Genomic DNA, 61,490 nt, shown 5'->3' with positions numbered 1-61,490 from the left:
GGGGGGGGGGGGGGGGGGGGGGGGGGGGGGGGGGGGGGGGAGAGGCTTCTGTGCAGGAACCGTCTATGGTGGCGGGGCGGGCTGGGAACCGCCCGGGTTCCACTGCGGCTTTTCCCGGAAGACTCGGGCACAAACACAGCAACTGTCTGGGGTGTGCTGCCCCCTCCTGGCCGAACGGGTGCTGCAGTCGGAGCACCTGCTGTTGTAGCAAAAAGCGAGGCCGCCATGCTAGCAGGATCCTGTAACTCAAAAAAACCACCCCTCACACCCCCTGTGCGAGAGCTCGGCAGGCTGCCTGCTGACCTTCCACGGTGGCGGTGACGGCCGGTGGTGGCCCTCGGCTGCGAGGGGCCGATGCTGGTGCCCGCCAGGCAATGCCAAGCAAGCGGATCCCAACAGTGGGGTGAGCCCAGATAGAAAATGCAGATGGGCCAGTATGTAGCTTCCATCGTCAGATTCTCTCACAGCGGAACAGAGAGTAGTCCGGCTCGTGCACGAGCTCCCAATGCGGCAAGTCCATGCTGAAGAGAAGCTGGGGAAAAGGGTGTGAATCCAGGAAAGGCTCTGAAAAATAAACTGCTCTCACCCTACTTGCCCCTCCCATCCTCCCGCCCCCGCCTCTGGTAGTGGTAATGTCAAGCACCCAGAGATCCGGAGCAGTGTCCGGGGGAGTACGGTGCTCCAGCATCCTTCTGACCCCAGGAGGGAAGGGAAACAAAGCCAAAGGGAGGTAAGCTTCAAACGTTAATGTGATCTTTATTCTACAGCACGTGTGGTATCTGCAACCCCACAAGGATACAGAACGCTCTATAAAACCAAACCCAACCACCCAAAACGACACTAGATGAAGATTTAACCCATAGGTATGACTCTTAAAAACAACACAGTCTCGTTTGCCGTATTATGGAAAGAGCACAGGAAGGGAGAGTGAACGACTGAGGTTTGTGCCAAGGTAACTTCCTCTTGTTATTGCACTTTTATTCTACACACTTAGTATGTTACACTTTTATTAACACTGTAATAGACATTAGTCCTTTAAAACAAACAAAATATTACATAAGGATAAAAGACAACATGCTGTCCAGACCGGTTTCCTTCTCAACCCTCTGAGTCGGGTGGCCAGGTATTCCCATGGTCTCCACGTGCATCTCGACAGGACTGGATGTTAACAAAGCAGATGAAGTTAAAAATAAAACCCTTTTAAGAACAGCAGTGTTCCTTGCAACCTCCAAAGGAGTTTGCGATGCAAGTTTCTGAAGGTTGCTCCCTCCTCACCCACTTAAATACAGCGCTAGCCCTAACCGTCCCCCCCATATTTAGAAGGATAAACCCACTTCTTCTTTTAAAGAAAAAGTGGGTTATTTGATCCAGCAAATCCAGAAGTCAAACTTTGAAAACTCAAAGAAAGCAACTACTCTTTTGGCGAAGGACTCTTCAAGGGCCCTTTATCCTGCTGCGAAGCAGTCTGGGCTTCGGAGACTCCCTGATTAGCCAGATGAACAGCGAGCCTGCCTCCTCTCCAAAGCGAGGCCACAGGGGACCTCTGCCCCCTTAGTGCTACTATAATCACCGATCCCTCTTGGCTTCTCAGTGCTAAATAATAAGCCAAAAAAATTAAAGTGTCATTCAGTGCAGTTACTACTTTGGAGCCCTGCTGCCCCAAACCCCTTCTCCCGTCTGGAAACAACTTCCAAGCCATCTTTGGCAGCTCAGCAAAGATGCACCAAGATGCACCGGAGAGCTGACACATACTGGGGGAGGGTTCTACCAGTCCCCCCCGTTGCCATCTGTGGCAGTAATATGTCCTTTCCTTCACTGTTCCCTTGAATTTTAGTGTTAAAAATTAGGAGAAGCTGCTACATAGGCTCTGTCCCCTTGAAATTGATGGAGTCACAAGTGATTCTCTTTGGTCTGGGAAGAACCCGCACAGCCCTCCTTCCTAGAGAAGTGGAAGGCTTGCTCAATCAATGAGCCACTCTCTACAGAGGGTCAAGGAACTAGGGCCCGCCCGTGGAAACCTCAGCCAGACAAGCATTCCCCAACTCCTGCCAGACTGACCTCCCTGCCAGCTCCCTAGGCACAGGGTCAGCCGCTCCGGGGCCCCACGCTCCGCCATGTCTTGATTGCTCTGCAAGAAGGTCCCTCACTCAGTTCTGAAGTAACGCAAGTGACTCGACTTCAAGCGTGTTAAAAATGGCCCGGTGATCATTTTCAGGCTGGGGTAAGTTGCCCTAATGAAGTTGATTAGAAGGACAGAACACAGTAAGGGTAACCCGTCCCATCCTTCCTCTTTCCCCAGCCACAATCTCACCTCACCACTCGGGAGCACATACAACCAAAGCTAGGAGGTAAAATCTTTAGGACTTTGGTCTTGTTGAGCCCACTACAGCCCAAGTGCCCCCAGACTTCTTTGAACACCTAGTGTCTTCCCAAGTAATATACAGTACAGTACATTTCATGGCATTCCATCACTTTAGTAATAATGGGTGCCAAGGAACAAAGAATCCCAAATTAGCTGACAATGTTATAAAACAAAAGCAAAGTATGTATGTGTTATATATATGTATTCCCACACTCAGCCCGCTGAGTGTTCAAAAAACACCTCCAAATATCTCTACATGGACTTTGGCTGGCCTGGAGATCTTCAGGAATATCTTGCACCTTTTCTCAGAACACTTTTTTGTAATGAATTGTTAACAACAACTACTGTCTTACTTAGCATTAGTCCCTCCCATCCTCCCTTCTCACTCAGGCAAAAAATGTGGGAATCTGCTAGGAAACTGGTGCCCGAGAGCAGATGAAGCTGCAGGGAGGGGACAAACTGAAAAGGGACACTGGGTAGAGGAAAACCTACCCCCCCCCCAGCCCCTGCATGAATGGGGGTAGGAACTAAGACTTTGGAAGAATGTTAGAAATGTGGCTTCCACAACGTAAGCACAGACTCCTGATTTGAGCTGGAGTAAAGGAAGAGTCTCTGGGAAAGGGAACTATAGAAGACCTTTCCTGAAATTTCGTACAGAACAGACTGATTTTTCGGCAGGTAGACACTATTCACCTCTCCTTTTTAAACTTGAAAACCTGGCTTCCTGGAAGCCCCATCATAGTCCCCAGGAGGACAAACAAGTTAATGCAGACAAGAATAGAGTGACTTGAAGAAGTAAAGCTACAAATGGCTGTTAACAATTCTAAGAGATCTACTGAACATTCCACCAGAACAAGGCTGGAGCTCATATAGAACCCAAAGACACTGGGTCGGTCACTTTACTGTTTGCAAGTTAAAAGGTTCTTAGCACTGTACGGAGTTTCTAAAGGGCTCCAAGTGCTGGGAGGCTTACTACACTCAAGTGTATCATCATCAGAGCCCAGCAGAGTCAAAGAGTGAAAACTGAACTTTAAGAGTTATATGAAAAATTTCTTGTAGATGCCATTTATACTCAATGTTTAAAAGATGGTCATTCTCTCAGAAACAACCCTACAAAATTCTAGCAGCAAATCTGCCCATTTCCTTACACACCTACTCAGGGACCTGCTTCACAGACTTGGGGGCCAGGCACAGGGGAGAGACCACAGTGCTTGGAAATTAGGCAGATGGACGGAGGCTACTCACCTCCACTGTCTATTCCTCCACCCACCTGGTGTTCTAAATCAAATGGACCATCTCAGTTGAGTGAGGCTTTAAGTCAAGATCTGAGATGCATCAACATGTAAATTGTCCCCCTCCAGAATTTCCCCACCTAGGCACACTTCCTGACACACGCTCCAAAAGCCCACCCGCACGCCTCCCAGCCGAAGGGGAGGGACCGTCCCAGACGCGCACACACAGATGTGAAAGGAACACACAGAGCTACAAAAAGCATTCTCTTTCATCTGGTGCTTTCCTTCTTAAGTTATATTCAAAATAAAGTAAAATGAAGGGACGAGTTGCAAAAGAAATTTCGGTTAAAAAGCTCATTGATGGAATTTAAAAACATCAGTGGGTTAGATTCAAACACAAAAATGGGAATTTTTGATCCTTCTAAGTTTTAGAAACAACCTGGTATCCTCCTAGTAGGTTTGCAGGGAAGCCCACGGCCTCCAGATCACTGCCCATGTCTCCGGTCTTACCAGTTACTCCGTACCGGTCAGTTTTACTCAGATACTCATCCCCAGATACCATGTTAACTGGAGTTTCCCCATCTTGAGACCAAAAACGGGGGGGGAAAAAATCAAGACCAAAGGGAAGAAAAAGAGATTCTATCCTGGGGTTAGCAGTAACTCAAAATCCAATCACATATGTATATATATATACATGTGTGTACACATTTTTTTTTCTTTTTGTGGCCTCTTGGTGATTGGAACCGTGACACCCACCCCCAGAAGTCAGTCCTATAAATGTAAACACACTGGCACCAGAAGGAACAGACAGCTCTGTTTCCAGCCCCCTCACTGGGGCCTCTGGCCGCTGCAACCTGAGATCCGGGTGCGGGGAGCAGCAAGTCGCTGTTTTGCTCCTACGTTCTCACAATCCTGGAACTAAGTTCAAATTTCCTAAGGGTCCTGACGATGCGATAGAACCAAACTATTCCTAGCTAGAGCCAAAATTACGAAAATTATAGTTTTTAATACTATCGCCACTGCAGTGTCCCGCCTGTCTTAGCAACATACAGTGAACAGACAATTGGTACATTTGCCTCCTTTTCAGTTCTGAGGCTGGAACATTGCATTCTTCAGCGTTTACATGTCCTAGACAATCTTTTGCTAATGGGATGGCTTAGGGCATCAGTGAGCTGCTGAACGTGACCCACAGCCAGCCAACTCTTCACTATCCAGGAGGCATCACTGCCTGGGAAGGTCTCAAGCTGCCCAGCAAGCATCAGTTCCCTCGGGAGCTCTCTGAATAAATGTCAAATTCTTCCCATGGCCAAAAGGTGAGGGAAGAAATAGAGAGTAAAGGAGAAAGGTCTTTGCTTTCAAGTAGAATCATCGAGTCCTCTGTTTGGCTGCTCAGAATTTGACTTGCATAGCCGGTCCATGATGCCCTGGAGCATGGGCTGGACGATGCCCAAGAGAGGTCTCTGAGAGGGGTCCCCGTCCCAGCAGGCCTCCATCAACTGCCAGCACTCCTCGTCAAACACAGGAAGACGCTCTGGCCGGGCCCCTGGAGAAAGGCACATGGAGACAAGGCCAGGGTCAGTGAGAGGGCCCGTGCCACGATGAGGCCCGACCAGCTCGCAGACCGATCACCCAGGTGGGGCTCCGGAGTTCTGGCTTCAACTGCAAACACTGAGGTCAGAACCTAGTAGTAATGGTGACAACAAACTGGAACGTACTGGCATAGGAAGTTGAAGAATTGGAAAGGTTCAAGAAAAAAGCCTTCTTGAAACAGTTCAGTACAGGGACGCCTGGGTGGCTCGGTCGGTGAAGCGTCAGCCTTCGGCTCAGGTCATGATCCCGGGGTCCTGGGATCGAGCCCCGCATCAGGCTCCCTGCTCTGCGGAGAGCCTGCTTCTCCCTCTGCCTGCTGCTCCCCCTGCTTGTGTTCCCTCTCTCTCCCCACCTCTCTCTCTGACAAATAACTAACTAAAATCTTAGGGGAAAAAAAGAAACAGTTCAGTACAGTACTGCCTGAAAACGAAGGCCTGACTTCAGTGTCTTTCCTGGATTCCGAACGGTATGTGGTCCCGCTGCTCTCAGTGGTGGTGGGGGTGGGGGTGGGGGTGGGGGGGGAGTCAGGATAAGGTAGGGCTTGTGGCTCTTACCTCTCCGCACGTTGTTCCAGAGATGGTCTTTGCTGGCACACCTCTCAAATGCTTCAGGGAGCTTGACAGAGCCCGAGCAGATATACCAGAAGAGAATGCCAAAGGCGTAGACATCGACAGAATTATCATACTTCCCTGGAGCGAGAAGGGGTGAGACAGTGAGCCAGGGACAGAGAGCAGCTGCATCCCCACTCACGGGGTCTGCAGAGGTCTCCACACCTTTTTTCCTAAAGCTTTTAACATCCATTGCCTCCCCTAAGAACCCCGGTTGGCAGGACCGTTGACAACGCCCATCTTATTACACCCCAAACCACAGCACAGGGAGGGCAGCGCTAGATACCAGGAGAGCCGAGGCTGGAGCCTGACAAAGGAGGAGGACAGGCCTTTGATTTTGATGGAACACTGCTCGCTTCGGCAGCACATAGACTAAAACTGGAATGATTTTGATGGAACAGCCAAAAAGACTCATCCTGAAAGGTCGGATTAGGGAAATAAGGCTGGGAAACAGGTGGGTGGGTAGATTGGAACCAGAACATAAAGATCTTTAAAACGTCAGACAGAAAAGTCTCGATTCGATGGACAGCAGGAAGTCCCTTATGTTTTAGGGCAGCAGGTGACACGAAGAACGTATTTTGGAAAAGATTCTTCTGTCAGCAATAGGACTGCAGAGAAACAATCCAGGGAAATGAAATACGAAGTCGCCAAAAGCAAACGAAAGCAGTGGCAATAGAGCTTCTTTAAAGAAGTAAATCCAGAGGGGGGCACTGGGTGGCTCAGTCGTTAAGCGTCTGCCTTCGGCTCAGGTCATGATCCTGGGGTCCTGGGATCGAACCCCGCATCGGGCTCCTTGCTTGGCGGGAAGTCTGCTTCTCCCCCTCCTACTCCCCCTGCTTGTGTTCCCTCTCTCTCTCTCTCTCTCTGTCAAATAAATTAATAAAATCTTAAAAAAAAAAAAAAGCACACACACACACACACACACAAAGAAGTAAATCCAGAGGAAGAGACACGCTGCGTGCGCGCCCGGGCTGCGCTGTGGCTCCAGCCAGCCCCAATCCTTCCGTGCCCGACTCCACGGAGGGCAGGGGGCAGCGCTGTGCACCACGCTAACGAGCGGAGGCCGCGCAGGGCGCCGATCCCAGCTCCTCCCCGCGCCGCCGAGGAGCCCGCCGTGACCTTCGCGTCCGCCTCGGCAACGCCGCAACCATGCCCCGTCCATGAGGCTCGAGCCCTCGGGTCCTCGCCCGGCCCCTCTCCGCTGCTGGTCACGGGTGTTCCGTTGATCACACGATCTCGCCCGCTCCCCCCCGGAGCTGCCCTGGCACCCGGCGCACCACCAGCAGCCTGCTCCCGGACACGAGCCCCACTGCTCTGCCCACTCGAACCCCTCCACCTCCCGCTGCTAAGCTAACCTTCCGCGAACGCGTTTTCTGCCCGCGCCTGCGCACAAGCTCAAGTTCCTCAGGGCCCCCACACCGAGCCTTCGCTCCTCCGCGCAGAGTTCAAGCTCAGAGCATTTCATCTCCAGCCTTGTCTGCTGTTACTCCCCACCTGGATTTCCTTCCTGTCGTGCTGATGCTGCAATTTTCCTATTTCCCTTTCCCCAGCCTCCAGAATGTTCTCTCCTTCGTGACACATGGTTAGATTCTAGAGCCAGAAAAACCTAGATTCCAATCCCAGCTCCATCATCTCTAGTGTTTTGGGGTGGCTTTCTGAAGTTCACCAATCTGGACTCGACTTTATCTGTGACGTGGGCATAAAAATGCATCACCATCACCACAGAAGGGCCGTGAGGATTAAATGGAACAAAATATATGAAAAAGCATACTCATGCTGCCCAGCTCAAAGAACACACTTCCTACGGGTTCCCTTCCCACAGACCAATTTTTCCAGACCTGACTCAAGTTCCACCCAACATCTCACTTCTACCACAAAACTGTCAAACACTTCAACCTTCATCACCTGTCTGAACACCGTCATGTTAGGTGGCACCCATTTTAGTGCCTTGTCACACGGTGTCCTATACTGCTTCCTAATTATCCTACCTCTCTCAGTGCATCTCTGTCATCTGCAAGTTCCTTAATGATCAGGGCCAACTCCTGACATATAGAAACCATTCAATCAGTATTTACTGATCAACCAATTGGCTGATTATGGCAATTATGGCACGAACAGCCGGAGAAACCTGCACAAGAAGACCTGGTGTCTCCCGTGTGCATTTTTCCTTCTCCCCTGCCCTGCCTTAGAGGTCTCCCTCCTCTGCTTCTCCCTTGCCTGCACCAGATCTGCCAGGAGTACTTGTGGATACTACTTAGCCCAAGGGGTAGCCCTCAGGGTTAAAGTACGGAGCCCTGCTGAAGCCTACTCCCTGCCCCACGGCTTACCTGTGAAAAGTTCAGGGGCCATATGGATTGGCGTCCCCACAATGCTGCCTGACATCATGGCCTCTGGCTTGCAGAATCCTAAGTCAGTGATCTTGGCACGGTTCTGCTTGTCCAGCTGCCAACAAAGCAGGGCGAGAGTGAGCCTGCGTCGGATCCTGCACACAGCTCTCAGATGCACAGTCAAGCTCAGAAGCAGGCGTCTACCTTCAAGTAGCACTTAATTAAGCCTCCCTGTCTCCAGATTTGTTCCCACTCCTGTCTTCTCCCCAGACTGTCAGCAACCTGGATGGCAGGGGCTATCTTCTTCGCCTTTGTATACCTCGCCCTTAGCATAGTGCCTGGCACATCGCAGAAACTTAGTAAGTCTTGGAAGAATGAATAAAGCGAAAGACACCAAGGAAAGTATTTCAGTTCCTGATGATTCTCCTCGGACCTCCAGACCCCAGGGCAGAAAGTCACGAAGGAAGAAGGCTGAGGTCCTCTGGTCAGCTGAGGAGAGTTACTTGAATTCCCTGCAGTTTCCTTTCCTAAAGGCCCAAGAGAATAAATCTGTGCCTCATTTGACTATTGATAAACCTCTCAGGTTTCAGCCTATGATTTTAGGGCAATCTCTCCCTTCCCCCCACACTGCTGTCATTATATATATCATGTACGTGTTGCCAGAGACACCTTGATGATATCCAATACAGCCTCAAGAGGAGTAGGTCAGAAGATTCTTCAGAACTGAGATACCAGGACTGGTGGGTTCATGATCACCTTCCGTTTAACGGTGCATTTACCCATCTCAGCCCTTATCCAGAACCTCTGACCAAACTCTAAACAACAACCAGACCTGGAATCCTCAAAAACATCACAAAAGCAAAAAAGGGCAGAAGGACTATTCTAGATTAAAGGAGGACAGGAAAACATGACAACAAAGTACACCGTCTGATCCCTGGAGTGACCCTGGATCAAACAAGCAAACAAACAGACTGTGTCTGGGTAACCGGGAAATGTTAATATAAACTGTTTATTAACTAACAGTATTGTATTGACGTTAAATTTCTTTGGTGTGATAATAGCATTTTTATTACACAGAAAAATGTCCTTTATAGGAGATACGAGCTCAAGTATTTAGGAGTACTGTGCTATCTGTAACTTACTTTCCTACAGTTGAGTAAAAAAGTGTGTGTGTGTGTGTGTGTGTGTGTGTGAGAGAGAGAGAGAGAGAGAGAGAGAGACTGAGGAGCAGAGAGAGATGAACCCCGGAGAAAGAGACCACGAATCGCATGAACAATATGTGGGTCTCCATCGGACTACTGTTCTGTACGTTTACATGTCCCCAACAGTGTCGGGAGAAAAAACTTTAAGCAACAGAAGCTTGGTCTAGGAGGCGGCCTGACACTCCCCACACCTTACATCCAAGATGCCATCAACCCATCTGCTGTCAACTCCAGTGCGTTCCCGGCAGGTGCGCCCCCCGATCCCACTCACATGTAGGAGGACCCTCCGACAGCCACTTAAGCCACAGAGATAGGGCGTTATCTCGGGGAAACAGCTCTACTTACCAGGACATTTTTTAGCTTGATATCACGGTGCACGAGTCCCTGGCTGTGCAGGAAGCGGATCCCTTCCACCACATCTAGTGCTATCTGCAGACGGGTCTCCAGCGTCAGCCCGGCCTTGGGGAGACAAAAGGGCTCACTCATCACTAACAAGACAACTCCTCAGTCCAGCGTGCTTAAACCCACTAAGAGCTCCTTCTGCGGGGCGCTGCGAGGCAGCCAGTGCTGGGGCACACAGAGGACAAGGGCAGAGAAGCAGGCAGGAAGAAAGGAAGAGGAAAGCAGTTAGAAGGAAGCCGAGGGAAAGCAAGGAAGGACAAGCTGTGAGGCCTGAGAACACTGCCTGGAGGCCGCATGCAGCGGCTGGATGACCCCACATGGCACTAGAGGGGGCACAGGCCAACACCCGGAGGCGTGAGCTCATTTCCAAGCCCCGAACAGACTCTGGAACTGCCCTCGAGGCTCAAAGTAGTGCTAGGTCTCGGGGCGCCTGCCCGGCTCAGTCGGTAGAGCATGTGATTCTTGAGCTCGGGGTTGTGAGTTCGAGCCCCATGTTGGGCGTAGAGATTATTTTTAAAAAAATAAAAAATAAGGGGCGCCTGGGTGGCTCAGTTGGTTAAGCGACTGCCTTCGGCTCAGGTCATGATCCTGGAGTCCCGGGATGGAGTCCCGCATCGGGTTCCCTGCTCGGCGGGGAGTCTGCTTCTCCCTCTGACCCTCCTCCCTCTCATGCTCTCTGTCTTTCATTCTCTCTCTCTCAAATAAATAAATAAAATCTTTAAAAAAAAAAAATTAAAAAATAAAAGTATTAAAAAAAAAAAAAAGGATTTCTAGGTCTCTCGGGCAGAATGCCTTCCACTGCTTTGTAGGCCTGGTTAGCCCAGGTTTGGCTTTATGGATTCAAATATCAAAGTCACTCATCTTACTTTTACCATGCCTCCAGCTTAGGGCCTCTTGAATTCCAGAGAACATTACATCACTCATCCAGAAGCTCAGCCCACTTGTGGGAAAGCATCAGACAGTGCTGAGCCTAACTCCTCTGAAATGAAGAGGGAGAGCCAGCGGGAGAGTCATTTCCTCCATCCTACTGATTTCTCATGGCTTTTGTAATCATTTCTAAGGATTCCTGTCCTCTATCCAGAAGCTTCCATGTAATCTGTGAGAAGGGACCTACCCAGATATTCTGTGATTAGCTTCCCCCTGTCCCACCCAGCCCCCATGTAGGGACCAGACAAAGGAATGTCTCCACGTCCCTTGTGGTTGCTTTGGGTGAGGGAAACTCGACATCCAACTGAGGGTACTTCACCTTCACTCAACATCTTTCAACAGCGGGGCGCCTGGGTGGTTCAGTTGTTAAGCGTTTGCCTTTGGCTCAGGTTGTGATCCCAGGGTCCCGGGATCGAGCCCCACGTCGGGCTCCCTGCTCGGCGGGAGGCCTGCTTCTCCCACTCCCACTCCCCCTGCTTGTGTTCCTGCTCTCACTCTCTCTCTCTCTGTCAAATAAATAAATAAAAATCTAAAAAAAAAAAAAAAAATTTCAACAGCATTTCATGGTGTACAACGGAATTTGAAGTCTATGGAAATTCTTAATTTTGGTGTTCTGTAATTTCTTCTCAAGATTTTTTTGCACATCATGCCCCTCTATTCCCAGACAGCCGCTCCAACATGACTAGTGTCCTTCAAATGCTCTGGGCATTATGCTATTCCTTCCTGCTGGTACGGCCTCTTCTTTCTACCTGCCCAAATTTTACCCATCAAGGTGGATTTATCACACTCAAACACCAGATCTTAATGAATTCACCGACAGCAAGTCTCTTAAAAGCTTCTGGCAATTACACCTTTTTTTTTTTTTAAGTAAGCTCTATGCCCAACATGGGGCTTGAACTCAGGACCCCAAGATCAAGAGTCACATGCTCTACCGACTGAGTCAGTCATGTGCCCCTGGCAATTTCACTTTTTGATATCCCCTTATAGTGCTTAACACAGGGTCTTGTACAAAGTAGTCACTAATAAATATTTGTTGACTAAACAACAAACACTCGCTGTATCCATCAAGAGCAAAAAAAGAGGAAAAATAGCAAAGTTACAGGATGCTTTTCTGCTCTTCTGAGTTGTCTAGATTTTTACCACCACCACAAGAGGTAAAAGTGGTGAACTGGCAGTATTCTGGATATAAACTGGGCCAAAAAATCGATTCTGAGAAATGTTTAAGGTGTTTTGGAAATAAGGGTAATAAAGCTTGATTATTGCCAAAAAATGTCTTGTGAAAGCCAGAAGGTCTGGCTAAACAAGAACGGCAGACAGGCCAGAGAGGACCCCGCGGGTGTGGCTGCCGGGTGCGCCCCAGCCCCCTCTTCCTGCCTCACCTTCAGCCCAGTGTAGAGGTCCCGGTGCAGCCGCTCCATGATGAGCAGCACAGCGATGCTGGAGCCGCCGCCGTAGCTGTAGTCGATGACCGAGCCATGCAGATCCACCAAGCGCTCGTGCTTCGGCAGAGACCTGGTGCGAACGAGAGAGGCCGGGGCTGCAATGCTCCGGCTCCAATCACGACAGCGTGCTGCCACATAGGCAGGAGTCCCCTGAGACCACTCTTGTCCGGGGCCAGACGTCATGGCCCTCAGTGCAGAGGGAGGGCCAAGAGAGTGGCCTCTCTAACAAGGAGTCGGAATTACGGAATCTAAAGACTGACAGGCCTTAAGGACGAAGAAGTCAAACGGAAGGCAGAGTCTGAGAAATCGGGATGGTAGGGAGAGGGAAGAGACCATGAAGGCCTGCAAGAGAGCACATTTCTGGGCCCAACACGGAAACACTGGCTACAACATCTGGGGACACAGGAAGGGAAAGACATGGCATGCTGTAGCTCTTGGTACATGACCTTGGTACAAAAGCCAGGCTTCTGGCTTCTTCTCTGGATCTTCTCCCATAGAGATGAATGACAGGAGAACCTACCTCATGTAGTGGAACTCCAAAGCCAGGTCATTCCAGTGCTTCTCATCTGGAGGGACGACCGACTTGAGGGCACAAGGGAAGTGTCCTCCCCAATTGTCACACAGGTACACCACACCATATTGGCCCCGGCCTAGCTCCTGTCCCAGTTTAGGTTTACCTATCAAGTATGGACACAGAGATAAGGCAGGAGGAATGAAAACTTGCTAGGCAACCTCCCTAAGACTCTTAGAACATGTGGGGCACCTGGCTGGCTTGGTCAGTGGAGCACGTGACTCTTGATCTCGGGGTTATGGGTTCGAGCCCCATATTGGGTATACAGATTACTTAAAAATAAAATCTTGAAGACTGCAAATGAAAAAATATATAAAATATCTTATTAAAAAAAAAAGATTCTTAGGGTGCCTGGGTGGCTCAGTTAAGCATCTTCCTTTGGCTCAGGTCATGATCTTGGGGTCCTGCGATCATGCCCCACATCGGGCTCCCTGCTCAGCTGGGAGTCTGCTTCTCACTCTGCCCCTGTCCCCTGCTCGTGCTCTCTTGCTCGCTCTCTCTCTCAAATAAATAAATAAAATCTTTAAAAAAAAAAAAGATTCTTAGACATGGACCTAGGAGTAGGAAGTCGTAATTATGCTTGGGGAAGAAATTCTGATGCTACTGGAAACTAGTAGAAAGTAACCTAACTGGTCCAATTTAAATAAACTTCAGTCATGTTGTCTGAATTGTATAAATAGCAGGACCAAACAGACTTTAGGAATTCAGAAACACATCAGGGGGTGCTGAGGCAGCTTTGCAAGGAAGCAGCTTTAGAAACTGGGATTTTCCAAGGTAGAACATGAGAATGTCAGGTATCCAGAACCTTCTTCCCATTTACTTGGGAAAAACAAGGACTCACGATGCAGCAAGACGTCCTGTAAAGAACGGCTTTCCAAAGAAAGGCGAGCCAGGCGTGGGGCATGATCTTTCCGAACCTTCAACCACAGATCTTCTGTTTTCTCCAACCGGCCTGAGTGGCCAGCTTCTAGCTGGGAGGGAAACAGAAAAAAGTCATGTGACTTATCAAGTCCCCAGCTTGGCTTCCTCACCTATTATATGGGGTAATAACAGCTACCTCCTAAGGGTAACTGTGAGAGTTACACAAGACGTCCGTAACGTGACTGGTACACAGTGAGCTCTTGGTAAGTAATAACTGTTCCTCCTGGATGCATACCCACATCCCCATACCCCACACTCTACACGCATGTACACACACACATACACGCACATCCACCCCAAGGGGACAAGCAGATGTCACATAACTGTGAACCAGTATGAGAGTTACAAAGTCATCCTTTTTCTGACTCATTCCTAAAATACTGAATAACTTAAATAAAATTCCTACCCCCCCCCTTTTTAAAAGATTTTATTTATTTCTTTGACAGAGACACAGCGAGAGAGGGAACACTAGCAGGGGGAGTGGGAGAGGGAGAAGCAGGCTTCCTGAGGAGTAGGGAGCCCAATGCGGGGCTCAATCCCAGAACCCTGGGATCATGACCTGAGCTGAAGGCAGACGCTTAACGACTGAGCCACCCAGGCACCCAAAATTCCTACCCCTTGATTTTCATTCCTCACTCAGTGAAATGGGGAGAAATTAACTGAGTTCCCTCCATGTTCCCTGGAGTTAGAAAAATCTCCACATGAAAAATGTACTGATGAAACTTCCCATAACATAATATTATCGTTTAATAGCTAGGAAGAAAATATACTGATAATTTTATAAAAATTATATGAAGAGCAGTGGGCAAAATATTCCCCAGCGGGTAGGTTCTTCTCTCTCTTCCCACACACCCACCTGCAGTAATGAGGCTGCAAAAGCTTCGTGAGAACTGTTGAGCCGGGTCCGGAACTGGCTACAGATGCTCTTGGCCAACTTGGAGGCACTGAGGCTCTCGATGGCTTCCTGGGCCACCTTCCTCTTCCATTCCAGCGTGATGGCAGGTGGGCTCACCCACGTGATGCGCTGGATGATCTGCAGGATGAGGTCAGTGAGAACACTCAAGGGTGGGAGACAGGAGCCACCAGAAAGAACCAACACCCTTCCCCTCGGGCCTAGCCACTCGTTAGGAGCAGGCTATGAAGAATGGAGCCACGTGATGGCCAAGACTCCTCTCCAATTCCATCGACCTCAGAATCAGGGCTCAGACCAAGGGAAAGCATCAAGGAACACTAGGCCTAGTCTACGTGCTCACAAGCCCTCACTATGTACAGTTAGTGCCAGGGTGCCTAGGAATTCTCTTTCTGAACTCGGTATGGAAAAAGAGCCACATCAAATTCAGGAAAAGAAACCACACAAATGGCCTCTGGCAACAAAGCCTGGGTCTGAGAAAACATTCAAGCTGGGAAAAAGGAATATGAAGAAGCTAGTGAAGGAGAGTTTTATGGCTGCATAAAATTTCATTTAAACGCACTATTTTAAGCATTAAAGGGGCACTGTTCCTAATTATTTCAGAATCGGTGCAAATCAGAACTCTCCCGGGCAGACAAACCAGGACAAATGGCCACCCTACACCAACAGAATATCCTAGACATCAGTCACTATTAGTGCCTAAGGTTCATCTGAGCCAACGAGGGGCGGAAAATGTTTCTCTACGGAAGCTCCACCTGTTTGATTTGCTCCCATAGCATCCTTGTAACCGAGGACCCTGAGTGAAACGTAACTTCAACGTGATAGGCGGCATTTAAGATCTGAAAGAGAACACACAAAAGAAAATCAAGATGCCCTGAGCAGAGTGGCCGATTAAAAAATGTGATAAATAATATGTACTTAAAGCACAGAGTCCTGTTTCAAGGTTCCCAAATATATCCTTCCATAAACGTGCAGGGTCTACATGGGTTGATCATCTATTTTGTGACTCTTTGGGCCCCTTTACTTCCATCTTCACCGCCTTGCATGTTGCCTTAATTGCAATTTTGCAGTTCACAAGCACCTCTGATGGGCAGGGGTCATGTGACAGGAAAACGAAATAAAATTCCAATAGGACGGGCAAAAAGGTGAAAAGGAAATTCTTGGCTAGCTTGAGGTCAGGCTTGCGGGTGGGCTCTGTTTCCTGTGTTATCTGTGACGTGGCGTCTAACCGGTCTTCAAGTACCTGTTTGAGATAATTACTGGTGATGTGAACAGAGACGTCCTGGGACTTCTCCAGGCTCTGCAGACAGCGTTCCAGGGTCCCGACGAAGCTCTCGCGCAGGTAATCCACTGAGCTGATCAGCTTGTTAGCCACTGCCTGATTGAGCCGGGAGATGATGAGCTCCTGGATCTGCCGGATGCAGCATTTGATTTCTCTGGTGCCCACTGCCTCTCCATTCTCGGGGACAATGACATCTGTGGAGGCAGAGAGAGAAGCCAGTTGGCTGTGAGGGGAAGGGGCAGGCACTCAGAATAAAGGCCTCTCCCCATCAAAGCCACAGAGCTGCCATGATGACGGCTATAAAACACACGGCTGGCTGGTGAACTCTGACTCTCGGTGTGATCCGGGGCCATGCGGTCCTCTACTAACTAGGGCATCTAAGAATCCTGAGAAGGAGCAACTGTGTCTAGAATGAGCCTATTGATTTTGTCAGCTTTTATGTCACTTTTATAGGACAGGAGGAATATTTATTGAGTGCAGACTATTTGAGAGGCACCAAAATAAATATTTTATATATGTAATCGAATTTAATCCTCATGATAACTTTGTCAGGTGGGTATCATATTTTATAGGTCAGGAAACAACCTCAAGGAGAGGACAGAGGGGGCACTGGGAAGGGGACGGTACAGTTAGGAAGGACGACAGCTAGCATCTAAAACCCAAGCTCGTGGACTGCCTTGGATCTTCGTAATATTTCACACTGCGGAACTCCTGGAAAAATCCAAGAGTTGGGGATTTGATGCTAATCAATTAGTAAATAAAAAGTAAACCTGAAATGTGGTGGCCAACCTGCTACTACCTCCCAGAATTAGAAATCCGTTCTGCAAGTCAGAGGACAGAACTTAAGAGAAGACAAATTACCTGCAAAAACTCCACTCCTAAAAAGGCACTCTGATGTCTACTGTGCGAATTTAAATTGGTGCCACCTCTTTAGAGGAAATCTCATAATATCTACCAAAAAATTTTTTTAACCAATCAAAATTTTAAACTAACCAACCAACAAACAAAACTATCTACATACCCTTTGACCTAACTATTCTGCTTCTAGGAATTGTTTTTCTAGAAATATACCTTTACAAGGCCCAAAGATATGCATGTAAATGATAATGCAGTAGAGTTTGTAACAGCAAAAGAGAAAAAAGAAAGAATGAGCCTAAATGTCCATCAGTAGGGGTATAGTTGAATAAAATCAGGTACATCTATTAGAAGAAGACAAATCCACGTGTACGTTTACGGGAAGATCTCCAAGACATGAGTTCAGTGAAAAAGCAAGGGGCAGAAGAACTTATGGAGGAAAACTAGGTGGCTGGAGGACAGTATCTTTGTATCTCTGAGTGAAGTACTATGCATGTAGGTATTATCTTTAAAAAAATGTATCTTCTGAAGTATGTATGTAATGCATTACCTCTATTTTATTATTTTTTTAAGATTTTATTTGAGAGAGAGCGCGCACGTGCGCATGAGCAGGGGGGAGGGGCAGAGGGAGAGGGACCAGAGCCTGCCATGGGGCCTGATCCCAGGACCCTGAGATCACGACATGAGCCCAAGTCAGACGCTTAACCGCCTGAGCCACCCAGGTGCCCCATGTTACCTTTATTTTAAAACAAAAACCAATACCAGAAATCCAGCTCCTTAGGCTATGTGGTAGCTCTCTTCTAAATCTACTTACCATTGCCTCAAGGATCCCCAGAAAGAACTTAGAACACGGTTAGTCCTATCTAATACACAGCTAACTTGGAAAGTGGCTTCACAAATCCACCATGTAGTTAATAGAGCCAGATGTCTGATCTACTTGTTCCCAGTTCCCCCTGCGTCTGTTGAACTAACCACTGCATCCCAGGTACCAGACATGGTATCCCTGGCACATAATAAACAATCAAATATTTCACAGACTGCCCAACCTCCCTGCCCTGCCCCCTTTATCCTGTGCGCTATGATGCCGATGCTGATGTCCCAGCATCCTAAGTTAGTCAGAAGCCTTCTTAGGATCTCCACTGCAATAAGGCCTATAAGAAATAAGGGACCTGGCTTCCTGTGCTTGCTAAAGTGGAGTCCGTTTCCTCTGTGTAAGTGTGACACAGCCATATACCAAAATTCACATACTCATTCAAACTCCCACGAGGTAGTGTACACATCTCTGTGTGAACTGCTGTAGGAGATATGATGATAAACAAGACCCTGTTCTCCTTCCTCTCTCGGATTTTAGAAAACACTCAGAAGAACATAAACAACTGTAATAAAAGAAAATGAAATACGCCAGAAATTTCAGGTACGCATGAAATGCAGTGGGAGTTCAGATGGATGTGATCACTATTAGCTAAGAAAATTAAAGACACCTTCATGAAAGATGTTATTTAGAAGAGGCCTTGAAGGGTAGGTAGGATTTGGAAGTTCACAAATAAAAGACTTTTGGGGTTTAGGGCAGGGCGGGAGTAAAGAAAAAGTAAAAGAAGAGATGGAGGACAGCAAGCAGCTGAGAGCAAGAGAAACTGAAATTAGCAGAAGGTGCCTAGTGGGAAACAGGACCGGGAAAGTTGGTCAGGGCTAGCTTTGGAAGATCCTTACCACTAGGCTAACGAGTCTAAACTTTGTAGGAACACAGAGCCAATGCAGATGAACTGGAGAAAGGAGAGAAAGATGTCTGGGAGAACAATAGGTAGCTAGGAGCTATAGGGAGGGCAGTAGCTCAGGTGGACTGAGGAAGAGGAACAGAAAACAAAGGTAGATATGATATATGGAAAAAGACACATCAGAACTTGGCCGCTGACCGGATGTGGGGACAAGGGAGAGCAAAGAGCTGGAGACCATGCTGAGGTTCCAAAGCCGGTTACTAGGAAGATGGCGGCGGCAGTAACCGGAAAGAGATTCAGAGTCAGTAAACATGGAAATTCAGAGTATGGGCTCAGGAATCAGGCTACTAGTTTCAAACTCTTGCCTTTACTCTTCAGTAGCTGTGACCTTGAGCAAATTACTTAACCTGCCTAAGCCTCAGTTCTCTCATCAGGAAGATGGCAATACGCAGAATCCATGGAGGGACTGAGAAAAAACATGCGAGGTCCCATATCAGAAATTCTGATTAATCGGTCTGGAGTGCTCTGGGGTGATTTCAAACATCTATTTTCAAAAAGCCCCCCAGGAGATTTGGATGTACAGCCATGACTGAGAACCTCAAGGTAACTTGCAAACCACATCACTGTTCTTAATGGGTGGTAGGGCTAATGTTCCTGCAGGGAGGTTTACAGAGTAGTCAGTATACAAAGTCAGCCACATCAAGACCTCAACCCCAAAAGACCTGACGAATCACTTTGGCCCAATTTTGTTAATAGCCACTCATGAAGAATGGACTTCCAGAAAAGTTGTAAACACAACTTTGGGAAATACTCCTGAGCTGGGTTTCAGGAGCAACCTGGAAAGAAAATGAGACCAAAGCACACAAAAAAAGAACCAAAAAGGAAGCACGGGCCATGCTGAAGGTTAAAGCCAAGGTTAAAGCATGACTTAGTAATGCTCTTCAGGCAGCTCTTTTCCAGCTCCGTCAAGGTCAAGGGGATATAGATATAAACTGGAAATTTAAGAGCACTATTAGGATGAACTTACCAGAAGCTGGACTACCAGTCCCGGGAAGGAATGACAGTGGAATCTTCCAGGAAAGCCTCTGAGAAGAGAGGCCACTCTGGCTAAGTGATTTAAGGTGGGCTCCTACTCATGACAGTTGGGTAGACGAGATGTTCCTGAGCTGCCTTTGGCCTTCAGAATTCATGGGACTCCGTTTCCAGCTAGGAAAGGGTTAAAGAATCCTGTGGTCCCAGCAGCCCACACCAAGCTCTCTAGACCTACCTTTAAATTCCATGTTGGCAGCATCATCCAGAAGTTCCTCCTTCATGGTGTTAAGTGTCTCAACAATCATGTCCTTCATTTCCTCCTGCTTTCGGTTAGCAATATTCATCAGTGATTCGTACAACTCATTTTCCTTTTTCCGAGTATATTCCAGACGTTTGGGAGTGATCTGTAGGTCCCGCTGCATGTCAAAGGCCTGGTTAATAAAGATGTCGAGGCAGAGACAGTGCACCCGGTTCAGGGCCTTGGCTGCGTCCACCAGGCGAGTCTGTAGCACCTGCTGGGAAAATGTGCTCAAGTGCCTCAGTTTCTCACTTTGCTCCACCAACATGCTCTGAGCTTTAGTGTCTTGGCCAGGGGCCCCACAGTTGCAGTGACTGCTGCTCAGGTAGCCCAGGCCCATCAGCTGATGATGGAGGGCTGATCTTTCACTCTCTATTCTTCTGGTACACGAGGCAATGATCTCCGAGCCCAGCTGCGGCACTTTGAAAAAGAATACGGGAAAGGAGAAATACTTCCGGATTTCCTGAAGCTCTTGCTCGTCCCTCTCAGACAGTTCGTCTTTGTGGAGTGCATAGGTTATCACAGGCAAGAAATCGTTCACCAAGTCACCCAGAACATCCACTGCAGGCCGGAGGCCTTGGCACGGTGCTACCACAATGTCCACGTCCTGGAAGGGGAAGGGGGGTCATATCAGCACTTTGGGGCCAGAACCAATCCTTGCCTCCCCAAAGTCCCACAATGAGACCAAAATCCAGATCTGTGACGGGGCAGTGGGACTTCGGTATGCCCCAATGACTTGCCCACCTCCTTCCCTGAGTTCCCAACACTCCCTGCCACAGCCTAAGAGGTAGGCACTCATCTAGAGAGAGTGAGAAAACAGTCTGCAGAAAGGCTGGCAGATAAAAAGACTTTAGTTCCTGGCTTCCTTTGCTGTTTGGAAACCCACTGATGCCCTCCGATGGAGTAAGACAAATAATGGAAGGAGAAAGAATTGATGTGGACATGATCAGATCGGGATTGAGGCTGCCTGGAACATTCCTCCCACTCTCTTCTTTGCTCATCTTCCCAGCCCCACCTTTCTAAGGCAGCTAACTCCCAAGCAGCCTTCCAATCTCCCTGTGTATTCTTGTCATGCTCTTAGTGAGTCCTTCCTAGTACACAATCCCAAGCACTCTCTACTTCTCCTTTCCTTAATGTTCAACACATTTAAAATTTATTTATTTCGAACCCATTTTTCGGGGTAGCTGGGTGGTTCAGTTGGTTGAGATTCTGCCTTTCGCTCAGGTCATGATCCCAGGGTCCTAGGATCGAGTCCTGCATCAGGCTCCTTGCTCAGCAGGGAGCCTGCTCCTCTCTCTGCTTCTTCCCCTGCTTGTGCTGCCCCCCACCACAAATAAATAAATAAAATCCTTAAATAAATAAATAAAATCCATGTTTCCCCAATAGCCTGTCAACCCATTGAGGGCAGGGACCATGTCTACCTTGTTAACTATGGAAACTCCAGTGCCTAACACATAGCCCTCACTATTGTTGAATCAATCAAGCAGCAAACTAAAAGTCAGGTTTGCCAAACACTACTGTCCTATTCTAAAAGTTTGCAGGTATCCCAAAGTCTTAGCCACCAAAGTCCTGGTAATACCTTTATTCTCATGATCATGTGGTATGACAGAGACTAAGGTTTGCCTATCCGATATTTAGCCTCTGCATTACTGGGAAGGCAATGGCCTTTACAGACAAGGCTGCCCGATAAGTGCATTGGGCTTTCAGAAAGGTTCTTTAGAGGGGGTTCGATTCTACTAGGAAGTATGCTCTTTGGCCTCATCCTTTTTGCCTTTTGAACAAGAAGGTCATCCTACAGCCCTAAGGCAAACCTGAGGGTAGAAGCCAGCACTGAGGATGACGAAGCAAAAAGAAATAGGGGGCCTGGGTCCCTGGTGATGGCAGAGCGGGCACACCAGTCTGGCTTCAGACTTCTTTCATTTGAGGGAAAAAAAATTAACTTCTATCTTGTTTAAGTAAGCGCATTTTTCTGATCGTCTGTTACATATGATTGAACCCAATCATAACTCATACACCCAAGATATTTTTTTTTTAAGATCTTATTTATTTATTTGACAGAGAGACACACAGTGAGAGACGGAACACAAGCAGGGGGAGTGGGAGAGGGAGAAGCAGGCTTCCCATGGAGTAGGGAGCCCGATGCGGGGCTCGATCCCAGAACCCTGGGATCATGACCTGAGCCGAAGGCAGACGCTTAACGACTGAGCCACCCAGGCGCCCCCATACACCCAAGATCTTAAAGTGAGTTTCAAGAATGATCTTTGGTTTAGAAACAAACCTCTACAGGTCCTTTTCTAGCCAATAGTTTTTGCTTTGTGTTCTACTTCTTTCCTGAGGATCCTGAGGCACTTAGAGAACAGATGTTTCCATCCACGGCACAGGCTGCTCTTGTCTATCTTTGAAATTGTCTACTCTGCCTGGCATCCCAGACCTAAGGGTGGACAAGGAGACTCATACCTGTATCACCATCGTAAGCACACCAAGGGGATGTCTTCAGGGACCCGCAAACTCAAAATCAATCCTGCACAGAATTCTAGCACATTTTACAGAGTTGTAAAAGAATTCAACACAAACCTGTTCAAGTTTGTGTCCTTAACATTTATCAGATGTTACAAATGTACTTTATTTGAAATGTAAAAAATACGCAATTGTTTGTTTTCTTTCAGGCTCATATTGTTTTCATTCCTTACCCTATTGAGTAGCAGTTATTTTTGATGAAAAAAAATTTTAAATAAAAACCTGGGACCTTTTCCTTTTTGATCTCCTTGCCTAGATAAGTAAGAAAGGGCTGGGAAATGCCAGCCTATTGTTTCTTGTACTGTGTGTGTGTGTGTGTGTGTGAAAGAGAGAGAGAGAGAGAGATCTCCCATCCCCAGAAAAGCTTTACAAAGATCTCATCTTCCCTAATAAAGAATTAGTAAGTTTAATTCTCAGGTAGATCACATAACTGTTATTTGGCCACTCTGAACTCTCTAAAGCTAAAAGTGCTTTTAGCATCTCACCGTTTCTAATTTGAGCAAACACTGAAAATCCAGCTACTTTCCATCCAAGCCTAGGCCAAGAAGAGATCTGCTATTTCATCTGTGCCTTGAATTGCATGAAATGTTTTCTGATCGGTAGACTAGTCAACACTCACCCCACTGTTCAAGACAAACCGCCTTCACTACCCTGAGTCACACTGCTGGAGTATGAATCACTTCGTGAGGCATATTCAGAAAGTAGGTAAGAATTTTTATGGCTTAGAGTAGAACACACAAATGCCTAAATACCAACATTATAATACATATAATAATTTAATAAAGACTAGGAGAGAATCCCAAGAAATGAAAAGTTATAGTAAGATAGAGAATTACAGGTGAACATGTTTTTTAAAATATTTATTTTAAAGTTGCAAACCTCTCTTAAATATATACATTTTGAAAGATATAAACCAACCAAACTTATTACAGGAATATCATGAGAAAAAAGCCTAAATATGCAAAACCAAAGTAAGAGTTCTTTGAAAATCGTCAGGAATAATTTTGTTTGCTTGTTTATTTATGATGGATTTTCTTAAAATTCTAAAATCAATTCACAGGGTTTCCTCAAAGAACCATTTTGTGTGTGCAAGAAAACCAAAAGCTGCGGGGTCCACTTGCAGAACGAATATCCTTCCTAGGAGACCGCTGACTTCATTTGCTCGCAGGTGCAGATTCACTTTTTAAAGGCTTTAGGGTTTTCTAATGGTAGATACCACCTGATATACTGGCAAATAGAAAGAAGTTGTCCACTCCTAAATATATCTTGTACTAAACAAAAATGGATAGACAACAAGTACGACGCTCTCTCTCCTCCATTCCCCAGTTAGTTAGCGTGTGCAGGTGGTCTCCCCGCGCCGATGACCATGTGTGCGGGAGACAGGCAGAAAGAGCTGCCTGCCTGACATCCTGGCGGTGGTACAAACCAGGCTGGAATGTGCTGTGTGATTCTGTGACACTTACAGTGAAGGGATGACTCATCTCTGACAGTTATAAACAAAAAGGGAAGCCAGCACTGTCTCCCAGAGACAGGGAGTGAAAAAAGTCATCAGTAATATAGAGAGGAGGAGCCAGACCCACTGTGGGCCCTATTCTGGCCCCCTGAGAGGGAAGTCTGACCTCGGACGATCTCGTGGAAGGCCATCTGCCTTCCTAGGACCTAGAATGGCGCTTGGCACTTTGTGAGCATCCAACAAATACATGTGGAATGAACGGATGAATAAATGAGGTCTTTACTACCTGCTCAAAACCATTTTCAATAATCATATGTAAAATTTCCTATCTTTCAACCCATATCCCATACATTTAGCTCTGATTTCTGTTTGCCTCTACTCCAAGAATAAAGCAGTGAGTAAGTATTTTGCTCCTAACTCAATCAGGGAAAAAGAATCTCAAGGAATAATGAGAGTACCCCCAAAATTCCCACTGGGAGTCACAGTGAATTCCTAAAGAGGTTTCTTTTGTAGAATGCATTCTGCACAAATCTACAGAATCGATAGAAGTTGGTGTGCTAACCATCAATTTTCTCGGCAAGATCAAGAGAATGAACAGAAAGGAGAGTGTTACTCTGCAAACACCAGAACTGACCTCTTAGGTTTTGTCTTTGGTGTAAAATGATATTGCGTTAAATGCCAAGAAATGGCTCAATCACTGAAGATGCCTGACCATTTCCTAAGAACACTGGCTCTTATAGCTCATGGCCCATCCCTGAAACTCAGTTCTGGCCAAGAATGAGTATATTAACTGGTGGTTCAAGCAGAAGACAGCCATGCTCTCAGGTAGGTCACAAAGGTCTTCACTTTCTCTACAGTTCTGAAGCCTCAGGTTCACATCACACCGAAAAGAAGTACACAACTACATAACATAGCTCTGCCCAAGCTCAGCAACAAATCCGGTCTCGACCTCAATCCCTGTCCCCATATCTACCTACCTTTACGGTCCATTCTCCTCCCATGCCATTCTCACGGGGCTGTCCAGAGGTTTTTCCTGTTTGTTTTTACACAGGTTGATTCTTCTTCATTTTTACATGATTCCCAGAAGGATCACTCTTAAACGTTAATTACATATTAGGGAAAATACCTCTCTGTTCTTACATTGTAGAAAATATCTGGCTGAATACATACTGAATAGCCTCTATGCAATCTACCTTGCAGCTATTCCAACATCCAGTACCCAGAGATCCAGACAAAAGCAGGAATCTGAAGCTTTATTCTCTTGTCCACTTACTAGATTCATCAAAGCAGAGAGACGAAGTAGTAGAATGGAGAAGAGAGAAGGCAGAAGGGAAAACTTTACCTTTTAACTTTATAACTTTAACTTTTGTCTTATTTAGCTTTTAATAACATCTTTCTCTTCTTCCATTACAAAAGAACCTCGAAAATGAATGATGAAGCACTTTGTGTCTAACTGGAGAATAATGACGATAAATAAGTTGGAACTAGAAGGACTTACACGTTTGACAAAAGGAAGGCGTTCCACCATGGTTGTCAGGGAAGGGATTGGTGACTGAGAGAGGGGGAAATTCTCAAGGACGCTGATTAATACATTCAAAGGGAGGAGGGAACTGGCTCACTCCGTGCCAGACACTGTGCTAAGTCCTCACACACACCCTCTCATTGAGGCCTCACACCAGTCCTAGAAGATATGGATCGCTACCCCCATCTTGCACAAGAGGGAACCAGCCCAGTCACATGGTCAGTGAACTGACAAAGCCAGGATGTAAATCCAGGTCCGCCTGACTACCAAGAGCACACTTTAACAGTTACTGAACATCCACGGTGTGTCAGGAACTGTCTGGGCTGATGTTGGGCAAGTTCTGAAAGATGAATAAAGCATGGACAAGATAACTTTAGGGATCCTGACAATTCTAGTGTTCCAGGTTAAAAAGTATATCCTATGAAGGAAAGGCTCTGCCATGAACAAACTTGCAGGACTGGTTGAGATACCATCAAAGAAGTCAAAAAGAGAACATTTTTAATAGCCCCAATAACAGAGTTTCTGCCTGGTGACAGTACTTTCAACCCGAGTCTCTGAATTGCCTATCCCCACCATCCTCGACTCCAGGTGAAACACACACAGATCTTTGACACAGTGAAAACAGGGAAGCCTCTGGGTGTAAGAAAGGGGTGGGGGGGCTGGGTGGCTCAGTCAGTTGAGTGTCTGTCTTCGGCTTGGTCATGATTCCAGGGTCCTGGGATCGAGCCCCGCATCGGGCTCCCTGCTCGGTGGGAAGCTTGCTTCTCCCTCTTCTCCTGCTTGTGCTCTCTCTCCCTCTCTCTCTGACAAATAAATAAAATCTTAAAAAAAAAAAAAAAAAAAGAGGTAGATGGGACTCTAGAAAAGAGACAAAGAGGAAGATTAAGACTATAATCTTTGCCAGATTTTCTCCCCAAGAGCTATCCTTGGAAGGCCACAAATGAATCCCTGGTGGTGAACTGAGAAAACAGCCTCAGATTCAAGCTGTTCTTTTTACTTTTATTTTAGTGAGCATAGGGATTAAAAAAAAAAAAAACTTGCCTCTAAACCACCCACATCCTCAGTAGGTAAATTAACCTGCAGTAGGTATTTGCAGGTTTCTTGGCCAAGAGCAACACATGCAGATATGCAGGATGCTTACGTTCCACTACACCTGTTAGTGTGTTAGGGGAGAGGCAAGAGAGATGTTAAATATGAAGGGTACAGGCTTGCTGCCTAGAAAGAATTTATATTTTCGCATTTGCCTGGACTTCTGATACCCTTTTTTAACATAACACTTGAGTTCCCCTTTCTCTTTGCCCCATAAAATCATGGTTTCTTTACTGTAATTTTATCTCCAGAGTGCCATTCTCCATCTTATACATGTTATCCCAACTTTGGGTCTTTTTCCTTAGAATGGCCATTTTTGACCCAATTCCATATACTATCTCCCCCAACGGTTATCTTTTTGCCCCGAGGACCTTCACCCAGCCTTCTTTCCGTTTTGTTGCGAATCAACTGTTATCTTTCAATCTAGAGACATTCAAGATAAGATATGGTATCTAAGGAAAGCTGCACAACACACAACAGATTTAGTTTTATAAGACACCATCATAAATGCCAAAAACTAGACAAAAATCGAGAGAAGCTAGTTTTCTAGCAACAAACAGTATTTAGTAAATTTGGGGGCTAAAATTTTGCATAAACTTTTGTTATTTTTAAGTAAAATCCTTTAATGATTTCGGGTTGTGAAAGTATTAACTGCTGAGAAATTAAAAACACCTAGGTCTGTATGACATTAAAAATAGATTATTTCCATCGCTAGCTATTGCCTGAGACCGACTACTCCAACTGGTTAGAGTTAAAAATAAAGTTTATTTCCAAGTCATCAGACCTTTCCTGGAAACATTATAGTCTACCTCAGTTCCCCGAAAGATACCCCATCAGACACCATCCTGAGCCAATGACCATGTCCGCATGCGGCAGTCTGGCCGTCAGGCGACACGTACGTTTGTCCCAAGGGTGGAGATAAACAGGCCGGCAGAAGAACCGAAAGCTCTGTCAGCGCCACCACGAGTGAGACACCAGCCAGGCTGCAGGAGTCCCACCTCGGACTGCGAGAGTTTAATCCTCTTGGCTCCTTGCTACTCCTTTTCTCATAGGTGTTCACAGGAAAAATACACACACACACACACACACACACACCACCACCCCCACCGCCCCCCCAGACTGAGGCAACTCCAAAGCAGACGGCCGTGTGCCATGGGACTAGTGAGAGGAGGTGGTGGTATGCATGCCACACAGAGGGGGAGGGTGGAGAAGGGGAGGCATGTGCGTGGAGACAGACCTGGTGAAATGTGTTGCCAATGGGAAAATGACTGTTCTAACAATAACAGAGATTACGGAAACTAACAACTTGATGTTGTTCCTCTGCTGTTGAATGATGAACTGAGAATCTCAGGGGACCCAGAGCTAAAAAGCTGGGAATACCAAGCACTGTGGGTCCATGTGGGTCAGCCTATTCTGGAACACACTGAAACTGGCTAATTTATGAGGACTTTAAAGCACCGTATTAGAAGAATGACCATTGTATAAGAGGGTAGGGGAAACTGCTTTGAGAATCTGACAGCTGAAAATGAACAACTCATTTCCCCTAATTCAGTCTTGGTTTCCTTGAGCCAAGTTTTCCTTTCTTTACCAGCCCCTTTGCAAATCAAATGGAAGGGCTGTTTGGAACTAACTCACTGGTCCTAAATATAACTGGAGCTAAACAAAAAGATCTTTTTCACCAGCACACAAATCTTCAAGGTAGCTGGGAAGCACCCCCAGCAGTGAGCTCCCGAAACCGAGGCCACAAATGCAATGAAGACAGGAGCCTGACTGTGGTGGCTGAGCAGGGCCTGAGCTCCACAAGGGCTCCTAAGGACCTCTGAGGCATGGCGTCAAGGGGTTCCAAACTTAGAACCGTTGGGGTCCGTTGTTATTTCTACATCAAAACCACTGGAGAATAAAGCAGATCCGGAGAAACACTGGCTAAGGAAGCCTCACAAACCACATGAAACAGAACGCAAGAGGCTAGAGAATTCCTCAAGACAAGAGAGTATTCCTCAAGAAAGAAAGTATATTTCACCTGTGCAGAGGGAAAGCTGATTTGGTACCTCAACTTCCAACCAAGTAGCCCCCTCACCTGTTACCTCAGTGGAGTGCTCAGCCCACGTCGGGAGCAGCCAGACGAGCTCTCCCCAGTGAGGGTGCACCCGGGGGACGGCTCTCACTTTCCTGCCTGGCACTTGCTCGAACTGCCTCAATTCATGCAACAGAAGTAAATGAGCATTAAAAATTAAAGCCAATAAAATGAAAGGGACCCAGAGAAATCAATCCAGTCACGAGCCTCTCCTGCACATGGCTCTGTTCACAGTCCAAGATTGTTTTTAAAAGGCAAGAACAGGAAGAATCACCACCCGACCAATAGCAGTCAGACCAGCTATTTAACAGTGTTTTTTAAGCTGCAGGTCAGAGTGTAGCAGCTAACAGCATCAATTTAGTGGGTTGCTACCATCAGTTTTAAAAAATGCAATCAAATAGAAAAGAGAAGACAGTGTGTTTTACAAAAAGTAAAAGTATTATTTCATGAAATGTTATTTCTATGTGTGTAGGGACGCTTGGGTGGCTCAGTCGGTTGGGCATCTGTCTTTGGCTCAGGTCATGATCCCAGGATCCTGGGATTGAGTCCTGCGTCAGGCTCTCTGCTCAGCGGGGAGTCTGCTTCTCCCTGTACCCCTCCCCTCTGCTTGTGTTTTCTCTCTCTCTCTCTCAAATAAATAAATAAAATCTTTAAAAAAATGTATATGTGTATATATGTACTAGGTCCTGATACAAAATGTTATTCCTTACAGTGAAATTCTTTATATATATGTGTATATGTGTATATACATATATATGTATATACACATGTTTTTTTAAAAGAAAGGGCAGGACGTTCTTTTTTTTTTTTAAGATTTTATTTATTTATTTGACAGAGAGACACAGCAAGAGGGGGAACACAAGCAGGGGGAGTGGGAGAGGGAGAAGCAGACTCCCCGGTGAGCAGGGAGCCCGATGTGGGGCTCAATCCCAGGACCTGAGCCGAAGGCAGACACTTAATGACTGAGCCACCCTGGTGCCCCCATATATATAAATATTTTTAAGTAATCTCTACACCCAATGTGGGGCTCAAAGTCACAACCCCATAATCAAGAGTAGCATGCTCTACCAATTGAGCCAGCCAGATAACCCCAGTGAATGAAATTCTAGAAAAGTCTGAAAGCCACTGAACCCCTGGAACCTGAAGGAACCAGATCGGGCCAGTATATCACAGAAAGATTGTATGTGGCTCAAATACTTATGAACTGTGAAGAAGTTCACGGGTCAACCAAGCAGCCTCAGTTAATAAACAAGGATTACTGTCAGAGCTGCTGTCAGAGTTATGCAAGAACCCTCTCAGCATCCTGGACCTAAGGAGTGTGAGCTCTTAGTCTAAAAACAGAGGAAAGCCACCGATGAAACTCTGCTCAGAGAAAATGCTGGCTTGTGTACATAGCCCCTCTAGCATTTATCAAGATAAAAGAAATTTAGTCTCTGGAAGGAAATGAGATGACAGTTTCTACTTCTAGAGTGTCAGAGGCCATGGCCACAACCAAAGGACTCATTCATTGACTGGGAGATCAGGCCTTTTAGAACAGGGGTAGGTGCAGAGGTTATAAGAAGAAACAAAACTTCCTAGTCCTGCTAAACTAGCCCTTCCTTCCTAGCACAGCTAATCAAGGTGATGGGACTCTCTGTTCTGAGCAGGTCTGCATTCTTTTCATCTTACCCACTCCTGACCCCTGACACAGTCACATTCTTTGCTGATCCCCACTGGGTCTAATCACATAGCCCAGTCCCAGCTTATAGAGGACAGAAAGCCTAGCACCAGAGTTGAGTCCTTCCTAAGTGGAGAAATGAATACCAGATAGTCGGTATGATCTCTTGGAAGTCACCGCAAGAGCTGTGCTCTCCCTTAGGAGTTTACTTCAAGAGAGAAGAAGATATCCTTCAGGATGACGGGATCCCCATATCTCTTTACACTGAGCCAGACCTGTCCTCAGGTTCTCCAGTTCCTTAGAAAGTAGGAGACATGATCTGTCCCACTTAGTAAATAATGGCTAGGTCTAAGGAAAAACGCACAAAATTCTTTACTCAATCTCAACTCGAGTAAGGGCATTAATGATCCATCATCTTATCATTCCTTTTAGAAAGGGATGGCTGGAGACAATTCTAGCCATGCCTTCCTGTTGAGAATTGAAAAAGGATTTCTGGCCCTGATCATAATTACTCTGTAAAAGCCTGTCGAGATGCAAGCAGCACATTCCTTCTATTGTAGAAAGGGAGGTGAGGGGGCAAGGAGATAAGCGAATTGCTCTGGGTCCTGCCACATGGTAGCAGACTCCGGGATAGGCGCTGCTAGGGCCTTGTGTGTTTTTCAACTTCCTAGGTTATGTGCTCTATCAGCTGATGCTCAGAGCCAAGACTATATGTTGCCAAATCGCTCTGTGAGAAAGCTCAAATACAGGAAAAGCTGGTATATGTGTATGCAATTGTTGTATAAATATGAGACCGGTACCTGTAAGAGAGCGTGGTGCATCGTCACCTCCAGTTCGGCTAAAACAGGGGCGGCGTCCTCACCGTCCTCTTGGACCTCCAGGTCCTCCTCAGGGATGGTCTCCCAGTTGCCCTGGTGAGCAACCAGCGTGTGCACTAGTTCGTACTGGCCGGGGAGCGCCAGGCTGAGCCGAGTCTGAGTCCCATAGGTGAAGCGGAGGCGCCGAAGCTTACAGTTCTCCTCACTGCCCAGCCTGGCGGTGGGAAGCACCTGCACCCCCAACAGCAGGTTCAGCAGCTGGCACTTGACATTACAATCCTGGCCAAGGATCAAGATGCAGGGAAGGCAGTCCACAACCTGCTGCAGGTACTTCTCTTCCTTAGGTGGGAAGGCAATGCAGCTCAGCTGGCCTGGTTGGGGAAGGGGAGGTGGAGAAGGAGAAAGGAGTATAGAGAGACAGTGAGGAGGGGTAGACAGAGACTTTCCCAGAGACCCAGTCAGGATGGCAGGGCCCTAGGGAAGCAATTTCTAGGAAGCTCTTGGTTGGACGAGACACCAGGAAAACATCTCAGCCGGAAAAGGCTCTTCAAAGATCGAACAGGAGTCCCCTTTCTGGCTTGTCCCCAGAGCAGGTGTCTCTACCTAGAAAGGTGGCAGGGACCTGATCCTTCCGCACTCCTTTTGCATGCAGTGCAGGGCCAGCCCAAGGAGTGCACCAGGACTCCACCACAATCTCGAGATCCTTAAATTGGCAGAGCCAGAGAACACTACACAAACTAGGACATGAATCCAAGGAGAAATTGTACCCGAAGATGTCAAAATGAAAACCTTCATGACAGAAGACCTAATACTTGCACATAGAAGGCCCTTTTAAATGACTCTACCATCTGCAGTTTTAGCTTGTTACTTTCCTCATTTGTGACATATTTTATAACTAAATGTGTGAACTAATCTTTTCTGTGTGTGTGAGGGAGAGCTAATCTTTACATATGCATACATCAAAATAAAATGTTATTCAAGTTTGCCTTAGTTCTAGAATCTTTTCCAGTTCGTCCCTCTGATAGCTGGTGACAGCATCCCAGCTGCCCCGTCCATTCTCATATAACTTCGGGTGCTCGGTGAAGATCAGTAACTCCTGATCAAGTCACATTCCTTCAGTTTACGGAGGACAAGGCATTGAGTAAGACAAAGGGAAGAACTGCCTGTTAGGAGAAAATCCGGGTAAATCTAGGAGGAATGTGATCTATCTCAGAAACATCCACTCAGGACAACCACACTCATGTAAATGGCAGGCTTCCACAAATACATCAAGTATCGTTCAAGAGAGAACAAAAAGCTTCTTAAAGGGGGAGAAACCTCTGCCTGGGAAAAGGAACCAGCAATTCATTGACCTGAACCTCTCAGATTCTGAACGCAATCATTCCCGACCTGCCTGCTCCTGTCTATGATTCAGGCAACCCCTGAGTTTGTTCAGAAAGGCACAGACCCGGGTTTTTAGGCTGGAAGAAGGCTGATCTCTGGGCCAAATACATCTTTATTGAAATTTTGTGTGGCACCAGCTGAAAAGTAGTCACTTTATTTTTTTTTTTAAAGATTTTATTTATTTATTTGACAGACAGAGACACAGAGAGAGAGGGAACACAAGCAGGGGGAGTGGGAGAGGGAGAAGCAGGCTTCCCGCCGAGCAGGGAGCCCGATGCGGGGCTCGATCCCAGAACCCTGATCATGACCTGAGCCAAAGGCAGACGCTTAACAACTGAGCCACCCAGGCGCCCCTGAAAAGTATTCACTTTAGATTTAGTCACTTCACTGTGTGTGAGCTGTTAAGCCATTCGTAAGCTGTTTATTTCGTCCGTGTAAGGGAGGTCTGATTTAAGAGGCTCTTCTGCGGGCGCCTGGGTGGCTCAGTTGGTTAAGCAGCTGCCTTCGGCTCAGGTCATGATCCTGGAGGCCCGGGATCCAGTCCCGCATCGGGCTCCCTGCTCGGCAGGGAGTCTGCTTCTCCCTCTGACCCTCCTCCCTTTCATGCTCTATGTCTCTCATTCTCTCTGTCTCAAATAAATAAATAAAATCTTTAAAAAAAAAAAAAAAAAGAGGCTCTTCTGCTTCAGCTTCTATCTATCCTGTTACAAATCCTCAAACCCCCTTCCCTTCCACAAACGGCACCACCAAAAGGTTTCAAGAAGGTTTTGCTTTCGCCCAAACCCCTCCGTGCATATCATTAAGCCCTTCCTTCCGTGTTTGTCTGTAAGCCCAACACCTGGCCTGCGTGTGTACATCGGGACACCAAGACAAGGAAATCAACTCTCCTGGGAAAGAGATGGGTTCCTCTGAAAAAGCAAGGAGTGGTAACAGAGTGCCTAACTGTGTGCAAGGTTTACCAAGCCCAAGCGTAACACACCAGACCACTGGTCCAATCTTTGACCCACGATCTAAAAGCAAGGGGACAGGGGTGCCTGGCTGGCTCAGTCGGTACAGCAGGCAACTCTTGATCTTGGGGTTGTGAGTTCAAACCCCACATTGAGTGTAGAGATTACTTCAAAATAAAATCTTTAAAATAAATAAAAGGAAGGGGACGTAGCCAATTGCTTGTATGTGCACTGAGCAAGTAGCATCGGGCTAGTCCCGAGTCCCTTTGTATCTCGTTCCCAACTCAACAACACTTACCACAGTCTATTCTGGTTATCTGTTTATAATGATCGAAAGCAAGAAGGACCATCAGATTTCTCTCTGTATCCTCAACACCTAACCCAGTGACTGACAATTAGCAAGGACTCAAGTTATGCGCTTGTTTGCTCTGTGTAAGAATCCATTTACTGTGGAGAATTATCTACCGAAAGCTGTAAGTCGCTCCACCAGTACTCAGGAAAGTCCAGGGGCAACCGTCGTTCCTAAAAACCTTCATCTCAACGCAGAGGGTGGATGTGGACAACAGAAGAGGACCTCCCCCTTCACCGCACAGAAATGAACTACAATGGTGTCAGCCTGAGCTGTGAGGATAGATTCACCAGCTGGAATCACTCTCAGCCATACTTTCCATCCCTTCCTCTTTTCCCCATGCTGCTCAGATGCTCAGATAGGCTCCAGGTGTAAGCCCATGCTGACGGCCTCCATAACTCCTACCACAAAAGTTGACACATGATAAAAAAAGAAACCTAAATGAGCGTGGAAAGTGGGTAACAGAGAACTAAAACCAACTCATCATTTTTCAGGACCAGAGGGCGAGATCACAAAACCTCTGAGACAAAGTGTCAACTATAGGAGAGCCAGTAAAACATGCCGCCTCTGCCAAAACCACAACAGACACACCCCATTAATCATCTGACCCAAACGATCACCCTCCCCTCCATCTCTGCAGTGACAAAAACAGCCACTACAAATAAACCAGCTAGGCACAAACCACCATAGACCAGTGCAATGGGAGAGGGGGCTGTGTTTTGTTTCCACGCGCTGTCCTGCCGGGGTTCTCCGGGCAACTAGTGGACTGCATAAAATCTTCAATATGAGTGTCGCCATCTGTTTTTCAATATGTCACTATTCAAGTCCTTCACTTCTGCCACTAATCTTGAGCTTTTCCACTGATCTCCGACGTGGGCCTACCAGATTTGAACAAGGGCACGGACGGGACAGAAACAAAGTCAACACTAGATCGGTTCCCTCCCCACCTCTCCAGTGCAAAGGGTCCAGGGAGGGAAGAGTGCAGCAAGCAAGAGGAAAAGCAGAGGGAGGAGGGCAGATTGTGAATCCCAGGCTCCACTGCTCACTAGCTCTGTGACTTTGGCAATTCACTTGAGTTTCCTCAGCCTTGGATTTCTCATCTGTGAACTCAGGGAAGTGCATGACATCATCGTTAACATCTTTCCAGTTCTAAAATTCCAGGACGCCATCAGGTTTTAACTGGTGCAAGACGAACAGTTGAGGCGGATGAGTGGTTGGGCTGATTGTTTTTATGTTAAATTATCTGTGAATTTAATCATGCAAGCTCTCCCTGGACTACTATAACAGCAGATCAAAAAGCTGACTGAACTAGCCAGGGGCTCCGAGGACCTAGAGAGTGCAGTCTCAGCAGCTCTCTAAAGAAGAGATTCCAAACTGTGGCCTGACAGTAGGAGGGAGAAAGAAGACCTGCTTCAGAGCGTGAGCAGCTGCCTCGCTGACAATTTAAGGACTTCCGAGTTAATCAGGTTTTCTTTTGTAATTAATATAACAGCATCTGCATCTGGGGCTGCCAGAAGGGACCAGCAGGGCTTCTCAGCTGGAGCACAATAACCCTGCCAACACTAGCTGCAGGAAAACGCAACTCAAATTGTCTTAAGTGCAAGCCAAGGCTCTTATTTATTTATTTTTCTGGATGCTTCTTAAATACAGATCATCTTGATTAGGGTTACTTAGTTCTAAACAAAGGTTTCCAACTAGAAGGGGGAGGAGAAAAGCATCTACAGTAGCAACCCATTTTGTTTATTTGTTTTCCATCACAAAGAGGAGCAAAATATACCACCCCAAAATAAGCCTCTTTGGCATGCTATTTTAAGCTAGTTATTTTTAAATAACAGCAGACACAGGTGAAGCTCTACAAACTGAGCACAAGTTACCCTTTTATAAGAAACACTGACACTTACAGAGGTACAAGGGAAATCTCCATTTGCAAGGGCGTCTCCCTCTCTGTACCAGGAAGGGAAAGATGAGTCTAAATCTCTAGAAACCCTTATCTTAATGCATAACGTTTACCTTTTTCACAGTGCTCCTCCTGGTAACCTCCCATAACTGACTCCCCATCCCCAACAACTTTGTCTCTAGCTGGAGATGATGTTTAAGGTGGTGGCATGGACCTTTTTGGAGAGTTCTTCCTGGAGGAAAAACCGCATATAAGAGGTATACACATTATTAAACTTGTTTGTTTTTCTCCCGTTAATGTGTCTTTTTATCACAGGGGTGTCTTGGCCAAGAACCTAGAAGGGCAAAGGAAAAAGTTATTTTCCTCCCCACAGTTACATTTACTAAGCTCTTTCTAAGTACATCTCTTTATTTGCCTCATCTCATTTAATGCTCACAATTCTACCAGACAAGGACTATTATTATCCCCATTTACAGATGAGGAACCAGCAGCTTGAAAAATAAAACAAAACAGAGCCCATGTTTCTCCATTTATCGAAGCAGATAAGAGATGGAACACAGGACAGTGCAGGAGCTAGACCTAGGTTTCAGGGGGCCAGCTCAATACCTGGTGGTAAACAGGGCCAGTGAAGAGCCGCAGAATGTGTCATCTGAAAGGGTATTTTGAGCTCAAGGGACTTGACACACAGCACCATAAGAAGGGCATTCTGACCTCCTCCCCTTTTTCTTCCTGAAAGCAGGAGATAAAACCCCCATCTGGATGATGAACTCCCTATACCAGAAGTAAAGCAACATTCTTATCACCAGAGACCTGGAGTCGAGGCCAAGAAAAATCAGTACAAATAAGCCTTGTTACACTAACCCTTATCTTCCTAGTTGCTTTTCCACCAGGAACTGCCCTAGCCCCTCTATCTTGTCACATTTTCATAACTTACTTCTCTTTGTCCAATTCAGTACATAAATGTTCAGCTCTGCTTCTTTGGGTCTTCATCTCTCGTGGCGACTCCATGTACATGTAAAACGTAATAAAATGTGTATGCTTTTCTCTTGTGTACCCGCTTACATCAGTTTAATTCTTAGGCCCGGCTGGAGACTCCAGAAGGAAAGAAGAGAAATTTTTCCTCCCCTGCACCCACTACCACATTTTTCCCAATTTGGAGCCAAACACAATTTGGTGATTGCAGGACCCCAATTTATTATTTTTTTTTAAGATTTATTTATTTATTTGAGAGAGCTCAAGCAGAGGGAGGGGGAAAGAATCCTCAGGTGGGCTCCATACCCCAGGAACCCAATTTAAAGCAGACTGACAAAGTCTTTATGAAAACTCTGTCAAAAACTCTCTCAAAATCATGAGGAATAAATAAAGCCTGAGGGAAAAAAACACATTAGTACCACTAGCTGGTGCACATTTTTAAAGAGAGTTGTTATTCTGCCCAAGATCTCTAGAGTCCCTTTCTAAAAGAAAAGGTTTCGGGGGGGGGTGGTGCCTGGGTGGCTCAATCAGTTGAGCATCCAACTCTTGATTTTGGCTCAGGTCATGATCTCAGGATTGTGGGATTGAGCCCCATGTTGGGCTCCATGCTCAGCACAGGGTCTGCCTGAGATTCTCCCTCTCCCCTGCCCCTCCCCCCACCCTCACATGCACACTCTAAAATAATAAATAAATCTTAAAAAAAAAAAACAAAAATAAATTTTCAGAGAAATTTTTCATGCTCCTCTTATCAGCTTGTATTATCCTTTGCATTTGAGGTTAAGACTATTACAAAAAAGGGCGCCTGGGTGGCTCAGTTGGTTAAGCGACTGCCTTCGGCTCAGGTCATGATCCTGGAGTCCCTGGATCGAGTCCCGCATCGGGCTCCCTGCTCGGCAGGGAGTCTGCTTCTCCCTCTGGCCCTCCCGACCCTCCGCCCTCTCATGTGCTCTCTCTCAAATAAATAAATAAAATCTTTAAAAAAAAAAAAAAGACTATTACAAAAAGGAAGAATTGGAGGGAAGAAATGCTAATGACCTTTTATGTCTCTAGTGACCCATTAGGATACTTTATTTAAATTGTTTCTGGAGTAATGGCAATGGATCTATGTCAATGCACACTCCTTGCCTGTTTTCCATTTCCATCACTAATACACACTGGAGAGGTGAGTGAAGTCCAGGGCATGGCCAAGGTAGGGAAGGCACGATATGGAGTAGGTGAACGGAGGTGAACAGGACTCTACCGTGGCCTTCTCATACTATTAAAACTCACACAGTTGGTGGGGCTTCATAGTCAATTCAGGTCCCGATAGTTACTACTGCAAGCCTGTTCCTGGCACCCGAGGACTTCCCGCTACTGGGTCCAGTTTGTTTACCTCGCTTTTAACAGTGAACTTGTAGTCCTCTCTGAAAGTGAGTGACATGCACAGGATTTTATGGGAGGATTTAATAATTCGCTCAAGTAATCAGTGACACAAATATGCATTTCCACAAATAAGCAGTGAGACATTTTTCTTATGAACTACACGTGCCAAGAGTAGAGAAAAAGACAAACTCCTAAGTTGAGAAATGAATGTCATACGGTTCTTCTACTACCGTAGAAAATTTTTCTACTGAGGTACAAAATCCCAGGAGCTGAGAGAAAGAATTCTTCCACGAAACATTTATTTATCATTCTCAAACAAGCTCTGACCATCAGCTCAATTTAAAGGCTTCTGAATTACAGGGGAGACATTAGGAGCCCGGGAGAATTTAAGGAAAACATATGCCCAGGTAGTCTGGTTTTCAGAATCCTTAGGACCAAGTACACTGTGGTGGAACGGAATGGTTTTGGAGATTAGAGATTGAAATGCTCTCAAGTAGCCAAAGCTCTTGTCAAAAGCTGAAAAGTCGAGCTGGCAGAAATGTCAGTAACTTATCCTACCTGGAGGTCATGTTAAGGTCTCTATGATTTTTTTAAGAAGACTGTACTGGCACCTGGAAGAGGGAGATGGCCGGCCCTGGAAGCTTCTACACCATGGGAGCCCTGAAATGCAGAGCCCAAACTCAGCAGCCTGCTGACAAGCTCCCTTCCAGGCAAAACTGCTGCTGAGGCTGGTGGCGCTGCGGAGGGAACAGAAAGGCAGTGGGCAGCTGTAGCTTATGGGATGCAGAGAAGGAAGCGGCTCCTCCAAGGAACCCAATCCCAAGCTCCAGAGATGGCTTAGCTTCTGTCCCTTGGGAGCCTCTTACACTGAATAACCATTAAGAATGACTCCATGATGGGAATGGGTCAAAAGGACAGAGGAACCAGCTCAAGGGGGGGGAGGGGTGTCACTGACCAAATCAGGGACAATGAGGCATAAAAATGTTCTTAAATAATAGTAAGGGATTATAATCCATTGAAAAAACTGAATAAACTGCTAAGCAAAAAAAAGGAAAAGGAAAACTCTTCCTTACCATGGAATACCAACTAAGAAATACAGAAGGATGAGAGATACGAAAATCCCACTGAGCCAGGTGGGAGTTGTGAATGGGTGCTGAGGTCTAGCGGAGGGAGGTGTTTTCAGGAACGGGATTCTCAGCAAAATCTTAGAACACCTCCCACTAAAGACTAATCAACTGCAAAGGGAAAAAATGGTGACTTTAAAGTGGAGAGACCTAGACGACGGCAACGCAACCAGTGATAAAGCTTAACATCTCCAGGGATGGGGGTGATTGGCATCAAGTACCCCTGATGTGATGCACATTCCATCATTTCCGTGCCTCGTCTTGCTAAAAGCTCAGGACCGAGTCTAGTCGTGAGGAAACAAAAGGCAGATCCAGGTTGAGGGTCATCCTATGGAATATAAAGCCTACCCTTTAAACCTGTCCAAGATCTAAATGCCAAGGAGAGGCCGAGGACCTGTTACACATTCAGGGAGTCCGCAGACACATGACAGCTAACGCAACACGTGTTGCTGGGCAGGATCCTGGATCAGAAAGAAAAAGAGCCATTCTTGGGACAGTTGGCAAAATGTGAGGGGGGTCCGTGCACTGGACGGTGGCACCGCGTCACTGTTCATGCCCTGACTTGGGGAGTTGCGCGCTGGTATGTAGAAGCAGGTCCTTGCTGGGGACGATGGCTCACTGGAGTGTTTAGAGGAGAGAAGACCACCTATCAACAGTCTGCTTTCAAAAGGTTCAGAGAAACAGTCGATATAATAGAGGCAGAGAGAGAGAGATTTAGAGCACACCCACGAACACCAGCAAGTGCAAAAGCAATAAAATGTTAACAACTGGGGAATCTGCGGGAGGTGGGTAGAGAAGTTCTTTATACTGTTCTGGCAACATTTATGTAAATTTGAAATTATTTCAAAGTAATTTTTTTTTTTTTTTAATGAGCCAGAAGGATACCCAGCAAAGTGTATCCAGTTCTGGATCTCACAGGAAAAGAGATGGAGAGAGAATTTTACTTGACAAAAAACCCAACAGGTAAAAAACACATCGAATACAATCATAACAGAACTGAAAGAGGAACTGTTTCCTCACTGTCCCTCCTTTTGCCCGGCACATCACCTCCTCTCTCCTCCACCTTCCTGTGATAGAAGTGTACCATGGGCGGCTCAGAGTCTGCGGAGTTCAAGGCACTCATCTAAGTAGACAGTTCAGGAGCAGGCTTAGAATCCAAATCCTCAAGGCTAAACGGCACACACAAACATGCTCCAGGACAGGAGCTGCTAAAAATTACCTGTAACCACCCAGTGCATTGAACGAGAAGCCACCAGAAGCTGCATGACTTTGCATCGCTTGCCGAAGTCCCTTCTGATTACTTAGCATTAGGGAACACCTCTCCACCTCTTCATACTTGTATCCCACTGTTACAAAGTATGTTTCCAAGTTGGGGCAGCAGAACTCCTCCATTTCTCTCCATGGAATAAGAGGTTGCAGAGCAGGCCACTCACTCACTCAGGAAAAACTGAAACAGGCTCCCCCAGTGGGGTCTTGTATGCCAGAAGAGTAAGAACGCCTTTTCTCCTACTGGCTATTTCCCCCCCGCCACCAGCCTCAGCACATTTCCCCCTTGCACCTACATATCTCCATAATATTAAAAGTTAAGGCTAGGGGCACCTGGGTGATTCAGTGGGTAAGTGTCTGGCTCTTGGTTTCGGCTCAGGTCATGATCTCAGCAGTGTGGGATCGAGCCCCCCCATAGGGCTTCACGCTCAGCAGGGAGATTCTCTCCCTCTCCCTCTGTCCCTCCCCCCGGCTCTTTCTTGCGCTCTCTCTCTCTCTAAAATAAATAAATAAATCTTTTTAAAAATGGGGGGGTGTCTGGGTGGCTCAATCAGTTAAACCTTCGACTCGGTTTCTGCTCAGGTCATGATCTCAGAGGGGGATTGAGCCCCATTCCGGCTCTGCACTCAACAGGGAGTCTGCTTAGGATTCTCTTTCTCTCTCAAATAAATAAATAAATCTTTAAAAAGTTAAGGCTATAGTATGTTGTACACAATATTCTTAAAAAATACACTCCATATGGGCTGAGACACTGTCCCTCTAATTAAATAAAGAGTGAGCTTTTATTCAAATTAGTCTTGAATCTAGCTGCATTTATGACAGGGCCTTAGTCTTTGCTCTGGAAAGTTTGGCTTGATTAAAAAAAAAAAAAAATCCTGGGAAATGTAATTTTCTCCCCATTACATCAACTGGAAAGGGTAAAAACCACTAAGCTATAAAATACGTCCAGCATAAATCAGGCACTAAAGTTCTTAATCTGATGAAGCTAAAGTTGGACTTTTTTTTTAACATCTGAATAAAGACAAGGGATAAAAGCATTTTTTTTTTTAAGTGTGAGTTTTGTGTGTTTTTTTTCTTTAATCAAAGGCTTTTATGAGTACATAACCTATCATCATTCTTCGGGATAGTTTTGAGGCATTATTCATTAGACAAGTGAAAAGCAAAACAATCCTCAAGTCCTACTTCCCATCTTCCTGCCCAGAGAACACCACCCCAGGGAACGGAAGCACATTACAAAGCCCAACTCCAAAGAGAGCTGTGGTTAAAAAGCTCCCACAGCCGCATGGCCCAAGGCTGGGGAGTAGTCCAAACCATTCACACTGCCTGCTAAAGAAGACAGAAAGCACTGCATGTGATGGGCACTTCAACCAGGGGCCACAGGCGACACAAGGAGTCCCCATGCTCTGGCCAACTTTGCTTCAGAGAGTCTTGGTTTGGACTTTGGAAGAGTATCTTATCTAAGGGGACTTTCTCAGAGAGGCTGGCTGCCAGCTCTGAGCAAGGGGCACCTATCTCCACCACAGCTACATCTGTTCTTCGTTAAGGTGTCAGATTCCAGGATCCTCATTTGGCAAAGAATTGAATCCATCTTCAAGCATGGGGTGGCCTAGACTTAGACTGGAAATCCTACGGGGGACTCCAGACCAACCTCTGAGAGTCAAGAAATAAAGACTGCATCCTCCACGTGGACTCACTCTCTATACCCTTGCTATGAACACCACCACCAGACTCCCTGCACTGTGTAAGAAGCAGAACCCTTCATCCCTAGAGGTGAACTATCTTCCTACAAGAAGTAAGGAGCAAACCCACCTTAGGTCTTAATACTGTTAGGGAGAAAACCACATGCACCCACACACCTCATATTCTTCATGCTGGCTTCCCTCTGAGTAAGCTCTGAGAGAAGATAGGAAGATGAAAACCACTCTAACAACAATCTTTGTGAATGCATTCTGCTTTTGAGCCATACAAACAAGACAATCACAATTACTCCATCAAAGTTAGACTGGGCCTAATTTTCCTGAACTCTGTCAGAAAGTTAGTAAAGCATCTCAACTCCTCTTTGTGTCAATGTCATTTAATGTCATTTAATCTTACAACTTCCCATATGACTTATCCCATGCCCTCAAAGACAGGTAAGAGTTAAGGAGATAACCAATTTGTAGACAATCCTCTAGAGGGAACATGACGAAACACTAATCCTTCTTTCCATAACATCAACTTGTAATAATATCAGCTAGTGGGACAGTGGTTCACCATTGTGTATCCTGTGCCCACTACTGAATCAGGCATTAATAAAGATTTGTTGAGTGAATGAATATTAAGGATTTATTTCCTTTACCACGGTGATGCTCCGCCATACTGGGATTGCATGCAACTCATTCTTTGGGGCATGAAAATCATTGGGTATCAGCACATAATGCAACCCAGCCTAATCAGTCATCTCTCAAATGCATCATTGTTCTTTTTTAGGGGTCCAGCTAGTAAAATGTGGGCAAATTTACAAAAATCCCTATCTTTTATGGGGGAGGAAATGTCCTTCTGAAGTGGAAAAAAACATCATTCCAGTATCTACCAGCCATGGAAATAATTTAACAGGTATTTATATATTTTTTAAAGATTTTATTTATTTATTTGACAGAGACACAGCGAGAGAGGGAACACAAGCAGGGGGAGTGGGAGCCTGATGTGGGGCTCGATCCCAGGACCCCGGGACCATGACCTCAGCTGAAGGCAGACGCTTAACGACTGAGCCACCCAGGCGCCCCTAACGGGTATTTTATTTGCCTACTATGTATAAAGCACTATGGCAGGCATTGCAGGGGATACAAAGATGAATAAAACACAGCCTTTACCCTTAAGGGTTCACAATCTAGTAAGCGGGATAAAACAAATACATCCATAGCAATCATACAAACAAAACAACATATATAAAAAGCATGTTCTGTATGTCCAGAACCTACAGGAATTGAGCAAAAGGTATAAGGTGAAATTCATATTTCCCTTTACTTCAACAACGTATTTCTTGAGGTTTTATTTTCAAAAGACTGTTTTTGAGAAGTACATTTAATGCAGGAAGTAAGATGGAGAAGAGAAGCATAGAGAAATAAAAGGAGGTGCTGGGAAAGCAGACAGAGCAAAACAAAATTTACAAACCAGAATGGATTTTTGTTTAAATCCGTGCTTTCCTTAAAAACCACTTCCAAGGCTGAAGAACTAAACGTACTGAAACCAGTGATAACATTTCAGACTAAACTACACACACGGCAAATCTTAAAGGTAATTACGTCTTTTCTTTTAAAGGCAGGCAAAATTATCCAAGCCTTTTCATAGTGGGCTGCCCTGTGCCATGGGAAACAGATTATCCCAGGAAGGGAGGGTCTGTAAAAGTAAAGGTGCAAAGAGCCATTGTGTTTGGGGATGGGAAGGTGGGGGCTTCCTCCCAGGCTCCTCCCAGGGTATGGGAGGTAGCAAAATCAGCAAAGAGGGGCCGGGTGCCCTAAATGTCGGGGACTAGAAACGAATATGAGGCTAGAGTAGGTAGTGTCATATACTCCATTCAATCAGATAAAGTCTCCCGCTGGAGTCAATTATGGCTCCATAGCTGGGCTATGACTCATCTGTAACAAAATCTCTCCATTGCCAGGGTGCATTTGATATTCTCATGGCCAGGTCAGAAAACAAGGAAGGAATCACAGAAACAGAATTGGACTGGGGAGTTTAGAGACGTGGGGCTGAATCTGGCTCCAGCTCAAAACTGTTCTGTCCCACATTCCATCTTTCTGCTCCTCTTATTCTTCCCCCAACCCACCATGCTCCAACCTCCTAATCTAGTGCTCACCAAACTACATACATACATAAAATGGGAGTGCTAATGTCTGTCTCCCAAAGTTGTTGTGACATTTAGAGATGATCTACTTTAAAGCACTTAGCGCAGGCATATAGTTAGTGCTAAATAGATGTGGCTGTTCGAGTGTGTGTATGTATGTATTTAGATACAATTCACCCTTTTAAAGTGTATAATTCAGTCTTTTTTAGCATATTCACAAAGCTGTGCACCCATCACCACAATCTAGTTCCGGAACATTTTCACTCTCCCAAAAGAAATCCCACATCCATTAGCAGTCACTCCGCATTTTCCTCTCTCCTCATTCGCTGGCAATCACTAACATACCTACTATCTTTATGAATTCGTCTATTCTGGGCATTTCACACAGATGGAATCATACGATATACAGCATTTCATACCACTACCATTTCACATAGGAAGAAGCCAAGACTCAACGAGGTTGAGCAACTTGCCCAAGTCACACAGTGAAGGAGAGGCTGAACTACAACAGGAAACCCAGGTCTGATTCCAATGCTTGTGCTTGCTTTTCAACCACTATCACTGCTTCCATACAGGAAGAAAATTGAGAGAGAAAGCAAAAGTTTTCGATATGCTTGGGGTAATAAAAGTCATAGGGAAGAACCACAATTACAGCACCATCCCTGCAGAGGTTATACCGAAGAGCCAAAACAGATCAGGGCAAACTACTCTCTAGAAAGCACACCTGTCCCAGTCTCTGGCTGTTTCACCCCACAACCCGACTTCCCACCGCACAGCTGGGTAAGAAGGCAGCCCCATGAAACCAGGCTGTAAACAACCTCCTTTCTCCCCAATTTTCTGTCTCTTCCCCAGATGTCACTCTGCCACTTAATTACCTATACCGATTTCCGTCTAAGGAGTCCAAGAAAAATGTCTATTTCAAATAAGTGCACTAGTGCTTTTCCTTTTCTTTTAAATTCTGGCAACCAGTTTATACTAGGTGTGAAAAAAAGAAGGCAAAGAATGTTGGAGAAACTAAGCTGTTTGCCAACCAAAGGCAAAAAGCTATAAAAACCTAAGAATTGTAACTCCCATAAAATGCCTATAATCTAGCCATACCTTAGCTCTCTGCCATTTTTCTGCTTTAGGTGCTGCCTACGTATATGGTTGAAGTCAGACTGTCCCTTTCTAGAGGACTGACTTCAGATCTTCCTAGTCCTTTTCATCCCTCCTCCAACAGAAACAAGTAATAGGTGCACTGTAATGATGATAATTATAATTCTTTTTTCTTTCTTAGGAGAAAAGTACAGAAGGGAAAGACTGATTCCCACTAGCCTAAGGCAAAGGCCAATGTCTTTATTTGACTCTTTGTCCCCTATACCAGATACTCAAATGTTTACTGAATAACTATGGAATAATATGACCTACCTATAATACCTACACAGCACGGTAACAGGCACTATTCTAAACATACACATTACCATATATTAACTCCCAACAACCCTAAGGGCAAGCACTACTGTTGGAATCCCCGGTTCCAGATGAGGAACTGGCTCAGCACAGTTGTGATGTGCCCAAGGTTATCCAGATAGTAAGGAGTGGAAACAGGATTGAAGGAATGCAGCACAGAGAAGAGCACTGAGGAGAGCATTCCAACTCATTCTAATGTCTTCAAACGTTCAGGATATGTTACAACAGCTAAGAACTCTGTTGGATCACAAAACAAGAAAAATACTTTTCCCTCTGCTACTTTGTAACACTCCATTCTGACTTTTTTCAAAGAAGTTTTCAAAGTCTTTTTCTCATTACTTCTGAAGCTGGAAAATAAACTCATCCCCTGGAGTTTGGTGAAAAGAAGGCCAATGATTTGGGCAGCAGAGGAGGAATGGAATTAAAGAAATTTCACTTATAACTCAGTTTACTTTGTACGGGCCAGGCACAGGTACTTTTTTAGCTCCTAAAACATCATGTATGTTATATACTCTCTAAACTGACTCCAATGAATACAAAACTGTCAAAATTAAGAAAGCACTATTCTGGGGTCCTTACTATCTCCTTTGTGGTTAAAAGTGATATAATAAAAATCTGGGGTTAATCGATGATCTTCAGTTGCTCAAATACTATACTACATCCAACCTAGAAGCACACTTCCACTCTGAAATGATTAAAACCTTCTAGAGGGGGCGCCTGGGTGGCTCAGTCAGTTAAGCATCTGCCTTCGGCTCAGGTCACGATCCCAGTCTGGGATTGAGTCCCATGGCGTCCCATGGTGTCCCATGGCAGGCTCCTTGCTCAGTGGGAAGTCTGCTTGTCCCTCAAACGCTCCCCCCACTTGTGCGAGCTCCCTCTCTCTCTCGAATGAATAAATAAATTCTTAAAAAAAAAAAAACAACCACAAAACTTCTAGAGGTTTGTTAGGTTAGGAATTGACTGTTCCTTTCATTCATATGTGGAACTGAAGAAACAAAAGAAATGGGCAAAGAAAAAAAAAGGGACAAACAAAACAGAACTTGTGGTTGCCAGAGGGGAGGTGGGTAGGGGTTGGATGAAGTAGATAAAGGGAATAAAAAAAATTTTTTGAGTGTTCCTTCTCTTAATATTCCGAGTTCCTATTCAGAAACCAACATTCACAAAAGAAAGTTGAGACAGTCTGAGTGAACTTGACCTTGCACAGATAGCCTGTAAAAGGAGAAAACAAGAGCTAGTTGTCTTTTAAGGAGTGGTTTCTACTTTCTAACACAGTTACCTAAACAGCTGGAAAAATGGCATTCCCAAAATATAAATAGTAAGTGCCACCTCACTAATCTTCCCTGATATCAACTCATTTTCACCTCTAAGGACAAAACTCTCCATACTGAAAGGAATGGAAGCATTTTATGGAACAAAATCAAATTGTTCCCAATCCAGTCATCTGCACCCTACCCTGGTTTTTATTTCAGATGGACAAACTCCAGAGGGTGAAGAATTAGTTAAATACAATACGCAAAGATTAGTTCATGATGCAGTCAACTAGAAAAGCCAATGAGGCAAAATACAAAGGGTACATTTGTCTTTCTTAACTTGGCTTTTAAAGAATAAAAACAAGAGCGTGTCAAAGTGCCTTGAAAAGCTCCATCTCTCTGATTTTTTTTTAGTAGTGATTCTAAAATAAATAGTTGTTACAAAGTAACAGCAATAGAGAACTCTCTGAGGTAAGCTATAAGAAAAACTTGTGAGCAGGGAAGCTGCTAGAAAGCACTGCTAGGGGGAGAGGGTGAAAGTACACATTCTGAGGATCATCTCTGAAAACATTAGTCCTTCTTGCCAGTTCTCCGACAGCCTCTGTAGGTAGGTCCATTTTCAGAACAGCAAATCTCTGGGCACACATGTCAAAACCACAACTCCAAAAAAGCTATCATGCCTTTCCTCCCATGTTTATTACACCCAGGCCAACTAAATGGAATAGTATCATTTAAGATCGTATCAGAATCTTACTATCTTACTTTTGGTCACCATTTCTGGAGTCTCAGACAAATTTAGGATATCAAACATGCAACTCTGGAAATGCAGGACCCAACACACAAACTCTGAAGAGTTCAACAATTCATTCTGTCCTGAGCCTCCTGTTCAAATGTGCTATGAGCAACTAATTTGTGCTTCCCAAACTCTGTTTGTAGACCACTTCCAACAGAATCCCCTGGGGCATTTCATGTTTAGATTCTTAGGATCCACCCATGAGACCTACTCTATATGTGGGGTAGAGCATGAGATAGATTTTTAATGCTAATTTGGTTTTAGTGCACACTTAAGTTTGAGAATCACTGAATTAAACCCACTGACTTATTTGCTATGTTGGCCCCGGGGTACTTGTCCACATGGGACGCCAGTCCCTTCTCCCTTCCAATCTATTTCCGAATTAGACGCAGTACTTAACAAACCCTCCGGTTCCCCACCAAGAGCATTTGAAAATGAAGCGAGAAATTAGGAAAGATTAAAGCCCCTGCACGATTTTAAGTGCTTTAGGGACTCTAGCACATCCCAGGGAGAATCAAGGCAAGAAGTCTCAGCACCAGCACCAGCACCCCCCACCCCCACCCCCCCCCAGCCCCACCACCAAAAAACCCGATCCCTTTCTAACTTCTTCACCATAAGCACGAGCAACCTTTCAGGCAACTCCCTGGCACCTATCAGACAAATATTTGCTTCAGCGACCCCAGCCCCATTTAGAGTACATTCCTGCTTCTTCACAGAGTTGCCTCGCGACTGGTGCAAAAACATTGCACAAAATCACACACGCGCGCACAACACACACAATGCACTCCAGTTCCCTGGCCTCCTCGGGCTCCAGGGGCACCCTGCCTGCTGCTCTTCCTCTGAAGCCTGTCCACTCCTCTATCCCTAAGCGGGTCTCCGACTACAGCGGCCCACTCCCCACTCATAGCCACCCTCCCCGCTCCTCGGGGGACCCCGGCCCCTGCGCACGGCCCGCTGGCCCGGGGCCCCGGAGCCCGCTCCCGGAGTTCGGGGCGGCCCTGGGCGCCCCTCGCCCGCCCCCGCCCCGAGGGATGCCCGCCCACGGCCTCGCCGATCCGACCCGCCCAGGCCCCGCGGCCCCGCCACGCCGCCCTTCTCCCACTTTCCGCCCCTTCCCGGCTTGTTTTGCAGGGACAGGGGTGCGGTCCGCCCTCCAGCTGGCCCCTCCAGCCCCGTCTCCGCCGCCGCTGCCCTCCTTACCCGCCTGCAGCCCGGGCTCGGCGACGTCGCCGGCAGGGCCGCGCTCGGCCCCGCCACCGCCCGTGGGGGAGGAGGGACAACTGTGGCTGTGGGAGCACTTGATGTCGCGGAAGAACTTCTGGGTTTCGCGCAGGTTCTGCCGCAGCCGGCCCAGGTAGCGGCGGTAGCGGCCGAAGCCCCGGCACAGCTCGCGGATCATTCCGCCGCCGCCCGGGCCGGGACCCGAGACGGGCTCGCTCCCCCACGGCACCCCGTCGCCCTCCATCTCCTCAGCCTGCTCCGTCCGGGCAGCTCGGTCCCCGGGCCGTGGCCCCGCTTCCCTCCTCCCCGCCCCCCTCCCCACCCCAGTGCTTCGGGGAGGAGGATTCCGCCTCCTGACGCCCCCGCCTGCAGTCGGCCGGGCTTCCAACCTCCGTCACCGCCGTTGAAAATAAACCAACCCGCAGTGCGCTGCCAACGGAACCTTTGTCTCCACTCTCCGGGAGAGTGAGGGAAGGATCACTGGAACGCGCCGTCCCTCTGCGGCGTCTCCTGGGACTTGTAGTCCGGACCAGGCGGGCTCCGAAACCTGGAGACGGTGGATGGGACTGATTCCCCATTGAACCTCGCCGGTTCTTGTGCTCACCCGCTCTGCTCGTTTCAAAACGTGTTCCCGCCCCCTGCATGGAGACGAGAGAGAGGAGGCTGCAGAATCCGGCGTCAGCAAAAGTGGGGTGTCTTACTGAAATCAAAGCAAAAGATTTCAATAGCAAAGAGAAGGAAGGAAACAAGACTGAGGCCAGCAATATCTCCACGGCTACCCTACCCTAAATGGTTCTCACTTTCCCGATACAGTAGATACTGGGAAATCTGCTGAAAATTCCCTAGAAATAGGGAAACCGCTCCTGTTTGTGTTGCGTCCTCTTCTGACTTCCTTCTCCAGGTGTGGAAAAGGGGGATGTGAAAAGGTCGTTAAAGAGCTTTAAGGTGAAGTTCATTGGTTTCTGGAAGTCAAGAGACTGGGCTGGGTAAGGGGAAGTTGAGGTTTGCAGCGTTTCAAACTAGTTCTGATTATCTTAACTTGGCTTCTGCTAATATAGGCTTTTATTGACAAAGACTGCCACGGAGCCCTGGACACAATTGCGGAGGAGACAAAACTTAACAACCACCCCTTTTTCGCCTGCTGCTTTCTTTTCTCTTCTTCAGACACAGTGCTCTTCTGTCTTTCTTGCTGTGGAAAAACCCCATCTTTCATCCAGGCGAGACCTCTGCTCCAACAGTCTGGATGGTGTAGTTCACCTGGTTTTAAGAAGAGACTTGGGTTTGAGCCTGAATTCCTCCAATGTCTTGTCTTGGACCTATGAAGTAAGGGTTTGGACTAGTTGATCTTCAAGCCCTTTTGGCTCTAAAATTTTGTGAGTCTCGCTTCAAAATGTTTGCTTCTGTCTCCCCACCTCTCATCCCTTGAGTGCAAGTGCTTTTAGCAAAGTGATGTCATGATAATTGGGCTAATTCAATGTAAAATGTGAAGCCTTCACATTTCCAGGGGCTTTTAGGATTTTATAAAAAGGGGTCACTGGTTCACATGAATCTCTGCTTGGTAAGTGCGTGTGAAAGACTATAGGCTAGGAGGAAGCCTCTAACTCTTTCTCATGTACTTCCTCCCTTTTACTTGCCTACATATTCTCCACTGGCCACTCCTCATTTTGCAAGACCCCCATGCAACCCCTAAAAGGCTTACTAAAACACAAAGAAAATACAAAATGGAAAGTTTAATACAAGATGGTTGATACTCTTTAAAAGAAGCAGCAGCAGGGGTGCCTGCGTGGTATAGTTGGTTGAGCATCCAACTCTGGCTCAGGTCATGATCTCAGGGTCATGGGATCGAGCCCCATGTCGCGCTCTGCACTCCACGGAGTCGGCTTGAGATTCTCTCTCTCCCTGTCTCTCTGCCCCTCCTGCTCGTGCGCTCACTCTCTCTAAAATAAATCTTTAAAAAATAAAAACAAAAGAAGTAGCAGCAGCATAGCAAATTAGTGTGTGACAGTTTTACTGCACACAATCATTTCTAACAAAGGAGATCAGATAAGAGAGTACTGGGGTTGCAGTTGTCCAGAAAAGAATTTGGGAATCAATATTCATCTTGAAGAAGTAACAGTTGGAAAGATGGAAGTCACCAGGGAGAGCATTATGTCAAGTAAAGGTCATGGAGCTCATTCTTTTATTTATTTATATTTTTTTTACATAGGGTCTGAACTCAGGACCCTGAGATTGAGACCAAGAGTCAGATACTCAACTGACTGAGCCACCCATGTGCCCCTGCTCATTCTTTAAAAAACTATTCACTAGTACTTTATTTTTAAAATAAGTAATATAAGACTGTAGTATAAAATGCACATGCTACAAAGGTTATACGAGGGAAAACTAAGTCTTTCTTCTACTTCCTGTCTCCCAGTCACCTAGTTCTCCCAGGAGGTAACCCTGTTGCAGATACAGGTATGTATCTTTAAATCCAGATGATAGCATACTATACTTACTCTATTATGCCTTTACAGACTCTTCCATACCAGAACATAAAGATCTGCTTCATTCTTTTTAACTGTATAATATGCTACCGCGTGGATTGGTATGTTTTATTTAACAAGTCCTCTACTGACTAGGGTGCCTGGGTGGCTCAGTTGGTTAAGCATCTGCCTTCTGCCCAGGACCCTGGGATTGAGCCCCACATCAGGCTCCCAGCAGGGAGGCTGCTTCTCCCTCTTCCTGTGCCCCTCCCCCTGCTTGTGCATGCACGCTGGGGCTCTCTCTCTCAAATAAATAAATAAAATGTTTAAAAAAAAAAAAGTGCTCTACTGATGGGCTTGTAGGTTTTTTGCAGTCTTTTTTTTTTTTTAAGATTTTATTTATTTATTTATTTGACAGAGAGAGACAGTGAGAGCAAGAACACAAGCAGGGGGAGTGGGAGAGGGAGAAGCAGGCTTCCCGCAGAGCAGGGAGCCCGATGCGGGCTTGATCCCAGGACCCTGGGACCATGACCCGAGCCGAAGGCAGATGCTCAACCATCTGAGCCACCCAGGCGCCCCAGCAGTCTTTTGCTATTACAAATAATGCTAACCTTGTACATACATAATTTAAAAATTTGAGTATGTATATGTCTCATCTCTATTTTTGCTTTGCTGAGGAAAACGATCGTTTGTTTCCTGCTACTTAAAAGCTTAAATATGCGACTGTCAGTGAACTCTTCCTAAATCACACTGAGCTACACGTAAAAACACATATTTTATTCAAATATCTAAGGACAAATGGAGGAGAATAAAGATTTGAATGGTATCAAGAGAGAACTCAAGTTAGGATAGGAAAATGTTCCTCAAGAGTGATGAGAGTTAAGCAGTTAATAAGGATGAACACACAGATCTACTTTTGTTTCCTCCTACAACACCATGAAAATGACAGTAATGGGATTTTTAAAGCATGAACCCACAATAATGAGAGGAGCCAGTAGGAGAAACAAAAACAAAAAAAGTAGAAGCTGGAAAGCAAATGGACAAGCGTTAACTAAGTTAACCTGGAGAAACCTGAACCCTAAATCCAAAGTGGATAAAGCCGAGGCCCAACCTGATTTATACCTGCCGAATCCCTCAAGCTTCCAAACTTGGTGGCATTAACCCCGCCTGCCACCCCCCCCCCCAGTTGCCCACCAGCGATGTCTAGGAGCCACCTACAGGTTGTACCCTGGGCAGGGATTAAAATAAGAATTTCGAAAGCTGTTTAAGATCTCCAGGTTACCTCCCCCTTCTTCAATGGCTGCACTCTTCCTCTAAAAGAAAACTGAAGTATTTATTCTCCAGAGCAGGTCGAAGAGGAGTCTCTGTATAAACAGGGAGATAAGTGGATTTATGGATATTGGATACTAAGATTCCTAGCCCTGTTCCTCCATTCAATTTCCAGATCTCCGGCTACCAGGCGTTGACCTTCCAGAGAGGAAATGTGACGTGTCTTTTTCAAGGACTCTGACCAGGCCAAGAGGAAAAGCCCAAAGATACTGACATCAGAACAGAGATTTTTTTTTTAACTGAGATATAACTAACATTGAAGTTTATATTAGTTTCAGGTATACAACATAATGATTCAATATATGAATATATATTCACCATAAGTCTAGTTAACATCCATTACCATACATAAAGAATTTTTTTCTTGTGATGAGAACTTTCAAGACTTACTCTCTTAGCAACTTTCAAATATGCGATAAAGTATGATTAACACCAGTCCCCATGCTGTAGGTGACATCCCTGTGACTGATTTATTCCCTACCTGGAAGTTTGTGCCTTTTGACTCCCTTTACCTATTTTGCCCCATCCCCTTGCCCTGCCTCTGGCAACCACCCATCCAGAACACAGATTTTTTTCTGGCTTGTTCACTGCTCTCTCTCCAGCACCTAGAACAGTGCCTGTGACTTAGTAGGTGTTCCTTAGATATTTGTCAAATGAATGAATGTTCACTGTAGATATTTTTAAATATTCAGGAAAGCACAAAGGAGAACATAAAAACTACTCATATTTTTACTATCCAGTAAGAACAAGTTCCTCCTGGAAATGACAAGTTCCTCTTGGTTAGATGATTTGATTTCTAGAGAAATTCCGAAGTCTTTTTTTAGGTTTATTTTTATATTTTTAGTATTTTTTCTTTTTATTTTTTTTTAAAGATTTTATTTATTCACTTGAGACAGAGGGAGACAGAAAGAACACACAAGCAGGGGGAGAGGCAGAGGGAGAGGGAGAAGCAAACTCCCTGCTGAGCAGGGAGTCCAATGTGGGGCTCCATCCCAGGACCCTGGGGTCATGACCTGAGCCAAAGGCAGACGCTTAACCATCTGAGCCACCCAGGCACCCCTATTTTTAATTTTTCTTAAGTAGGCTCCATGCCCAATGCCGGGCTTGAAATCATGACTCTGAGATCAAGAGATCAGCTCTACCAACTGAGCCAGCCGGGTGCCCCAAGATTCTGGAGTCTTGATCCTCATGTTCACGTAGGTGGAAATCAGGTGTTTTTTTGTGGAACACCAAGAGACAGTAACATTCATTTCTGCAGTGTGAATTAGGAACAAGTTTACGAAGAGAAAGAATAACTGTTCTCTATTATGCAACATAAAATCACAATCACAAATCCAAGAATTTAGGGGGTGCCTGGCTGGCTTACTTGGTAGAGCATGCAACTCTTGATCTTGGGCTTGTGAGTTCGAGCCCCACATTGGGTGTAGAGATTACTTAAAAATAAAATCATTTAAAAAAAAATCAAGAATTTATTTATTTATTTATTTTTAAGATTTCATTTATTCATCTGACAGAGAGAGACACAGCGAGAGAGGGAACACAAGCAGGGGGAGTGGGAGAGGGAGAAGCAGGCTTCCCGCGGAGCAGGGAGCCTGATGCGGGGCTCATTCCCAGGACCCTGGGATCATGACCTGAGCCTAAGTCAGACACTTAATGACTGAGCCACCCAGGTGCCCCCCCAAAATCCAAGAATTTAAAAACTTACAAATTAAAGGGAAAAACATACAACAAACAACATTTCGAGTTTTCCATAGGTGTTTCTTTACTACTGTTCAATTATTGTCATCTTCTGAAGTTACTAACAGGCAAGTGATAGTCCGCTCTAAAGAAGAGAAAGAAAATGATGGAAGAAAAGACAAGAAAATATAATTCATTGACTTAATTTGATCTATGAATTGGGAAAAAGTTCACCGTTATCAAGTTTAGCAGCAGGACATACCTTCCTCCAGCTCAAAACTGATTTCCAAGGGAATATGCTCGAGAATCTCTGTTCTTGACAATCTGGCTTCTCTTCTCTATTTCATATATTGCTGGAGGTGCTGCAGAGCAGTGCTTCTCAAAGTTTAATGGACGCAAGAATCATGCGGGGATATTGTCAAAATACACTAGGTGTGGGGCATGGCTTGGGGTTCTACATTTATAACAAGTGCCAATGCTGCTGGTCTAGAGACCACACTGAGTAGCAAGGGTATGCAGATACAGAATAGGAGTGAGCAAAGCTTTAGGGTTAAGGACATAGGTCTTGGAGTCAAAGAGACCAGCATTCTTTTTTTTTAAGATTTTATTTTTAAGTAATCTCTACACCCAGTGTGGGGCTCGAACTCACAACCCTGAGATCAAGGGTTGCACTCTCTACCGACTGGCCAGCCAGGTGCCCCAGAGACCTGCATTCAAATCCTGGCTCTACCCTTTCCCATTTGTATGCCTTGGAGACATTAACTTACTTTCTATAAATCTTAGTTCCTTATCTGAAAAATTGTGAGCATCTAAAGAGCAATGCCAGGGGTGCCTGGCTGACTCAGTTGGTAGAGCATGCAACTCTTGCTCTCAGGATTGTAAGTTCAAGTCCCACACTGGGTGTAGAGATTACTTAAAAATACAGTCTTTAGGGGCACCTGGGTGGCTCGGTTGGTTGAGTGTCTGCCTTCGGCTCAGGTCATGATCTCAGGGTCCTGGGATCAAGCCCCACGTCGGGTTCCCTGCTCCATGGGTAGCCTGCTTCTCCCTCTCCCTTTGCCTCTACCCCTGCTTGTGCTCTCACTATCTCTGTCACTATCTGTCTCTCTCTATCAAATAAATAAATAAAATCTTCAAAAAAAATAAAGTCTAAAAAAAAAAGAGCGATGCCAATTGTAAATCTCAAAGTATGTTGAGAAAAAAAAATTTAAAGCAATATCTAACACACGACAACAGCTCAATAAATGGCAACTGCTTATATCAATTATGTTGTCATTATTACAAACCTGAATTCTAGTCCTGACATGCTACTATAGAAACTTGGGCAAGAGGTTGGCCCTTCTGAGTCTCAGTTTTCTCATCCATCAAAGGGGATAATAATAGTGCCCACCTCAAAAGGTTATTGTGAAGATTAACATGGGGGAAAAAGTATAAAAAATACTTATTACAGAGCCTACCATATAGAAGGCACTCAGTAGAAGGTCACTGAAGTTATGATTGCTCTAAGCTTGGTTCTGCCCCTGGCTCTGTGACTTCTGGTAAAAGAGAGGATCCCAAGATTGTATTCAACATCACTGTGTTGGTGGGAGGATGGAATAAGCCATAGTAAATGAAAGTGTTTTGGAAATGAACTCCTGTAAAAATTTAAGCAAAAGCATGAGAGTCAGAATCTGACCCGAGTTCCAGCCCTAGATGTGCTAATATGTTACTTTGTGATCTTAAGCAAATGGCTTAACTGCTTGGAGCCTCAGTTACTTCATCCACATAGTGGGGCTAATAATACCGACTTCACAGGGTCATGAGGATTAAATGAAATAACGTGTAAAGCATTTAGTACCTTGCCTGGCATACAAAAGTTCTTGATAAATGTTTTCTTTCCTATGCATAGTAATTACATTCAAGATTATTTATTTTTCCAAGGAGGATGGTATTTCCAAAAATATTTTGGTTTTGTTTGTGAGATTCTCTCCACGAAGATTTATTAACTTGAAGATTAAAGGTCTATAAAACTGAACTTCTAAATGTATTCTATTTAATTATACATCAAATATCATTCCAATGCTGAAGATTTCATCAGTGGTGTCCCTGGCTATTGGAAGGCAGAGCATGGGGAGGAAAAACGATCAATTAAAAAGAATTTGGTATAACCCTAGAGATCATCTTTGTTTTACTGCCAACTAGAACAAAGTTTCCAGAAATTTTTTAGAGGAACTAAAGTAACTGACCCAAAGCTTTCCAGAAGAAGCCCTGGACATACTGTTGCCGTAATTCATTTCTCATTAGTAAGAGAAGATTGCTACTGCTTTTTCAAGTCTAAATGGTTTTCATCCACACTTCAGTGGAACCCATTTTAAATTAATTTCCTTACTTGCCCAGAATAAAACCTTGCAACAAGTTATATTCTTGTATTTTTCTGCTGATCTTGGATGAAGATGGGTAGATGAAAATCTAACAATAATACCCTTTTCTAGGGCTCAGTCGTTAAGCATCTGCCTTCGGCTCAGGTCATGATCCCAGGGTCCTGGGATCAAGCCTCGCGTTGGGCTCCCTGCTCTGCAGGAGGCCTGCTTCTCCCTCTCCCACTCCCCCTGCTTGTGTTCCCTCTCTCGCTGTGTCTCTCTGTCAAATAAATAAAATCTTAAAAAACAAATAAATTAAAAAATTAAAAAAAAATAATACCCTTTTCTATGTCAATGTTAACTTGGTAGAGGTTTTCTAGAAGATTCTGAAGCCTGTGTTCTAAACATATTCTACCTGGCATAGTCTGTATCTATATGTGCCAAACACAATGTCTGATACAAAGAGGGTGCTCAATATATATTAGCCAAAAGAAAAAATATTTCTTTCATACTGTCCTCCTGCTCCTTCTTTGCTCATGAATCTAGCTCTGCATGGAAGTGGTTTAATGGAGGCAGGGGGTATCATTCTGAAGCAAAGGTGGATGGAAGGCATCCTGGTCATGAGATGACCTTCCCCACCCCCAAATTGTAGACAGAGAGACCTCTATCTAACAAGCATCACATAAACTTCTAAGTGCTTAGAAAACAGGCCCTGGAACCTCGCTGAGCCACCTTTCTATATGTCAGTGTTTGAGGTTCCTATCATTTTCTTAGAGCTGATTCCAGATGCACGGATTTAGGACCCTTCTCCCAATAGGGCTTAGTGATCCATTTAGGCAAGTTTCCTGATGACATGTGCACATACTTCCTACATAGGGAGTATGCAATTTTTTAAGGGCGTGGAGGAAGAAAGGAGGAAAATAGTATAACATTTAAAACATCATAAAAATAAGTACTTTCTGGGGTGCCGGGGTGGCTCAGTCAGTTAAGCTCCTACCTTCAGCGCAGGTCATGATCCCAGGGTCCTAGGATCGAGCCCTGCATGGGCTCCCTGCTCAGTGGAGAGCCTGCTTCTCTATCTCCCTCTGCTGCTCCCTCTGCTCGTGCTCGCTCTCTCTCAAATAAATAAATAAAATCTTTAAAAAAATAAATAAAATATTAAAATAATAAAAATAAAAATAAAATATTAAAAAAATAAGTACTTTCCAAATAAAGTTTTCAGTGGTTCTATATCCCAGCATAAAACTTACAATTATTGCTTAGTACTCCCTTCCCATTTTTATCCATGGTTTATATCAACTTTAGTTCTTACAACGACCCTGGAAAGATGGATATTTTATCTTTGTTTTATAAATGTGGAAATCAAGACTCAGGTTAAGTGATTTGTCCATATAGCTAGCTAATAACATACGTTTGCCTGACTCCTTATTCTATCTAGCTCAAGACAATTTCCCATTCTAATGCTTTCATTTTATGTTACTTAAAGAAGGCTTTTTGTGTTTCTGTATACTTATCACACGGATCTCTTCAACAGTAGCTAACATTCCATTGCATTCTTACACCATTGTTAGTCACCCACTTCCTATTCTTGGGCATGTAGGTCGTTTCAGGTTTTCCACTGCTGTAAACAATGCTGCTTTATATACTTTTTGTTGTGTTGTTGCTTTGTTTTCTTCTTTTGAATTATTTCCTAGGAGGGTATTACTGGGTAAAAGGGTATAGACATGTATATATTTTTGGCTATTTATGTGACTGAATTGTACAAAGTCATTGCATCTTGAAAGAGAATATTATCTTCCTTCACCATACCCTGTGAGAGGCATAAGGCAAGCCTGGGTGGACTCAGCAATGAAAACAGCCCTTTGTCCCTCTAGCTGCTTGGGGATGCCCCGGGGCCATATGAGACTCCCTGAAAATGATTTATGACATAATCCAGAATAAGATCTCACATGGGATAGTGTGATCCCTCTTTCCCAGGAAAGACTTCCTTAATTAAATTGTCTTTTTCTTTTTGCAGTCATAAGATCAGCAGGTTTTCCAGCAACTGACACTTCCCTCTTAATTCAGACTACAGCTCTCCGTTCCTGTGTTGGGAAAAAGTGTAGTAGCTGTGAGAAAGCCTACATTCCACTCTTGGTTTGCCATTCCAAACTAGGTGCAAAAGGGTCAGGATATATTACACCAAGGAAAGGAAGTCCCGATAGAGCTGAAAAAGGTTTTAGAAACAGTCTAGAGGAAGTAAAAGTGAGGAAAAGTCCTACCAGAATAAGAAAGCGCTGTTTCAATGAGTGGAAGGTAATTTTGAGAGATACATTAATATCTCTGCCTCTTAGTTACCTTACATGGCAAAGTACCATTTGAACTTATTGAAAGGTTTAGGCTGAAATTATACGGCACATAAAAGGCACTCAGATGATAGCTGTTGTTATTATTAATAAGCACGTAGCCATAGCATAAGTGCAGTGGGCATTGTGGGAGAAGACACTGAAGGCAAACAGAACTGGTTGGGCTAGCTCTTCCTAGTCAGGTGACCTCAGGTAAGTTTTAATCTGCTTTGAGCTTCAGTTTCCCATCTGTGAAAAGGAGGTTATGAACTTACCTACAAAGTTTGTTTTATAGCCCAGATGGAAGCTTGTGACAGGCAAATAGTAAGTGCTCAATAAATAGGAGATACTATTATTTTTTTAGCACTGTTATATTTTTTTGTAAGTAGGTTCCACACCCAGCGTGGAGCCCAAAGCAGGGCTTGAACTCATGACCCTGAAATCAAGACTTTAGCTGAGACTGAGAGCCAGACGCTCAACCGACTGAGCCACCCAGGCGCCCCTGGAGGTATTATTAATTCACAAATCTATTGATAAATGTAATCAACTCTGCTCGCTTTGGCAGCACATATACCAAAATTGGAATGATACAGACAAGATCAGCATGGCCCCTGCACAAGGATGACATGCAAATTTGTGAAGCATTCCGTGTTTTTCTGATTTAAAATAAATCTACATGGGGACGCCTAGGTGGCTCAGTCATTAAGCGTCTGCCTTCGGCTCAGGTCATGGTCCCAGGGTACTGGGATCAAGCCCCGTGTTGGGCTCCCTGCTCTGCGGGAAGCCTGCTTCTCCCTCTCCCACTCCCCCGCTTGTGTTCCCTCTCTTGCTGTCTCTCTCTCTGTCAAAAAAAAATAAAAATAAAAAATAAAATAAAATAAATCTACATGTTTATTGAATTAAAAAAATAATAAATGTGATCAACTAAGTCTTCCCCTATATCAGGGGTTCTTAAACTTCATTGTGTGTAAGAATCACCTAGGATCCTTGTTTCAGGTGCAGGTTTTCAGGCTCCCCCTCTCCCCAGGAAATTCTGTTTCTATCCTTTTGGTATAGGGTCTGGAGATCTGAATATATAACTAAACTCCAAGGTGATTTATGTTGCCGGTAATCCATGAACCATACTTTTTGAGAAACACTGTCCTATGGGCTCAGAGAATAAAAAGAAAAAAATGTTTTTCCCATCATGAATACACCATAAAAACTCTATAATATACAGATGTAAAATTAAAGAGATCCGAATATTGAATGATTTTATTTTCAAGATGACTTGGGGCGCCTGGGTGGCTCAGTCGGTTAAGCGTCTGCCTTCAGCTCAGGTCCTGATCTCAGGGTCCTGGGATTGAGCCCTGCATCAGGCTCCCTGCTCGGTGGGGAGTCTGCTTCTTCTTCTCCCTCTGCCCCTCCCCACTGCTTGTGTGCTCTCTCTCTCTCTCAAATAAATAAAATCTTTTTTTTTTTTAAAGATGACTTATAGGGGCGCCTGGGTGGCTCAGTTGGTTAAGCGACTGCCTTCGGCTCAGGTCATGATCCTGGAGTCCCGGGATCGAGTCCCGCATCGGGCTCCCTGCTCGGCAGGGAGTCTGCTTCTCCCTCTAACCCTCCTCCCTCTCACTCTCTCTGTCTCAAATAAATAAATAAAATCTTTAAAAAAAATAAAAAATAAAAAAATAAAGATGACTTACATAGTTCTTACCTACTTAAAGGCTTCTGAATCATCCTAAAACAACATATTATTCTTTTAACACTCATGATATGGATGAATGTGTGTAAACACTTCTTTCTCAGAGTCATTTCAGTCCCTTGTAGGAAACCTCTCTCCCCTCTGCACTGGGGGCCTTAACTATTTCCCCCTTGGAATGTTGACACACATCACGATTTCAGTCCTTTGTTGTTTTACATGTTGTTTGTGCCTTTTATTTTTTTTTTTTAAAGATTTTATTTATTTATTTGACAGAGAGAGAGACAGCGACAGCAGGAACACAAGCAGGGGGAGTGGGAGAGGGAGAAGCAGGCTTCCCGCAGAGCAGGGAGCCCGATGTGGGACCCGATCCCAGGACCCTGGGATCATGACCTGAGCCGAAGGCAGACGCTCAACGACTGAGCCACCCAGGCGCCCCTGTGCCTTTTATTTCCCCACCTGGACTTTGAGTGCAAAGGCAGGGACCCATGTCTTTTCTGGTTCTCTGTCTTCACAGGCATCTTGTAAAGCCTTTGTACATGATATGTGGTTCGTAAATATGTTTGAATGGGGGCGCCTGGGTGGCTCAGTCGTTAAGCGCCTGCCTTCAGCTCAGGTCATGATCACAGGGTCCTGGGATCGAGCCCCGCATCGGGCTCCCTGCTTGGCGGGAACCTGCTTCTCCCTCTCCCACTCCCCCTGCTTGTGTTCCCTCTCTCACTGTGTCTCTCTCTGTTGGATGAATAAATAAAATCTTTAAAAAAAAATATGTTTGAATGAATGCAGATATATTTAACTGTAGACTAGTTCTCATTGATAAATTTTTTACCACAGGAATGGCTCAGAATTACAGCTGTGAAGGGTGAGCTACTGGGCTTTTTCACGTTTAGAACCAGACAGAGCAGGGTACAGATCTCAGGCCTATGAAAGAAAGTGCTAGAATCCCTCTGAGCCTGTTTTCTCATTTGTACAGTGGGAATAATTTACCTTGCAGAGCTGCTGTGGGGATTAAGTAAAACAGTGCTCACAAGGT

The 61,490-nt window shown here is 45.5% G+C and overlaps 1 protein-coding gene and 1 non-coding gene across 3 annotated transcripts; one reads left to right on the top strand and one right to left on the bottom strand.

The window, feature by feature from the left end:
* Positions 1 to 760: 760 nt before the first annotated feature.
* Positions 761 to 49,046, bottom strand: DSTYK (dual serine/threonine and tyrosine protein kinase). Of its 2 annotated transcripts, XM_021686550.2 has the most exons (13): positions 48,625 to 49,046; positions 30,789 to 31,177; positions 19,614 to 20,283; positions 15,738 to 15,970; positions 15,250 to 15,333; positions 14,441 to 14,617; positions 13,505 to 13,634; positions 12,613 to 12,769; positions 12,030 to 12,162; positions 9,667 to 9,780; positions 8,120 to 8,234; positions 5,739 to 5,873; positions 761 to 5,137 (listed from the first exon to the last, which is right to left on the bottom strand). In XM_021686550.2, exons 1-13 carry the CDS (start codon positions 48,887 to 48,889, stop codon positions 4,950 to 4,952), a joined length of 2,790 nt encoding a protein of 929 aa, XP_021542225.1. In that variant the 5' UTR covers positions 48,890 to 49,046; the 3' UTR covers positions 761 to 4,949. The 2 variants fall into 2 exon arrangements, with proteins under 2 accessions (XP_021542225.1, XP_044772251.1); XM_044916316.1 differs by lacking the exon at positions 5,739 to 5,873 and having other exon boundaries at positions 48,625 to 48,968.
* Positions 49,047 to 59,325: 10,279 nt separating this feature from the next.
* On the top strand, positions 59,326 to 59,432 carry LOC123325152. The gene has a single exon (XR_006540260.1). It is a non-coding gene; the product is annotated as a U6 spliceosomal RNA (small nuclear RNA).
* The last annotated feature ends 2,058 nt before the right edge of the window (positions 59,433 to 61,490 follow it).

This window comes from Neomonachus schauinslandi, chromosome 6 (assembly GCF_002201575.2).
Source record: "Neomonachus schauinslandi chromosome 6, ASM220157v2, whole genome shotgun sequence".
Lineage (NCBI taxonomy): Eukaryota > Metazoa > Chordata > Mammalia > Carnivora > Phocidae > Neomonachus > Neomonachus schauinslandi.
The sequence above is the reverse complement of the archived record's forward strand: the minus strand, read 5'-3'. Positions and strand labels throughout refer to the sequence as shown.

What these genes read in the sequence shown, in the direction of transcription:
- DSTYK (XM_021686550.2), bottom strand. Translation starts at nt 48,889, where the DNA reads ATGGAGGGCGACGGGGTGCCGTGGGGGAGCGAGCCCGTCTCGGGTCCC. An exon ending in CCAGTAATTATCTCAAACAG is followed by an intron (nt 15,334 to 15,737) that starts GTACTTGAAGAC and finishes GTTCTCTTTCAG; the next exon opens with ATCTTAAATGCCGCCTATCA. An exon ending in CTGGAACAACGTGCGGAGAG is followed by an intron (nt 5,138 to 5,738) that starts GTAAGAGCCACA and finishes GCCTTTCTCCAG; the next exon opens with GGGCCCGGCCAGAGCGTCTT.